Source organism: Amblyomma maculatum, chromosome 8 (assembly GCF_055883805.1).
Source record: "Amblyomma maculatum isolate TAMU_Amacu chromosome 8, ASM5588380v1, whole genome shotgun sequence".
Classification (NCBI taxonomy): domain Eukaryota; kingdom Metazoa; phylum Arthropoda; class Arachnida; order Ixodida; family Ixodidae; genus Amblyomma; species Amblyomma maculatum.
The window spans coordinates 21,562,081-21,634,169 of record NC_139351.1 but is presented as its reverse complement, the minus strand read 5'-3'; positions in this window follow the sequence as shown (position 1 = coordinate 21,634,169).

Sequence of the window (72,089 nt, the reverse complement as noted above, 5' to 3'; positions counted from 1 at the left end):
ATGACCAAGTATTGTGAGCTTGGTAGCGGCAAAGTGACATTTCTTCAAGTTGAGCTGTAGGCCGGCTTCAGTAAGGCACGTAAGGACACGCTGAAGGCGCAGAATGTGGGAAGGGAAATCTTTCGAGAAAACGACAATGTCATCTAGATAACAAAGACACGTTTCCCATTTGAGCCCACTGAGAATGCTATCCATCATTCTCTCGAAGGTGGCGGGGGCGTTGCACAGTCCGAACGGCATCACATTGAATTCATACAATCCATCGGGAGTGATGAAGGCTGTTTTCGGGCGGTCAGCGGAAGCCATCGGTACTTGCCAATAGCCAGAGCGCAAATCTAGCGACGAAAAGAACTCCGCTCCTTGCAAACAATCTAGCGCGTCGTCAATTCGTGGTAGTGGGTAAACATCTTTGCGAGTTATCTTATTCAGACGCCGGTAGTCCACACAAAAGCGGATAGTGCCATCTTTCTTCGTCACCAACACTACGGGGGAGGCCCAAGGGCTATGAGATGGTCGTATGATGCCCCGTTGAAGCATATCGGCGACAATGTCACGAATGACGCGGCGCTCAGTGGGCGACACGCGATATGGTCGCGGCCGCAGGGGAGCATGAGGACCAGTGTCGATTGCATGAGAAACGGTCAAGGCGCGGCCCAAGGAAGGCTGGGACACGTCAAAAGATGCACTGAAGCGCTGAAGGAGGCCGACTATTTGGTCCCGTTGGGCGGACGTAAGGTCGGTCGCGATAGCTCGATGAAGGGCGTCGACAGGAAGCTCATCACTCGTAGCAGCACAAGACGTCAGGGTAGCAACTTGAGGAAAAACTTCAGGTTCGGAGAACATGTGCGATCAGGGTCCAGCTCTTCAATGTAGCCGAGGCACTCCCCGCGAAGAACAGCCGTTGGGCAGGGAAAAGGGTTGGAAGCATAGATGACACAGCTGCCATCAGAAATTGTTAGAACGGCGAAAGGAAGAAGGAGGCGGTTATGGTGGGCGGAGGCGAGTTTGGGCGTAAAGAGAACAGGACTAGGGAGGGCAGATGTCGAAATAAGGGGAACGAGAACAGAAGAAAAGGGAGGAATCTCAGTGTCTGCAGCTACAAGGAGTTTAGCAGGGCGCACAGGCGGGTCACACAGGGAAACATTACACACAGGGGAAAGCTCAACTTCAGCACGGGCACAATCAATCACAGCACTGTGAGTTGACAGAAAGTCGTAGCCGAGGATGATGTCGTGGGAGCAGTCGTAAAGCACCACCATCTCGACGAGATACGTAATGTCTTTGATGCAAACTCGTACCGTGCACGCTGCCACAGGGGTGATGCGCTCTGAATTGGCCGTACGAAGCGAAAAGGCAGAAAGCGGCGTCGTGACCTTGCGAATTTTGCGGCGAAGGGCATCACTAATTACGGAAACGGCAGCACCTGTATCCACCAGCGCAAGAACGGGAAAACCTTCTACGAACACTTCAATGACGTTGGCGGGAGAAGGCGGAGGACTTAACGAGTTCGTCAAACGCGCAGTTCTTGCCTCCGGAACTGCGGCATTCAGTTTTCCCCTTGCGTAGGGCCCTGTCGCCGGACCATTGGCGAAATGGAACGTCGGCGAGGCGAAGGCGAACGGCGTGTCGAGTACTGAGCCCGAAGTGGAGACGATCCAGAAGAGACGTTGCTCAAGGGCGGCTCGGGATCGTAGTGGTACTGACGGACTGTGTTCTCAGGATGAAGCGGGCGCTGACGGCAAAGGCGAGCGACGTGACCCGGGAGCCCGCAAGCATAGCAAATTGGGCGATTGTCGGCGGTTCGCCATGGGTTCGTAATGCGGCGTCGCGGTCGAGGGATCTGAGACTGAGGGGCCATGAAACGAGGTGGAGCATAAAATGTAGGGCCGTTCTGGTAAGACAATGTTGGAAGCGGACCGCGCGTTCCAGCGGTTACTTGAGCGTAAGTGAGTTGTGCTTGCACAGGAGCGATGGGAACACTAGAAGGCAGTGCTTCGGCGACTTTCTCCTCGATAACTTGGCGGATAGCCGGCGAGATGGATGGCGCGTTGGCCGGCGCTAATTGCGAAGTGCAGACGGTCGGCTGAACTGGGTGGAGGAGGGACAGCTGGCGTGCAACTTCTTCGCGGATGAAGTCTTTGATATTCTGCATAAATTGAGACTGTTCCGCAGACGGCGTAGCCAGTGCCAAGCCAGCAATGCCGGCAGGTGTGGCAGCCCGCCGCGTAGAAGCGCGTTGCTTTCGTAGCTCGTCAAACCTCTGGCACAGTGTTATAATGTCGGATACGGAAGTAGGGTCTCTGGCCGACATCATATAGTACGCATCGTCAGTGAGACCTTTTAGAACATGTGTGACTCTTTCGGGCTCGGGCATGGACGGATTGACCCGCTTGCAGAGGTCAACCACGTCCTCAATGTAGCTAGTAAACGTTTCTTCGGGACGTTGAAGCCGTGCATTGAGGCGTTGTTCGGCGCGGAGTTTACGTACCGCAGGACGGCCGAAGACATCCGCGAAGTTCTGCTTGAAGACTGACCACGTCGGAAGATCGGCTTCGTGGTTTCGAAACCACAGATTCGCCACGTCCGTGAGGTAGAAGAGGACGTTGCTCAGTTTGATGGAATCGTCCCAGCGGTTGAAAGTGCTGACGCGCTCGAAAGAGGCCAGCCAGTCGTCAACGTCGTGGTCGTCGGTACCACTGAAGAAAGGTGGGTCACGGGGCCGTTGTGCCCCGGAACAGAAGATGGTGGCAGGAGTGGCAGGGATGGGCGTCGATGGTTGGCTGGGAGCGTCCTGCATGGTTGTGACCGAAGGCGGTAGCGTGCGGTTCCGAAGTTCCAGGGTGAAATTTGCGAGGAGGACTGGGGCGACGACCGAACCTCCACCAAGTGTAAGGTGTTTATAGGAGCACCAAGACCGCAAGCAACGTCCGCAAACCAAAGCGACGGGGGTAGCGTTCTAATCAACAGGGCAGTGCCAACAAGGCTCCGGCTCCACTTCGTCTACCTCTTCGGGTTGGCGCGCGAGCTGATGGCGATCGGGATTACTACAATTTATTTTTTACCCTCAAGACCTTTTCGCGTTAGGTGTCTTGTGCATGAGATGAACAAACCGAATCAACGACAAATCACTTCTGGGACACAAAATAAATTCCTGGAATGAAATGCCTTTTAAAAATGAGGGAAAAAAACTGCGTACTTGCGTGCTCAATCGTAGCGAAAAATGTCCTTTCAGGCTGCCGACTTAAACGTGCGAAGGTTAACCCTACACACCTAAGTCACTCGAAAACAGAACGAGGAGCTCCCTTCACCAATACCGTAGAAGTAAAGAATGAACGTGTGCCAAGAACCTTCCTTAATTTTGGAAGCCAGCTCACGCTAGTCAGTAGCCATTCATGAAATCGGAGTCGAGTTACGTTAAAACTGTGCGCAATACAGGAAGCACTATATTCCTCGGCTCCGTACTGGCTAAACATCTTGCATGTGATTACCACATCCTTGAAAATCCATCAGGATGGCCATTCAATTTGGCTTCTTCAATTCGCAAGATTCACTTATAAAAAACTTAAAGGGGTGGGGGGTGGGGGGGTGGCAGCGCGTTTACAGGATCATAATTTGCTGCAATTCTACTGGCGCTCCGCCCAAAGCGGCCCCCTGTAACGTATCAGCCATGGTTGCGGTTGGTATCATTACTGTAGCCCATTAATCTGAAGTCACCATTCCATGAAAATTTCTTTCCACTGGCTTGATTTTATTCAAAGTACCAAGTTTTCAGTGCCACCTCTAGGGCTTCCATTCCACTGACAAGCCATTGCCAGCGACGTCATTTCTCCATCTACCTTTCATATCATAAAACAAATATGTCCACAACACTACAGAGCTATATTCTCGCCGCAATCGATTATATCTCGTAGTCAGTTGCCCCTTTATGATGATGTACGCTGCATGTCGAAGTCTTCATTGAACACGATCCGTGCGCAGTGACTCTAAAAGACATCACTATCGCAATTCCTTCTTTCCTTAAGTGTACCAAGCGGTCCCAAAATAATTTTTCTGCGCAAGGTCCCCAATCGCTCATTTATCTGTTATTTTCCGAAGCCTTACCAATAAGTCATGGCCTCGAAGCGAAAGGCGAAATAACTAAATCAGATGCAATTCTTTAGTAACCTGTGATATTTGACGCCTATGTACGACTTCTATCCGTCGATAGCATTTTACCTGGCTTCTGAACCAAACCTGTCCGTCGTTTATCTGAGCTTTTACCGGTAGCAGGAGGCGCTGCGATCGTCATGGAGGACAGACGTACTCATATTAGCTCCGTCGCTAATTCCCGCTTTCGCAGTGCTAATTATATTGGATCGAGAAGTTTTTAATACCACCGTGTTCGTGAAGGTATCCGCCATCATCCGATACCTGACTTTTATCAAAGGTGCGTCATTTTCGAATTAGCGGACTTCCTGATTCAGCGCCAAGAGGAGACGCTAGGCCGAAGCGAACCCAGGGCTCGCTAGGCCTAGCCGACCGTACTTCAGCCACGACATGGAGGATTCCGCCGCCACTTCGGTGCATAACATCCAGATTTCCCCGATGAGCGTACAAGTAGCAGGAGAAGAAATTACCCCCGAGGAATTTCAACGCTCGCCCGGATGGCTGCACATCGGCGGGCACAGGAGCCGACCACGCCTGCAAGGAACGCCGAGTGAATCTACTTCTCAACCTGATACACCGAGCTCCCAGAAAAACGCTAAATTCATCAAGAGCGTTAGGGCCGCAGTTATTCGGGCGGCTCGCATGCCCGCCATGCCAGCAGAAGAAATTAAGATCGTCGTGCGTCCCCGCGGAGGGCTCGATATTTACAAGGCAGGAGCTGCATGCGTCACTACTGCCATCATGGTGGCAGCAGGAATTGAGGTGCCACATCGAGCTGAGGATACAGCGTGTCCCAATGCACAACAGAACATAATGGTGATCAGCACTCCGAGCGAAGAGCGGGCGGAAAAGTATGCTCGAATTCAAGCTATTAATGTCCAAGGCAACACGTACCAAGTCAGTGCTTATGGAACGGCCGTCCACGACACAGTCAAGGGCGTGATCAGGGGCATATCACTCAAAGACAGCGAAGCTGAAATAATGCAGCAGGTCGTAACCAAGTAAAACCCCCTCACCGCGGGTGCGAAGCGTATCGGAAATACGACGACAGTCATCGTAGTGTTCAATGGTATCAAGGTTCCTAAGTATGTGCGATACGGATCCACGCTGTACCCGTGCAGTCTCTACAAGAAGCAAATAGAAGTTTGCAAGGTATGCGGCAAAATCGGCCACAGGCGCGACGTGTGTCCTACACCAAACGCACGTGTGTGCCTTGCATGCGGCGCTTCTAATCCAAGAGAGGGCCACACATGTATCCCCAAATGCAAGCTCTGCGGTGAGCAACACCCCACCGGGGACCGCGTCTGCAAAGCCAAATACAAAGTTCCATACGTCGTGCGGCGACGGAGATGGGAACGCCGTAACGCCGAAGAACAGCAAAAGGAAGCAGTCGAACGCAGTAACGCCGAAGAACATCATAAGCAAGCACTCGACTCAAAGGCCTCTCCGCTCCTCCATGACGTCATTACACTACGACGAACGCGGAAGCTGCGCGCTGCTGCGCGTTGCTGCGGGCTTATTCTTGTTTCACTAGAATTGTGGTTGTTGCCGCATGCGAAAACATTCTTTGGTGTTATAAGCCCCGTTGTTTAATAATAATAATAATAATTGGCTCATAGGAAAGGAAAGACGCAGTATCTGTCACACTTGTTTCTGTGGACACCTGAACCGCGCCGTTAGGGAAGGGAGGAAGGTAATACATAACTTTTCAGTCGGCTGCAATATCGCAAGTAAACGTCTGTATATTCATGCAGCGGATTTTCTAAAAAAGATTAAAGTTTCAGGAAACCGCACATAATCTAAATGAGTTTATGAAAAGCCAGAAGCACTGCTTCTATTGTGCCAGTGTTGTATAACGCTACGGTTATAAACATAGCTTCTGAAAGTCAGCTCTATAAACGCTGGAACATCTTAAGTCTCTGTACTCGTTTTGGAAACAAATGGGAAGAAAGTTTCACAATGATTTCAAAGCACTCAAAACATGTAACTCTACGATCAGCAGTAGACTTTATTTTTGGCTCTAGAGTTGATTTCAGCTCAATAAATACATAAAATGTATCGAGTATGAAAGTCTTTATTAAAAAATACTCTCGAGAGGCACTTGTAGCTGGACTAGAAAGATACGCTGGGTAGTTTGGGAGTAGTTTGGTACTACGTCAGGTCGAAGTCGTACCAGTTTCAGCTTAGCTTCAATTACTTTTCCTGTCTTCGCATCCACGTAACTTGTTTTGTCGACCATGTCCTTAGGCTTAAAGGGACGCTCGCAGGCCTAGGATGTGAAATGAGACGTTAGAAGGATGCAATACCTGAAGGCAAAAAAAACCAGCAGCCCTATCTTTTAAGGTACTAAAAATCGCAATTTAGTTTAAAGTCCGCGCGCAGTAAATATCAGTAATACTGTGTCTCTTAGTCACAATCACGTAGTATAGAATAAGGTTCGCACCATAGCTATGGAAACTTTCTTTTTTAAGGTGGAAGCCTTTGATGGCTCATACTGTCATGGACTGTGTGTGTCCCGCTTTTGCGGCAGCTGTCACTTGGCGTTTCTCGGTGTGCGTTCAAGTATGGAATTCAGATGCAGGAAAGCTAGACAAGATGACACTTCTGGAGGAAAGGCGCAGTATCCGTCGCATTTTCTCCAAGTGTGCGTTTGGATGGTACGCCATCGCGATCCTGTCGCGTGGCGTTCCTTGGCGCGCGTTCAAGCGTGGGATTGCAGATGTCAGGAACGCTAGACAAGATGACATTTCTCGGGCTTTCGCCTTCCAATACTTTACTTGCTAAAATCCCTCGTTATTTTTAAGGTAAGTATCTCGTACACATAATCTCGGAGTATCTATGTAGCGTTAATGATGCAAAGAAGTTGTCGATAACAAATAGTAAAGAGAAATATTTGCCTTACCACCGATCGCTTTCCTGGTGTGAAATCGGCAAGATGGATGGCTTTTATCCACTGAGCCCTTCTCACTGGGTCCGATGGGAACGTGAAGACTCTCACTGTATCCCCACCATCATAGTTTCCGCGGCACCGCGGTACACAGCAATGTCCAGGCATTCTCAAAACGTGTACACTTGATGAAAACACTGCAGCATCAGCGAAGACCAGTCACCGCCACTCATCCAGTGCTTATTTCTAAAAACAAAATATCAGCAAAACTTTTGCGACACACGTTGCGCAAAGGCGAAATCTCGCATTGCAGTAGGAGCATGAACAGCACCACCTAGACTAACCACTCGCAGCCCTCGCACCCGCATCCCGGATATGCGCCGAGACGGGAGACAACGAAAGAGCTCCGTCGTAGTGTGATGACGTAGGCGCGAGGAGGAGGAGGATATGAAGAGGCCTTGTAGTCTAGGCGGTGTTGCTCAAGCTCGTTTCCACGTCTCGGACGCTCTCACTCGCGCAGTGCTTCCCGTAACGGATCCCGAAGAGCGTCGCGCAGCGCGTCGCGTGACCGTGACTCATCTCACAGGAACAAACGCGACGCTAAGCGTTCGCGCTCCCGTGACAGAATCAGTTGGGCGGACGCAGCAAAGGGCGAAGTTAAAAGCAGCAACGCAAGCTCTAACAGCGCCACTACTGGCCGAAGCACACAGAGCAGCTGGCAGGAATGGTCTACCAGCCCCTACTACAAGGAACTCGAACAACTCCGTGTCGCCAACGCGACTCTGTTGGAAACCACGCGCCGGCTTACCCAAGAGCTAGCCGACGTCAAGAAAGAACTACAAGCACAGCGATTTCAGCCAACCATTGGCCCAGCTCAGTCACCCGAGACACTTACACCCTCCGTTATCCCCGAGAACACCGACATGCCATCCCATCAAGGTGGTACACAATCAATGGACATATTACAAGACGAGCCCGAAGGGGAGAAAACCACTGACCCAACCCCCAAGAAACGAGCGCGCACCTCATCACGACAACATAAGGACCTAACCCAATTGGAAACTCAGCTCGAAACCAAAATTGAAGCGCTCACCAACGCCTATGCCGACACGGCTGCCGTCACTGACCAACGCCTGGCGCGGCTGGAGGAACTAATCACCACGTCCTACGGAACCATACAGGAGCGCTTAGATTTCATTGAACAAACCCTCAAGCCCATAGTATGCAGCCCTATCTTTGCTGCGCAATTCGCAAACCACCCATATCTCCAAAAACAGACGCAAGCCTCAACTCCATCACACCATGTCCCAGCCCCAAGCCACAATAGGACCGCTACCGGGCCTTACGGTCTGGCAGTGGAACTGCCACAGTTACAACAACAAGAGAGCAGTGCTGCAACAACACATCACCACGGTAACCAAGAAACCTGACATCATTCTGCTGCAAGAAACGGTGACGGCGAACCCAACCCTCGCTGGGTATCGCGCTCACGTTAGCCCAGCGGAGGGACGAGGCGTCTGCACATTCGTCCGCAAAGGGCTCACGTTCATTGAACATCAGCTCAGACACGGCCGCAGCAGGGTGGAATACACCTTCACCGAAATCATTCCAAGCAAACAACGGAAAAACAGCCTGTTCATAGATAACATATACAGTAACCCCAAGCACCAAACACAGAAATTCAAGACCCTGCTACACACAGCCAGCACCCAAGATAAAGGCAACACTTTGCTGATTGGAGGAGACTTCAACGCCTCCCATCGAGCGTGGGGTTACGTGAAAGACACGGCAAAGGGACGGGACCTACTACAGGATACCCTGGACCACGACTGCACCCTGATCACGGATCCCAATTATCCTACCCGAATCGGCAATTTCGTAGCACGAGACACCACACCAGACCTTACATTCATCAAGAACGACCACACCGGCAAAGTAACATGGCGCAACACCGGCGTTGACCTGGGCAGTGACCACTACATCCTCGAAATTACAATTCCCAATCAATTCCGGGGCAACACCATTACACACAAATGGACGGATTGGGACGGTTTCCGTAAGGGACGACCAACCACACCGCAAGACATCACAGACATTGAAACCTGGTCGGCAGAGCTCCGCGATGCAGTGCACTCGGCCACCAAGACAATTGAAACGGACGAGGACATCATAGCCATGGACAGTCGTCTGGCCCATCTCATCGAGGCCAAACGTTCGATACAGGCGCGCTGGAAGCTGCAACGGCTGAATCGCAAATTGAGAAAGAAAGTGGCCGACTTAAACAGGGCCATTCAACCTCACTGCAAGATCCTGTGCCGGCAGCAGTGGAACGAAGTCTGCAACCGAGCTGACGGGCAACTACATCGTGGTTGCACATGGAATCTACTTCGGCACCTCCTAAACGAAACTAAGACCAAGTCACACCAGCGCGATCGCCTGGCCTGCCTCATACACACCGCCACACAACAACAAGGAAAAGACGTCGTTATCAAGGCCCTGGAAGCCAAGTATCTGCCACACACGCCAACGGAAACCCACCCGCCATACGGGGGGCTGCCGAACGCGTGGCTCGACCGAGACATTACCATGTCAGAGGTACGGGCAGCGCTGCACGAGCTCAACGCCCGCTCAGCAGCCGGCCCCGATCTTATTACCAACAAGATGCTACGCAACCTTGAGTAGCGGGTTAGGGCCTCGATCGATGCATATATGCATCGATCGAGGCCCTAACCCGCTACTATAATGAATGCTGGCGTTCGGGCAAGCTCCCCCGACAGTGGAAAACGGCAAGAACAATCCTAATCCCGAAATCGGGCAAGCCATCGGATATCGGCAACTTGCGTCCCATCTCGCTCACGTCCTGCGTGGGCAAGGTGCTTGAGCACGTGCTTTCCAACCGGTGGCAGGAGTACCTGGAAAAGGAAAACCTATATCCGGATACAATGATCGGCTTCAGGCGCAGACTCAGCACACAAGACGCCATGCTACAACTCAAACAAGAAATAATCGACAACAAAACACAAGACAGCAAAGTAATTCTGGGACTTGATTTACAAAGCGCATTCGACAAAGTCAAACACAGCCATATTAGCACAAGTATCGAGACTCAACATGGGGGTAGCGAGCTACAATTACATCCAAGACTTCTTGACCAACCGCACGGTGGAACTGCACGCCGGAGACCTTAAGTTCCCCGAACACAAGCTCGGAAGCACGGGTACCCCGCAAGGTTCAGTCATCTCGCCGTTGCTCTTCAACCTTGTCATGATCGGGGTAGCGAGGGCAGTAGAGGGGACCGGCATCCGGCATACGATCTACGCCGACGACATTACCCTGTGGGCGGCAGGTGGCACCGACGCCAGCATTGAGCAGCAGCTCCAAGAGGCTGTTACTGCCATAGAGCAACACCTTAACGGCACAGGCCTAGTGTGCTCGCCCGCCAAATCCGAGCTCTTCGTCCTCACACCATTACAACGGGGACGGAGACGCGCTCCCCCTCGGGAGTGCGATCACATAAAGATCGTGGCTGCATCGGGGCAGCGCATCCCCGAAGTTCCCAAGATCAGGGTCCTGGGCCTGCTACTAAACAAGAACGGCCGCAACGACGAGACCATCAACAAGATTACCACCAAGGCAATGGACGCTATCCGGCTCATACACCGAGTCTCGACACGATGGGCAGGCATGCCTGAAGACAGTCTTCTGCGCCTCGTCCAGTCGTTCGTGATCAGTCACATCGCCTACGTTGCGGCCTACCTCAACTGGCAGGCCGCTGACCGGACAAAGATAAACACGCTGATCAGACGGGTTTACTAGACGGCGCTGGGATTAATGGGGACCACAAGTACGGCTCGGCTCCTGCAGCTCGGCGTCCATAACACCTTAGAAGAAATAGCCGAGGCGCAGCTCACGGCGCAAATGGAGCGCCTCTCTACCACCAAGACAGGCCGCAGTATACTGACGTCCCTGGGTTACAATCCCCGAGCTCCCAGTCGGCAATCGTGCGAGATCAGCGATGAGGCGCGGGCCCACATCCACGTGGACCCCATCCCGAAAAACATGCACCCCGAGTACAACCAAGAACGGCGGCAGGCGCGGGCCAAAGTCCTCGTCGAGCAACACGCCCAGGACCCGCACGCCCGGTTCGTGGACGCTGCGGAATACAAGCGAGAAGGATTCGTGGCAGTGGCCGTTGCGGCGGCTACCGGCATCAAAACAACGGCAGCGAGCGTGCGGTGCACGGACGCCACAGACGCCGAGGAGGTTGCCATCGCTCTGGCGATCTCGGAGGCCGAGTGTCGCACCGTGCTCAGCGACTCGAGGAACGCTGTGCGCAACTTTGCCAAGGGGCGAGTGTGCGCGCAGGCGGCCGCCATCATCAGTAACCTCCAGCTTCAAGACCGCGGCAACACTATCCGCATCAAGTGGTTCCCGGCGCACGCGGGAGATTGTGCATCCTCACCGAATCACAACCAGACGGCCCATTCGGCGGCGCGAGCGCTTACCTTCCGTGCCCCCGAGAAGGACCGTTCCGAATGGTGGTTCGAAACAAAAGACCGAATGACCAGTTACGAGGAAGTGACAAAATTTTACCGCCTAGCTCGACGGACAATGCCGCCGCCTCACCCGGCACTTAGTCGGGAGGAGGCGGTCATCCTAAGGCAAATGCAAACCGGGTCACTCCTAGCCCCGGCAATGCTACACGTCATCCACCCAGACATCTACACGAGTGATATGTGCAGTGTATGTCAAGTGGGTCCGGCGGACCAATGGCACATCATGTGGGACTGTGCCAGGTTCCCGACCGAAGCAGCATCCAGGACATACCCGCCAGAACTTCAAAGTGCTGTGCAGAATACAGACAAGGACATGCAACTATGGGCCGTCCAGCAGGCCCGGGGTGCGCTCGAAAAGCACAAGCCTCACAACCCACCACAAACGGGCCAAATGAGGTAGTGCAGAGTAGGGCTTAACCCCGGGTAGACGCTTGGCCAGCGTCATGACGCTTTAACCCGTCGTTTGCCGGCTCCCTAATAAAGTTATACATACATACATACATACATACATACATACATACATACATACATACATACATACATACATACATACATACATACATACATACATACATACATACATACATACATACATACATACATACATACATACATACATACATACATACATACATACATACATACATACATACATACATACATACATACATACATACATACATACATACATACATACATACATACATACATAAATACATACATACATACACCCCGCCGGGGTGGCGCAGTGGTTACGGCGCTCGACTACTGTTCCCAAGGACGCGGGATCGAATCCCGGCCTCGGCGGCAGCTTTTCGATGGAGGCGAAAAGCAAGGCGCCCGTGTGCTGTGCGATGTCAGTGCACGTTAAAGAACCCCAGGTGGTCGAAATTTCCAGAGTCTTCCACTACGGCGTCTCTCATAGCCTGAGTCGCTTTGGGACGTTAAACCCCACAAACCAACCAAACCAACCAACCACATACATACATACATACATACATACATACATACATACATACATACATACATACATACATACATACATACATACCGGTAGCAGTGTCAATGAAAGCCTAAACGTGTGCAGTTAGATTAACACATAATACACGACGTTATAGTATGAAAATGTTTATAAAAACTCAATATATAAACTGTTCCGTGCTATATGTTTCATAAGCTGCAATGGACACTTACAATCCTCTGGGAATGGGATGCTGGCCTTAGCAGAAATGAAAATCAAACTAACGCTCTCCACTTACCTTCGATATTCCCGCCTTCCTCGCTGTTGAAGTTCTTGAGCCGAACTGAAAAGACGAAATAGACAAAACTCGGCTCAGGTGCTCTGATTAGTTCTTAGCTAATCTTCGAGTGTAGATGCAACGTAAAAATCTACGCAAAAAAAAAACGCACAGAACTCGCACCGACGTTCGGTAAGTAGGGCAAGGTTCAGTTGCTCAAATACAAAATCTGTCCCTTAAGTAGCTCACATGTACCAGTGCTGCACGAAAGTTATTACATTTTAAACTTTATTTGCTATTAAATATTCTGCTCTAAGCTTTTTTCTCCAATCGTGTTCTGGCAGTAAACGCCCCTGCATTGGGAACTGGAGCACATTACAACCACACTCGGTTGAGAAGGATCCGAGACACTCGATTTAGCTACAACGCTGTTTCGACACGGAAAAAAAGACCTTGCTCATGAATCACTGTACAAAGCCACCTTCCAGTCGATGACACATTCGAGAGTATTATTCGCGCAAATCGGTATGCAGGCACATGCTGTGATCAGCACACAGTGCAAGGTTGAAAACAACTCGTCAAAGCGGTGGAACCGTCTAAGTCATAGCTAACTCAGCGATTGCAGTAAGTTTATTGGGGATATCAATGTTTTCCCTTCGTCAATTGTGCAACAGGTAAAAAAGAGAATTATGTATTAAGAAGGTCACACACAGTGATTAAAGGCATCCGAATTACTTCCGACGCAACTAATGAGTCCAAAAAACTGTTCCTGGGAGTGAGGCTGGTATCGTGGCAGTTTACAGACTCTGCTTAAAAATCTGGTTGTATAAGTACAAGGTGGCCCTACTATGGCCATCAGTTTACATGACAACCGTTTCTCTTTTGGGAGATGCCATTTTCCATAGATGTCTGGCACGGTCATTACCTTAATAAACACCTACCTTAAATTAGGCTTCTTCATCTAGCCATAGAATATGTAACACAAAATCCCGCTCCAGATCGCTGTAAATGTATTGCAATACATCGAGCAAAGCTGTTCATCGGTGCACTCGCCTTCCTGTTGGGTCATGCCGGCGAAAGAGAACAGCGTGGCCGCAGCCAGCGCCGTGACGCAGACTACGGTGAGGAACATCCCGTACTTCCGCTTGGCCATCGCAAACCACCAGGACACCTGGTAGCCGAACTGTCCACTGCACACGCGAAACACACTACTTGTCTGAGCTCTCTTTGTGCTTAGCCTGTGCCACCTTCATATATCCCCGTGATTTGGCCGCCGCTTCGGCATAAACTGCATTCAGCCATCAAGCATGGTAATGTGTCTTTTACTGTTGCTTCCCTTGGCGCTTACCTCATATGTACAGATTTAGAGAACAATTCATTATTAGCGACATACTATGCAATACGGCGTTAGTGCTATTGCTTGTTTCCTTTGTCAACTGGCGCTCTGCAAACGACACTTCAGTAATCATTACAGCTTTTGTGCTATGACACTAGTCACGCCTGCACGCCAGTGAGATTCATCGCGGCAATGGAAAGAACTTAGGTGTGAAAACCAGTTTCATTGCAAACTGAGATTGAATTAGAGGCAGTGACTAGAGTTATAGGGAAACCTCTTCCCTGCCAATGCTTTTAATCCCGGGTTTCTGAATTTTCCTAGACAGGGTGATAAATGTCTATCTACTAGGGAAGCTGCGACGTTGCAACATATTTGTGAAAGATATCGAATGCATGCATAATGCATAATTAATGTATTCAAATTATGTATAAACGTAACTATTGCATCGTTCGTCAATGCTGCTGGGTGACTGGAGCTCAGTAAAGCTGCAATAAAAGCAGCTTTTTCTCCTGTCACCCTTTTTCGCTGTACATTGTATGCGAAAATAAACTCCTTGATTGATTGATTGAGCGATTGATGGCTAGCCGAGAAAACCGAACCTTGAAGGCGGTACCACTACCTTAATGACCACCCGAGGTGTGATGCTTTTACACTTATGGATCACACTCGACCAAGCGTCTGTTAAGCATGTACAGGCTCAAGACCAGAAACAGTTCGTTTCAGATTTTCACCAGTTGCATTGTTGAACGCCCATGCACCAGTATAAGTAATGAAGTGGGCTGCTACGGCGGCGGCCAGATGTCAAGTTTCGGAAGAGTGGCTGCAGTGCATGTCCATCAACAAATTGCGAAAATCAATAGTGAAAATGTCACGTCAGCTGTTGTCAGTTTCCCACACGGTGATTTCTCTCTTTGGACCACTTGGAAACATTGCTGGCCAACCTCCTATGTACACTCCTCCGCACTCTATCACCATCATTTAAGCTGCAACAACTGTCGGCTGTGGAGAGCACTGAGCCGTCGTGCCACATATAGGTCCCCTAACAAAGTATTACCTTTGCTCTTTTCTGCCCCTCGTAAAACTTCTTCTGTTTCTCTCGCCGAGCAAATAGTGCATGCAGATTTCTCACTGCTAGAGTGGTTGAGTGGTAGATGCAAATATGTATTTTCTGCGCGATACAGCGAGGACAACACATGGGAAAGTCAATCTAATTGTCATGTATGCGATTACGTTTCCTGACCTTTCTTATATCGAACATCACCGATGATGCATACTTTGGGTTCGCTGTGAATGCTACCTAAGTAGAATATCTCTCCATTCTTTTATTCACTTGAGCCGCCTAATGGAGGTTCCCTTTGTAATACTTACTCTTTAGCAGCACTGGCACGGGTATTCTGGTCGCCTGAAAAGAAAATTTTTGCGCCGGCAAAAATTTACTTTCTCTGAGTGGACATTTAACTCAGCGCTTTCTGATATTCGTGCCACGCTGACAGATATTACAGCACGACTAATAACCCAGCGCTTCTCAGCGAGGACAAAAACTTTGGCATGCGATGTATGCGTCAATGCATACTATAAAAAGGATTAAGAATAATTGCACATGTATAGTTGTGCCAGAATGCTGGCCATTATGAAATTGAAGGATTGACAAAAATCTAGTCTGATCGATTAAAATAATGTTAGAAGAATCGTTGACCAAGGAGATTGCGCTTTAAATTTAAACATTTCGTCCTCAACATGGAACATTTGTACATTTAACTACAACCGCTTTGGCGGTGATCTTTTTCGTGTGGCGTGTTTTCCTTTATGTGCTTCGCCGAAACGCTCCGGACTATGGAGGAGTATGTCGACCTGCGTCTCTTGGTCCAAAGTTTTACAATCAGGACACTGGTGCTTAGGATCAAGCACTGCGAAAAAGTTTTATGCTTTTTTTCTCACAGCCATGGCTTAGGTAGTCAGGGCAGCCAAACGTCTTACTTGAAATGAGAGCACACCCGTTTTTATGCTCAGAATGGAACAATCGAGAATACGCTTTAAGAACTATAAACCACAAAAACCTTCTCTCAGGGCGTTTCCAGCATTACGTTCAAGCTTTTGTGGCCTTCTCGCAGCACCACCGCACAAGCACGCTGCCGCGGGGTCATAGGGAAGAAATTGCAAACTGCTTATATTCTAAAGTCGTGAAATGGAAACAAGTAGAGAAAACGTTGACAAATAATTTGCAGTAACTGCTATAAGGCATCGGCGTTACCATACACTTGATCGAGCAACAGCTTTTCGGTGTGCTCTGCATCGGATCGTTTGTAGGCGCCACACAAAAGGAGCGGACGGTGGTTGGGGAAAGGATCACACCTACAAGAGTAGATTATCGATGCTAACACTGCACGCAAAAGAAAAAAATAGATCAGGCACGATATGCCTGACTTCCTTACCGGACATGCCGATCGTGCTCTTCTTCTTCTAATAGCGAGATATGTTATGTTCACGCGCATTGCGGGCCGTCGTCTTTTTTCGCCTCATCAAATGCCTGGCTAGCTGTATTTTCTTCTACGTCATAGTAACTCGCTTTCATGTAATGACTAAACGTGCAGGCTAATCAAATACGTCCGCTCTGCTCCTTCTGTGACTGTCCAGTAAAAACTATTCAAAACACACACATGCACTGCAACATGCCCCATAAACAAGTACCCAATTTTAAATGCACGGCACTGGTGCACGCCTGCAGGCCACTTACTCGTATCTTTGAAAGAGCAAGTTTATCCGTCCTTTGTCTTGCTTCTATTGGAGTGAAATCCCTATCTGGTTTAAAAGTGTATCTGCCGGATGTGCATACATTTCACTTTCATTTGCACTTGCGAAGCCGCAGAGCAATGTATTATCTCCACCAATAGGGAGAACCACTCGAGATGTTTTGAGTTCACTATGATGTCGGTGGTATGTCCTCTCATGACCTTTGATCTTGACCATTTACATTGACCTCCTGGTTGTAAGGCTATGTGTAAGGGCGCTTCGTTCGCATCGCATGATGCGCCATCATGGATAGCTAGTATATAGGCGTCTCTAAGCTGTGTTTCCCCAATAGCCGAAGAAGAATAAGAGCCATTTGGCGATAGCCGTGCAAGCATAAATGCGTGCCAATAGAATTTATATCTTGAATAGGCTGAATCTAAGCTCTACCCTTGTAGCAACACTTCCAGAACTGTTTATTAGAAAGCGGGAAATGTCCAAGAGAGCACGGGTAAAGCTTTGCGGGCTACCAGCAACAGAAAGCGTGGAGCAGTCGCCATTGTAGTCTGCAAAATAAAAAGAATAATGGAAGAGTATACAATACACTGACATATGTGCCCGAGTTTACGTACAAGGTGCTGGTGTTTGTGGAAAGAGATCCAGGATAACAGGACTAAATAAAGTTGGCCTCCAGCCTGCAACAGCGGAAAGTACCAGCTGAAGTGAGGACATAGAAACAGCGGGCTAACATTTTTTCTGGTGGCACTTGTGCATGAAACGCCCTCCTGGTCGTAGATATGCATCTCTAGTATTGTAATACGTTCGCGCTCACGATAAAGCTGTCTGCCTTACTGCTGCATGAAGCTGGCACGACATACTTCGGGATGCAAATACATTCGTAGGAACATGCGCGGCTCTATGAAAAAAATCAACAGAAGTCCACAGTAGGTGCGGCGTCCATTGTAAATCAACCACGTCGACGAAGCCGTCCATATCAGCATAAATCGACAAACGGTGGCTATCACGACTCGCGAGTCCCCGAGGGAGCGCTACCTATGTCCCGTCAATGCTCGGGATGAGCAGTATGCACCATTTAAGGCTAGAATATGAATGAGGGGGTGGGGACAACATTGTGCCGTCCCTTCGCGGTCGGAAATAACCATATCGGTTCAGCCATCGGCGCTCCTTAATAGGTTCTGTTTTGGCGCTGCTCATGCCTTAGACGAAGTGCCCCTCTCTATCAACAAGCGGGGCTCTTATATTCGTCTATCTTGGTGTTCTTAAAGGAGTATAGACACCAAATGTCGGCGACATTTTTCTTTTTGTTAGTGGTGCGTAAGGCATTCCTGTATGTCGATACGCACGCAGGTTTTGCCTATTACCACTAAATAATCTATAATAAAATTTTCCTTCCTCGCCAATTTCGGTTTCGGCAGCCGAGAGATGGCCTTGACGTCACAATCAATTCCTGACGCGCAGCAATGAAAACAGCGATATATTCGCTGATTCTTCACTTGTAGGGATTCTTGTTGAAGGAGCAGGCTGGCTTTATCATTGTTGCTAATTCAAATGACGCATGAATTATTATATCGCTGTATTTACATCTTTCAAGTGACCTAGACATGGTGACGTTGCAGCCATCGCTCGGCTGTTGAAACCGCAATTAAAACAGGCGAGAAAACAATTAATAATTATTCAGCAGTCATAGGCGAATGTGACGTGGTGATCCGTGTACAGTAATGCCTTACGCATCATAACAAAGGAGGAAACACGAAACCAAAAATTAGGTGCCTCTAGTCATTTAAGTACTCCGCCACTGCCTGACGGCTGCGCCTTCTTTTCGGATACATGCGCCGGGAAAATTCTCAAGGGCAGAAGACGCCCTGCGCTTACGTGTACGGTCTAGCATATTGGTCGCTCGCGTCGCTTCAGGAGGCAGTGCCAGATGCGTCTGGTTGGTCTCGACCTGGGTAACTTGGGGGCTTGAAAATACCCGGCTCGAGACCGCTTATTGCAGGCAGGTCCGGAAGCTTCAACACCGTCCACGACAGCCAGATTGAACACGGCATAATAGACATCTCGTCATCGGAAGTGGCTTCCAAAGACTTCACATCGAACTTGATCGCTGAGCTCACCACCGAAGCAGAATCATCACCTCATCCTCGATAGACGCCAATACCTCAAAATGCTCAGGCGTGTCGTCATGAGCCACAGAAAAATCTGGACCCGAGCAATTCCGTGACGGGGAGGCAGGAAAAGCAGCGCCTGGCATGTAGGACAGAAGTAACAAGCAGTCCTCCGTCGTATGCTCACAGCCACAGCACCAGCAAGTTGTCCTAATGCTCACATTATCATGTCTAAAGGCTCCGCAACGGTTTCAGCTTAGCGCCGCACAAGGCGAGCCGTAGTGACCCTCCGCACTGAAGTGGGAGTGCACGTGCTTTATGTTCCAGTAATCTAGAGTGGTACGGTAACCATCAGGAAGTTTCGAGGTGAGCGAGTTATTTCAAAGTTCGCTTTGAGTACCCCATTTAAAATGTGCCCCTTGGATCTGAAAGTGACTTGAACATAGGACCCGCCTTCTCATATGAAGCAATCGCAGCAGCCAGCGCATTTGCACTGGCGCACGGTGATAGAGCTTCCTCGTTAACAGGAAGTGCCGTATGTTCGGATATCTAATTTGGAATGACGGATTATGGGGTTTCCGAAAACCTAATAGGTGGCGTGTGGTGAGAATCATGAGATTAGCGAAATTAAGGACAGCAGTCCCAGATGATACTGGTGGTGGGCGTAGAGGATATTGATAGCGCAATGGTTGCCTCCTTCTCCTCACCTGTAGAGTCGATAAGAATTGAGTCTGCATTGAGACGTTTCACGTGGTTCTCTGTGAGAGCTAGCGCTTTGCAACGGCTAGCTGTACAGGTGGATCCATCAAGACAGGCTACAGTGGCGTCTTCTTCATATTGTCTCGTCCATCATCTTGCAAGCGTTCGTAATCGACCAGACGGCGTCCCGGAATCGCGGACCACCAATGTGCTGCAGGTTGCTCCCGCAACCTAAACTACAATATCAGTTAGGCAGTCAGTCAGAACAGCTTGTGATCACTAAAATAAACATTGCGCCTTGAAATGGCGCTGGAATCGCGCTTCTCACGTCATTCTGCAGCTCGTTTTCCAGGCAAACAAAGACGGATTGCCGCGCCGGACAGCAGCTCGTAGACAGGACTACAGGGGATGCGATGACCAGGATTTATGAGTCAGCCTTGCAGCGCTAAATGATAACTTCTAAAGCAACTGCCAGTATGTTTCGCTTGGCCATCGTCAACTATAAAAAAAGGTTGCGGAGCTCGGACACACTCAACATCTCTCTTTAACGTGTAGATGAAACGTGAAAATGAATAATTCCACAACAGTGTGGGAACAGCCGCCGATGACTATGGCCATTCTAGAAAAATCACGAGAAACAGTTCAGGATTATTCTCAAAATAGACGCATGAAGAGGCAGCCTCTATGATTATACACTCTCACCGCCTTTCTACCCAGTCTCGTCAAATCGGGAAAGTCGGAAAGTATCTGAGTCACCTGCGGCGGAGTTTCGCCATGTTTCGTCGAATACCAGTATGCCGCTTTTCACCTTTCCTACAGGAAAGTTGATTGCATCTAAGCTTGGTACAAGGCTGCGGACGATAATATGAAGGATGGAGAATGGGCTGAGCTTTGTCTTCTCGCAGGGGCTTTATGGCAGCTTTGGAGATCGGGGAGGGACCTTCTTTGTAGGGCGATTATCACGCGTGTAAGAGGTACTATTGATCACGATTTCATTGCGGCATACCCTGCCGCAATTCGAATTTCGAATGCTTTTCAAATTTTCCGAATGCAAGTAACTGATCCCTGGTGAAATCAATAGATTTTGTGAAATATTTAGATACAATCAAACCTTATTTCTTAATTTGTTAGCGCTAGAGTTTTTTGTTTAATTTTATGATACTCGCAGTGAACAATTATTGGCTTGTTTTGTTATCATAAAATCTTTTTAACCTGTCCACTCTTCTAATCTCTGTGATGCTCAATCGCACAGATAACTTATTTTTGCTTAATGATGGAAGCAAACATAATCGGCCAACATATCCGGTCAGTTTCTATAAGGCGAAAAACGATAAATTTCAACGGCGGCCCATAACCTCGGAGTTGACGAGCTTCGACACAGTGTTCGATGCTTCCAACGCATGCTCCCAAGTATCGTTGGTATTTTTATTAAATTGTGGCAACTTTGGACAATAAGCATCTGATATCACCCAGCGCTCTAACTGTGCTAACGTACTACAGATTGTCTTGAATCCCTCCAGCAGCATTGCTCGCCCGCACCGAATTTCATGTAAGGCTGTCATAATGCCGACAGGTTCCTGCGTAATGTGACCATGCACTGTCGTTCTCAAAGTCACCCGCCAAGATCAGCAGCTGACACTTGACTGCGAAGCAATCTGATGCAGCAGCACTAAAGGCTCACCAGCACAAGCAACACTGCCTAACTGGTGCGTCGAGTGGATAATTTGGTAATTAATTGACACGAAAAAGAGGCGACGCAAGTGTGTGGATGCAGTCGTCGCTCTATTGCTGCCGAACCTACTAAATCAAACATTTTCTGAATAGTTCAGTTCCTATCGTTGACGGGTGCTCACCAGCTCCAACTGACATATCGTCCGTTGCTCACAATACAGCTTCTTGGACCCATTTCAATCAAAAATAATGTTCCACTCGAATTTTTGTTGAAGACTGCATAATATACGTGAACCTTTGCAATGCTCTAAACGCCTTAAACATCATAAGAACTCTGGTAAAATCAGTAACTGGTGCACATCGCGTCTAATAAAGTAGAATTTTGTAAAATGCTGTGCAAATTGTCTTTTACAAAAGAGGTTTCCTGTTCTGACGTAACCGGTCTAAGTTTAACCCTTGTGCTCCGGTCGCTCGTATCACCTTGATGTATAACTCACCTTTAGCCTTTTCTGCATGGCTAGCCCAAAAGGTAAAATCGTTGAAGAATCGCGCACCATCGGCTGTCTGAAACGTATACTCCAGGGCGTAGCATTACCCACCCTAAAGCATCCACATAAGACGCTTGGTCGTCACCAACTTCAATTCGCCTCACCCATCTGGTCACCGGACCAAACCTATAATACCATCCCCCGAGTGTTTTCAGAGCCACGCGACAGGTTAAATAACCAGAAGATGTGACTGACAGTATAGCTTGGCTAACAAGAGGTCAGAGATCTCAGTCTGCGCACTACAGTTGCGTAGGGAGGTCGCTCTCCTTTATCTGTTCTATAAAATAATACCAAATAGTGGGACAGAGAAATAACTCAAGCTACTGACATTGTAGCGTCATTATGCTAATGGGAAGGCTTTGTAAATTATATTCTAATGATCTATTTAAAGTACGAGGTGATAAGTGTTTGACGTTATTGGTGAAAATGTCATCTTAGACAGTTTGAACCCGAGATCAACTGCGTTTTGCTGGAAAGATGATAGAGAGGATTAGGTTTAAAGGTTTTACAACATTTTGCACTAGTATTACCTGCGGGGTAGGAAACCCAGACTAGTTGACTAAAAAAAAAAAAGAAGGCCGGCTGACAACTAAAACTTACAGGGAGCGATGGAAATGTGATTCATGTATCTTTAGATACGTCTGGACAGTCAAAAATTGTCATCTAGCTAACCGGCTTAAAGCTAATGAATGGGTTGGAGACTAAGCCTAACAAACAAATAAAAAATTGTCAGAGCTATGATTCCTTCCATGCACATCATTCAGCTTCTGTTATCTGCAATCTGCTGCCAAACCGTGTTGAGTGATTAAGGATTCGGGCTTAGGCCGGAATTCAGTTCAGTTCAGTTTAGTCGTTCAGTCGTGTCCGACTCTTCGTGACCCTATTGACCATGTCACGCCACGCCCGGCCGGAATTACAGAAGTGTAATTGATTTACAGGAATGTAAAGGCAGATCGGGACGATGAAATAAAAATAACCAGGAGAATAAGATTATGGGGGAGTGCATTTGGCAAGTACCCGCCGATTATGACTAGTAGCTTAACGGTATCGCTCAAGAGGAGAGTATATAACAGTTGCATCTATGGGGCTGAAGCATGGATGCTAAGGAAAGGGTTATAGTTAAGCTGAGGAAAATACAGAGAGCTATGGAATGGAAAATGGTAGGCGTAACATTAAAAAACAAAAGCGTACAGATTGGGTAAGAGAAATAACTCGAGTTAATCACATTCGAGCGGGAATCAAGAAGAAATGGGCATGGGCAGGGCATGTAATGCAAAGAGAGAAATACCAATGATCGCGCAGGGTAACAAACTGGATCCAGTGGGAAAGAAACCGCCGCAAGGAAAGGCACAATGTTAGGTGGGTGAATGAGATTAGAAGTTCGCAGGAATGAAGTGGATGCAGCTGGCACAGGACAGGGTTAATTGAAGAAATATGAGAGGCCTTCGCTCTGCAGTGGGTATAGCAAGGCTGATGATGACGATGATTAAATCCACATTCGCGTTCTCTCTCTGCACTTTCTCGCAGCAATTACATCCGAAAACCCCTCAGAGACTACGGCGCGGCACTGCTGTCCAAGCAGATACAGCGCCCGTTCAAATTGTGGCTTGCATATCGTCTTGTATCGAAGGGGACGTAATCAAATCTAAGTTCATGAGGGGGACATACAGTGCGGAAAGTTGTGGCTGTTCATCACGTGAATTTTCAGCGTGCGATGGTGGCATGGTTTCCATATATACGGAACACCTTCATCATGTGACAGCTATGGCATCGCCGCCGGCTGAAAATGGCGTGTTAAATGTTAATGTGTTATTCAAACTAACCAGTAAATCCAATTAAAGCCTTTAAATACCTTCCAAAGTCTACAGCTTCAACCAGTTCACATATTTTAGCAGTAGATGTGAAATGGTAATGTGTTGCTAGGCGCATAGCTTGTGGAAATGACGAATGCTTGTTCGCTCTACTCATCTTCATACTGTGAGCCTTCTGTGGACCTTTTTTCATTTGTACATGCCATGATCTTCTTTCATTTGTACATACCATCATCATCGTACCGCTGCGCCGGCTCTGGCGCGCGCCTGGGTTCGTGATCGGATTAAAACGTTAGACAAGGCTTCGCTGTCCTTGCCGTCACGACCTCGCCGTCTCGACCAAGCCTTCTTTTATAAGTGGTGGAGGTGAAATTTGATCCCCTTGCTGCCTTGGGCCCTGCCTCTCGCTGGAGCTACGTTCCGGTCGCCGTTTGGCAACTGCCACCATCGCTATGTCTACCGACAGTACCCACGAACAGGCCGGACCCTCTACCTCGGCTGCACCACCCCCTCCGACTGTGCCCACACGACTGCGCGACCCGCCGCTTTTCGCTGGTCGTCGCGATGAAGACGTCGATGACTGGCTTGACACCTATGAACGCTGCAGTACCTACAGCCGGTGGGACGGTGCTCTGAAATTTCTCAACGTCTCTTTCTACCTTATTGAGGTCGCCAGGACTTGGTTCATCAACCGCGAGCCCCACACAACTAACTGGACCACCTTCAAACAGGAGTTCCGACAGTACTTCGCCGACCCGGCAGTTCGGACTGAGATCGCGAAGACCAAGCTCGCTTCACGCCTTCAAGGTCCTGATGAGTCATATGCGTCTTACATAGAGGCCATACTTTCACTCTGCCGGCGTATTAATCCCACCATGGCGGAACCTGAACGAGTACACCCCGTCTTTAAAGGAATCACTTCTACGGCGTATAACATCCTAGTTGCTCAGAATCCTTCAACTATTGATTCCATTATTACGACCTGCCAACGCATCGACCAGCTGCGGTCCTCCCGATTGCAGCCCGCCAACGCTGCTGGCCCGACCTATGCTGACCTTGATCTGCGGGCACTTATTATAGCCATCATCCGCGAGGAGCTCCAGATCCTCAAGCCTGTCTGTCGACACGGGTTCGATCACTTCCGCAGCATCTAATGACGCCGGTCTCCTCAGCATCATCAAAGAAGAGCTGGCAACAATCACCGAACCTATGGCATCTGACCCCCCGGCACCCCGCCCAGTACCGACTTACGCGCACGTCGCAGCATCCCCCCCTCCTTTGGTTCCACCGCCTCGACTGGCACCAACCTACAATCACGTCAATGCAATAGCGACTGCCCAACCTGCACCACCCTATTACGCACCTTGGCGCCCCTCCCGACTAATTTGCTATTACTGTGGCATTAAAGGACATATATCCCGCGTCTGTCGTCGTCGCCTCCAGAACGAGCGCCGTGGTTACGATACCTTCGAAAGTGACAGTCCTTCAACGTCATATTATCAACGCCGGTTTATTCCAAGCCCACCTCGAAGATCATCCCAACCGCCAGAATCCTCGTCTGAGCCTCGTGGAACCCATGCATCCCGACGTCGGTCCCTATCCCCATACCGCCGCTCAGTTTCCCCTCTCCGCCCCGCAACCATTCTCCCTGTCCGCCATCCGGAAAACTATGTGTTGCAGTTTCCGGAGGTCAAACTGGACTCTGCGAACTTACCAGAAGTCCTCCAGATCGCCCGTATAATGTGATTTCTGTTTTCGCTGAAGGATTACCGGTCGAAGCGTTGATTGATACAGGAGCTGCAATTTCTGTCCTTCACGCTGATTTGTGCTACCGTTTTCGAAAAGTGACAACACCATATGATGGGCCTGAACTCCGTGGAGCCAATGACGTCCCTTTGCGCCCTTTAGCAAAGTGCACCATACGAATTGTTATTGACGGCGTCCGCCATCATGTGCAGTTTCCTGTGCTCTCACTATGTGCGCATCTGATGATTTTAGGATGGGATTTTGGTCAACCGCTTCGGCGTTAATTTTTTTGTGGCGACCGTGTTATCCACATGACAGACAGCGATTTTTCATCTGAAATTTCTGAACGAAATCATCCCCTCGTTGCTGCCGCTGATACTGTTTTGCCTCCTCAGTGCGAAAAACTGCTTACCGTTGTTTCTGGCCACATCACTGACGGGGACGTACTCATCGCACCATCTTATCGTCATCTTGCACGCGATATCGCCTTCCCGTCTAGTCTTGTGAGGTTCTGCAACGGCTCAGCGACAGTAGCGGCCACTAACACTTCACGTGAATCCCTCGTGCTCCCAAAAGGAACTTCTCTCCAGTGCATGGTGGATGTTCAACCTTTGTCCTTGATGGTGCTCACCACCCCTCTGCCTCAGCGCCGTGTTTCGCCAGACGTCTCTTTCTGTTCTCTCAAAGACTATTAATCCGAACCTCACGCCTAACCAACACCAGGAACGGCTGACATTGCTTTGACATCAACAAGCCATTTTTGATGCCACTTCCCCATTATTGGGACAGACTAGTGTTGCATACAACTACATCTTTACTGAATGTGACTCTATCGTTCGCCGACGGCCTTATCGGGTTTCTCTCTCTGAAAGAAAAGTTATTGAAGAAAATGTAAATGACATACTCCGTCGCAATATTATTCGTCCCTCAACAAGTAGTATTAGTTAAAAAAAGGACGGGTCGGTACACTTTTATGTTGACTACCGCGCACTCAACAAAATTACCCGTAAAGATGTCTACCTGATGCCAAGAATTGATTACGCCCTTGACTCTCTCCAAGGCGCCGAATATTTCTCGACTTCGGACCTCCGCTCAGGTTATTGGTAAATACCTATGCACGAGGACGATAAAGAAAAAACCGCTTTCTCAACTCCCGATGGCCTTTACGAATTTCATGTTATGCCTTTCGGACTTTGTAACGCACCAGCGTCATTTCACAGAATGATCGATAGTGTGCTTCGTGGCCTAAAATGGAGAACCTGCTTATGTTACTTGGATGACATTGTCATCTTTTCGTCTACTTTTAACGACAATCTCACGCGCCTGAATGAGCTCCTCACGTGTCTCGCTTCAGCGGGCCTTCAGCTCAACACCAAGAAGTGCCACTTTGCACAGAAGGAAATTAAAATATTGAGACATCTAGTCAGCCATGACGGCATTCGTCCAGACCCTGAAAAAATCATCGCGGTTTTGAACTTTGCTCGTCCACAACGGATTACAGAATTGCGCAGTTTTCTCGGCCTGGCGTCTTATTTCCGGCGTTTTATCAGGCATTTTGCAAGTATTGCTGCTCCACTTCATGAACTACTTAAAGCACGCAGCCCTTTCGTGTGGACTGAACAGTGCGGAGCCGCTTTTCATAATCTGAAGCACGCCCTCACATCAGACCCTATTCTTGGCCACTTCAGTGACAGCGCTTCAACCATCCTGCACACTGATGCCAGTGGTCTCGGTCTTGGAGCAGTACTTCTGCAGCGCGATGCAACTTCACGTGAGAAAGTGATTGCCTTCGCCAGTGGGACTATGACTCCTGCTGAGAAAAACTACACCATTACCGAGCAGGAGTGCCTTGCCGTCGTCTGGGTTGTCCAAAAGTTTCGCCATTACCTATACAGTCGGCATTTCACAGTTGTGGCCGATCACCATGCTCTTTGCTGGTTGTCCTCGCTCAAAAATTTGACAGGCCGACTTGGCCGTTGGATTCTACGCCTGCATGAATACAATTTCGACGTCACTTATAAATCGCGTCGCCAACACCAAGACGCCGACGCTCTTTCTCGCTGTCCACTTTCGGAATCGGCTTGCTGTTTTTCTTCCCAATGCATATCCACCTATGACCACAGCCAACCATCTCTTTCCCCGACAAATATCACAACAGTTTCATTTGACGACTCTGAGAACAAACACGCTGTCCGCTCACAGCAATTAGCCGATGTCTACTGCCGTCCCATCATCGACCGCCTTATTGGCGCTTCGGGCCCACCCAATGCTCGGCATCGCCGACAACTTCGCAATTTTAAGCTCGAAGATGGCATCCTACTCCGCTTCGTGTATTGCCCTGATGGAATTCGCTGAATCCCAGTCGTGCCGCGTGTGCTTCGCCCACGTATACTGGCGGTTCTCCACGATGACGCTACTGCAGGCCACATTGGTGTTGACAAAACCTACGACCGCGTGAAAAAACGATTCTTTGGCGTGGCCTATCTTCCAGCGTTGCCAAATACGTCGCATCCTGCCCTCTGTGCCAACGTCGCAAACGGCCGACGTCTTCGCCCGCTGGCCTTCTACAACCTGTTCCCTGTCCCACCATGCCATTCGACGTAGTCGGCATCGACTTATATGGTCCCCTACCTCTCTCCGATGGGGGTAACCATTGGATTATAACAGCTGTCGACCACCTTACACGCTACGCTGAGACAGCACCTGTACCGATCGGTTCCGCTCAAGAAGTAGCAAATTTCTTTTTGCGATCAATTGTATTGCGTCATGGCGCTCCTCGAGTGCTCCTAAGTGACCGCGGGACGGCCTTCTTATCGACAGTCGTTGTCGAAGTTCTTTACGCGTCATCCACCCTTCATAAGACAACCTCAAGCTACCATCCCTAGACTAACGGGCTGACGGAGCGATTTCACCGCACCTTGTCGGATATGATCTCCATGTACATCACACCGGATCATCGAAATTGGGATACTGTTCTACCATTCGTCACTTTCACCTATAACACAGCAGTACAGCGGACAACCGGTTATTCTCCATTTTTCCTCGTTTATGGCCGTCCTGCCACTACAATTCTCGACGCTTCCTTCTTGTCTACGCCCGACTACTCCACATCATTACCTACCCAGTTCTTATCTCGTGTGGCCAGATGGCGGCATCTTGCCCGCCTCAACAGAGCAGCGTGCCAGGAATACCGCAAGCGTCGCTACGATTCTACGCATCGCGTGGTCTCTTATCGTCCCGGTGACGAAGTACTGCTTTATACAACACTGCGCACCCCTGGCCTTAGTGACAAATTCCACCACCGCTACCTTGGTCCCTACGAGATCATCAGCCAAACTTCTCCAGTTAACTACAAAGTCACGCCTGTTGATCCCCCAGCCGATCTACGCCACCGTGGAACTGAAATTGTTCATGTTTCTCGCTTGAAACCGTTTGTGCGCCGCGGTACTTCGGTTAGTTAGGAGCGGCCAGGCTGGCCGCTTCCGACCCCCCGGGCAGATTGTGTGAGCCTTCTGTGGACCTTCTTTCATTTGTACATGTCATAATCTTCTTCTTTCATTTGTACATACCATCATCATCGTCCCGCGGCGCCGGCTCTGGCGCGCGCCTGGGTTCGTGATCGGATTAAAACGCTAGACAAGACTTCGCTGTCCTTGCCGTCACGACCACGCCGTCTTGACCTAGACTTCTTTTACAATATCAGGTTTAATCGAATCTATTCTGGGGATCTATCCGTCAAATAACTGCTGTTTTTGAAATTACAAGCCTGCACCTGGGTCTGTCAATCTATTGGAAAAGGTGGTCGGTTTGACGTTTTTATATTTGGATATATTCATGGAAACCGACTCACATTACATGTAAACCGACTCGCATGGGGAGGGTGGCTGCTCCTGGCCCTACAGGGCTGAGAATGGTAGGTCCCTGCATTTGCGGCGGGAGATCACCTGACATCGGCGGTTGTTCCTGTTGTAGGCCGTCATAGCACCCGCACTGCTTCGGTAGTGGACGATGGCTTTAGTGACGCGCGTCTTTCTCTCTCAATCCTTTTAAAAATCCCAACACCCTCTTTTCCCTTGTGCTGTGCAGTATTAGTGGCACTTAGAACCCGACCTCGGCGGCTGCGTTTCGATGGAGGCGAAACGAAGAGGTGTCGTGTGCTGTGCGATGTCAGTGCAGGTTACTGATCCCCAGGTGGTCGAAATTACTCCGTAGCCCTCCACTACGGCTCCTCGTTCTCTCTTTCCACTTTCACTCCCACCTTTCTGAAATGGTCACGGGCTCTCCGTATCCCTCCACTACGGCTCCTCTTTATCTCTTTCCACTTTCACTCCCATCTTCCTCCCTTCCCTTACGGCGCGGTTGCGGTGTCCACAGAAAAACCTTCCTATAAACAAATCAGTTTTTTTTTTAACTCAATCACGGGCTCCGTGGCGGCCATGTCAGATTCGTGGGCGGCCGCATAATTATGGCATTCTCTTCAGAGGTGAGCCCTCTTTGGCTGTGGCATATGACTCGCAAAACGATCGGTTTCCCCAATGTGCTTCCTAATCCTCCCTTCAAGAGGCTTCTTTGGTATCACTCGTGGAGAATGCGCTAGCATGGCCTCCGAGATCACCTCCGCAAACACGCGCGCAGGGTTGATATCGGAGGCCATGACACAAGCAAGCTAAATTTTGAAGGTGGCGCCACCTAAACGAGGGAATCGCTACTGAATTGACCCCACTGAAATTATGTTGGGTACCAATTTTAGTCAACTTTGGACGAGGTAAAATTTTGGGAGTTTAGAAAATTCGTTGTAAATTAGTTTACAGAAAATGAACTCAACTCGTGTGTGGACTCCTGAACCGCGCTTGCAAGGGAAGAAATGAAGGTGGGAGTGAAAGTGGAAAAACAGAAAGAGGTGCCGTAGTGCAGAGTGTGGGGATTCATAATGGCCTGCCCCATAAAGGGTCGCGAGTAATTAATACGCGTGATTACGCGCGGTGGTAGGGAGGAGCGCGAAGAAAGGTCGCACTGGCCTCCCTCTCAACCTCCCAGGCTCCCGCGGCGACACCACACGGGTTTCCTTCTCTACTGCCGGCCTACCCGGGAAACCTCCTCTCCCCGACCCGAGGTGAGAAGGGTCCTATTTGGGCCTGCACACTCATTTTCTAATTAAATGTTTTTCACCACCACCGCCGCCTTCATCCTCTGCTCCCGGTTCAGCGCGCACTACCGCCGCGGGCCGTGAGAACGAAGCCGCGCAAGTGAGTAGACTACCTCTCACTCCTTGCGCGTGCTTCTCCCTTAGGTGGTTTGATTTCATCCCCGTACGCGGTGTTCGCTCGCTACATGGCGGTTGTTCTTGAGTGCATTTCCTTGCCGTTACTCCAGCATAAACTGTTCGAGTACGTATAACTCGGTGTCTGTCCCCTCTGGCCCAAACCCGCCGCAGTGGCGACTTCTCGCACCGCGGGGTGGGGCTCTCAGCTCTGCTAGGGCTGGCACGTCAGGGCTAGAAGGCGACTGTAGCGTCTAGCTCCCCCGTGGCGCATTCGTTTGAGAATTAACCCCCATATTCTTGGCACCCAACGTGGGGCCAGAGGTGCGACAAACCGAGCGTCTGTGTATCGGATTTTCGACATAGACAGGCCATGGAAGCGAGCAGGTCTGACTTCCAGTCTCTGCTAATGCTTTCCGATATGGCTTCCCAACAGCAACCTATGGCGCGGCTGTATCTGCTACAGCCGGTCCATTCACAGAGGCTGATGCTAGCCCCAGTGATCTCATATCGTTTGAGCCGAGCTGTGCTTCACGTGACGCACTCACTCAGACGCACGGCGACGCAGGACACTTTTCAAAAAAGCCAGGCGCGATGCCACTAGGTACGGAGTGCACGGAGCGGCCGCTACCCTGCACATCCCAGCCGATCGTTCAGCCAGATTTCTCTGGCCAGACCAGTCCCGAAGAGGCTATGCTGCGCGACGCTTTGCGCCTCATAGAAAGCCTCACGGGTGTTGTGCAGACGACTCTGCATACATCCGCGCCAGCTGCGAGACCGAGGTTAGAGGTGTTATTGCGGCTATCATGATCGCATCAGTGCCAACAAGTACCTGGACCGCATGCTGACTTAGCAGCAGGCGACAGGGCTTACCGATGGCGAGATTCTGACGCGTCGTGGAAGTCTCACTGACCGATCAGGCTGCCCGCTGGTTCCGCCTCACTGGCCACCGGTAAAGCACGCTGGATGAGTTCCGAACGCGGTTTCGCGAGAAATTCTTGCCCGCAGATTACGAACGGCGTCTGCGGCGCGAGATGGAGCTCCGTACTCAGCATCCGGACGAGTCCTTGCCCGAGTACGTGAGGACGATGGACGAGTAGTATCGTCTCGCATACCCCTCGGCTCCGAGCGGCGAGAAGGTAGAGCGTGTCACGCAACAAGCTCACCCTACCTTCGCACCCTGCCTACGAGGAGTTCGGTTCAGAGATTTGGACGAGCTCGCCTCGGCTGCCAAGCGCATAAAGGCGGACATACTCGCTTCGCGCACCTATCGGCCACCCCCGCCGGCGTCGCACGCACTTGAGCCGCGATGCGCCTGGAACGGAGGCACTCTCCGCCCTCGTTCCCGGGGAGCCGAAACGTTTGCATTCAGTGACGGACAAACTAGAAATGGTTGGGACTTGTTTGACCGAGCTCTCGACCCGTACACACATGCCATGCGTGCTGCACACGCTACGCCTCGCCATTGACAAGATGGCCAGGCGTATGAGCTTGCGGATCGATGCATATACTCAACTCACCATCTTTCTTGGCGACGACGACCATGCGACTGACCAATTGCGTAGACTTGCCCCCCGTTGCGATGATCCACCAATCTTCCGAGTGTATTTTGCTTACCTCTATCGTCAATTCGTTCACGCTTCCTTTTTACATCTAAACCTCAGAGCCTCGGCTACAGTGACTACATCCGCATCGGCATTTGGATGAATACTGCCACACTGCAGTATGAGAGGTTAAGTTGTTTCTGGCTCTCTACCGCACATAGCACAAGTTTTATTTTCTTTATTAAACCTCCTTCTGTAGCTTCGGGTTCTCAGACATCCCGATCTAGCTTCAAAAACAAGGTCGCTGCCTCTTGAGTTGGCATAGAAGGTTTCCTTCGTAATCTGAGTTTTCCATTTTCTATATAAGTCTAGGGTCGGCTTCTTTTAATTCCATTGAATTATTTTTGTTTTTATCCTCTGTGTTCTTTGCCTGTCGTTTAATATTTTTGTTTTCTGTGCTGTCTTTCTACATACTTACTGGTTAATTTTATGGTCCTTTTTCGGTACTGTAGTTCGATGTCCTCTCGGTATAAGTATTTGCACACTTTAGCTGCCCATCTATTGTCCATTTTCGTGAAGCGTTCGAAAGACGCCCAGCCCCCATATCTCCCTGTACTGCTTCGTTTGTAGTTTTGCCGTGGGCTCCAAGTGCGTACCTTCCCACAGAACTTTGGTTTATTTCTAACCCCGACTGGACTTCAGTCCTTAAACACAAAACCGCGTTCCGAAGGTCAGCCCTGGTACCATTACTTTTTTCCAAACATCTTTAAGTACTTCATATCTGTCGCACTCCCATAATCAATCAATCAATCAATCAATCAATCAATCAATCAATCAATCAATCAATCAATCTTTATTTATTTAATGTGCGCAGGAACAACCACGTGGTCTTCGTGCTGCAGCACAAATAAAAAAAGCAACAAAAATGAAAATGCACAAGCATGTTTACACACACAGAGAGAACACAAAAGAAGAAATAAATAACACATGAAATGAAACTGAGACGAAAAGAATCACGGAAAGAAAGCAATCAATGAGTAGCATCACTTATATACATAGTGAGAGAATTGTTGAGCACATCACGAAAGAAAAAAAAAAGAACGGTAGATAGAGAGAAAAACAACAACAAATAACTGACATTGATTATAGTAATATAGAAATATACATAAAATAAACAACCATTCCAGGCGCAACAAGTGCGTGGTACTTAAAACAGAGGCTATAAATACAGAATGATACAAAAAAGAAATAGAATTGAACATGAGACAGTAAGAATCGAATATAAAGTTTAAAGTTGAAATATAAGTAAGAAACGGATAAAAAGCAGTTCAAGATACAGACAGCATTGAACAGGAGAAAAAGCAAAAAGTGAAGTAAATACAATATTTTAGGCTAGAAAGTGGGAGTTATATGTGATAAAGTACTATTTAGAATACAACGCTACGAACATCCAATATAAATGAACAGAGCGAGTTTTGGAAGATGTCAAGGTGAGGACAAAAAGAGTTAAATAACCACTGCACCCTTTCCAGAGGGGAATGGGAATGAAGAGACGAAGAAACTTGAAATGGTCTGAATTCCCTCATGCTCTTTCGCGGAACGCGCAGTAGGATGTACTCTAAGAGCTGAGGGCACATAATGTGGCCATGAAGCAGTTTGTACAGAAAAGTGATATCAACTTTGATACGACGGCAGTGAAGAGAAGGAAGATTCAGTTGGGCGCTCCTGGTGGAGCGAGAGGAGGAAGTTGCGCAAGGAAAGCGATAATTAAATATCCGTAAATTTTTTTTTTGTACTCTGTCAACCTTAATAATAATAATAATAATAATAATAATAATAATAATAATAATAATAATAATAATAATAATAATAATAATAATAATAATAATAATAATAATAATAATAATAATAATAATAATAATAATAATAATAATAATAATCAATCTTTATCTTTATTTAATGTGCGCAGGAACAACCATGTGGTCTTTGTGCTGCAGCACAAAAAAAAAAATGAAAAAGCACAAACATGTTTACACACACAGAGAGAACACAAAAAAAAGAAATAAATAATACATGAAATGAAACTGAGACGAAAAGTATCACGGAAATTAAGCAAACAATGAGTATCATCACTTATATACACAGTGAGAGAATTTTTTAGCACACCAGGAAACAAAGAAAAAAAAAAGAACGGTAGGTAGAAGAGAAAAAAAAAAAAAAACAGATGACTGACATTGATTATAGTAATATAGAAATATACATAAAATAAACAACCATTCCAGGCGCAACAAGTGCATGGTACTTAAAACACAGGCTAGAAATACAGAATAATACAATAAAGAAGTAAAATTGAACAAGGGACAGTAAGATTCGAATATAAAGTTTAAAGTTGAAATATAAGCAAGAAACGGATAAAAAGTAGTTCAAGATACAGACAGCATTGAACAGGAGAAAAAGCAAAAAGTGAAGTAAATACAATTTAAGGCTAGAAAGTGGGAGTTATATGTGATAAAGTACTATTTAGAATACAACGCTACGAACATCCAATGTAAATGAACAGAGCGAGTTTTGGAAGATGTCAAGGTGAGGACAAAAAGAGTTAAATAACCACTGCATCCTGTCCAGAGGGGAGTGGGAATGAAGAGGAGAAACCTGAAATGGTCTGAATTCCCTCATGCTCTTCCGCGGAACGCGCAGTAGGATGTACTCTAAGAGCTGAGGGCACATAATGTGGCCATGAAGGAGTTTGTACAGAAATATGATATCAAGTCTGATACGACGGCAGTGAAGGGAAGGAAGATTCAGTTGGGCGCTCAATAATAATAATAATAATAATAATAATAATAATAATAATAATAATAATAATAATAATAATAATAATAATAATAATAATAATAATAATAATAATAATAATAATAATAATAATAATAATAATATAAAATAATAATGACAATCATCATCATCAGCCTGACTATACCCACTGCAGGGCGAAGGCCTCTCCCATATTTCTCCCCTTAACCCGGTTCTGTGCTAGCTGAATCCACTTGACCCCTGCGAACTTCTTAATCTCATCCGCCCACCTAACTTTCTGCCACCCCCTGCTACGCTTTCCTTTCCACGGAATCCAGTTTGTTACCCTAAGCGACTATCGGTTATCCTCTCTTTGCGCTACATGTCCTGTGCTTAATTATCGCGGCATCCCTTCGCCCTGATGGCCTGCTCATGTTCTTCCATGGACACCTGTCTTTCGTTTATCCATTCCCCGAGATATTACTTTCTGTTAATCTTGGTATCTCACTGCCTTGTATTGTTAGCTTTTTATCACTGAAATCGTTGAACCGAAATAAGTGCACTGAAGGTAAACCCGACTGCATCTCTTTTCTATTCACGTATATTAGCGAATGCTTGTAAATTTCTTTGGCTTTTGGCTAATAAAACAATGTCGTCCGCATACATCAATCATGGAAGCGTTTGTTGCGGTTCCGTTCTACCTAGCTTACACGAGAGATTAAACCAAGGTTGCTTTCTTGCAGACTCTTTTCACATTCTTCATATAAGTCATGAATGGCAGCGGTGATAGCGGACATCCTTGCCTTAGTCCTTTGCATACCTCGACAGTAGATGTAGTTATTAACCCCTCCCATGCAATTTCGCCTTTTTATATCTATATATTTCCTTGTGTAATTATGTTACTTCTTTATCGATGCCTTCAGATTTGAGTATGTTCCACAAAGTTCCCTCTTTACGCTGTCGTATGCGCCGCTTATTTCCAGAAAGGCTAAATACAGTGATCTGGTTTCCGCCCTGGCTATTTCTATGCATTGGGTTATTACAAAAATGCTATCAACTAGGCGCCTACCGCTCCTGAACCCGTTGTGCAGTTCATCCAGTACGTTATTTGCTTCTATTCATGCCTGCACATTTAGTTTCACCGCTTGCATTGCCAGCCTGTGCACTGACGTTAGCGTGACCGGTCTAGGTGATTTATGTTCATCTTATCTCCTTTTTTGTTATAGATCGAATTCATCCTACTCATTCGCCAGCTGTCCTGAATTTCTTAATTTGTTATGACTGTTTCCACTGTTTTTAACATGTCCTGGCTTCTTAGACTAAGCTCATTAATTAGTTTGATTGGAATTTTGTCCATCCCCATGGCTGTACACACAGGAATATTTGTCTCCGTCTTTTTCCAGCTAGGATTTGTCAATTGTAAACTTCTTTCCTTTATGCTGCCTTATACTGTTTTTTCATTTGGGGAGATTACCTCATCATCGTGCCTAAATAATTCGGCAATAACTGATGTAATATATCCCATGGCGTTATCACCCTATATACATTTTCCCTCGACTTCCTGAATCTGTTCCCGCTCTCCATGATTTCTCTTACCCAGGCAGCTTATATGTCTCCATAATTTCTTTGCCGCCTCTTTAGTTGAGTCGTGCACTTCGGCCATGCAGCGATCAGCGTTCTGTTTTATTTTAATCTGCACCAGTATCTGCACTTCCAGTTTCGTTTGCCGACAGAATTCCCATTTTCTGCCTATTTCCTCTTGCGATATCTACGCTTTCTTAGCTTCTTTAAGTTCTCTGGAGTAATACGTCTTCGTTCAACTGCTTCTTTAATTTAACTAGTCCACCAGCTTCGAGGAGTCCTCCTACCCTTCCACCAGTTTGAGTCTTTTATTTCTCGAAAGTTTGTAGGGGTTAGTTGTGCCAACTTATAATCCCACTCCTCCATGTGGTGTTTATCGTTTTCTCAATGCCCGATGCTATTAGCTCTAGTTGTTTGTCGGTTAAATTTGCATTTGTTCTTTGTGCTTCCTGGTTTTTACTTTCGATCAGGCATTCCATCTGCAGGCTAATACGTTTATGGTCACTTGCCTGGCTGTACGCGCTTTCCTAATCTATTTCCATGCTCGCGAGCATATTATAGATTCTTGGTGTCATCAAGCAGTAATCAATGGTCGTTTGCCTATTCCGGAATTCCCACGTGATCTGGCCTTCACATTTTTTTCTCTGTTCACAATAACTAAATTAAACTGCTCACAGATTTCCAACATTAATTTCCCGTTGCCGTCGATGTATTCATCCAGATCTTCAATGTATCCATTCATATCACCTAAGAAAATTATCTCGGCCCTGTCTCCAAACTGTTTGATATCTGCACTGAGACATTTAACTAGAACCCTCAACCGACGCCAGCGCCGCCTTGCGGCCGCTATTGGCTGAGTACCAAGCTCTCCCATAGAGTGACGGAGACGTTTCATGACCATAAATGGCATTGAAGGACTCTGCCTGTACTCACCACAGGAAATGTTTTTTTGGGCTTTGTTGAAAAAACTGAACCTATGTCTGACGAGTGAACGGCGCGCTTCTGGATTCACGGGTCGGTTTCCTAGTACAATTACTACAACCCATGTTGCAGATGAATATTTCACCCGGCTTGAAACAGCGAGATGGTTCCCATCTGATGAATATTCGACGAGCCCACGTGCCACTACACTACTCGCTGCGTAGCTTCCTACCAACCCACGTACACTGTTTATGGGAGAGATTACGCCGTTCCTTCCGCTCTGCGCCGTTCATTACTCTCGCTACAGCTCATCACTCCATATATCGTGCATGTGTCAGGCGATATAAGTCAATGGCTTGAAGCGACGACAGGACCAAGATTTATGAAAATGTTCAATTTCTTTCTTAAAAATGGCTAAGATATTGAACAAGCGTTTCCTCTGAAGAAAGGCGTCCTAAGCACTCATTTACATTTTAGAATGCATGAAAACTTTCTGAGTTCACTGAAGAGGAACATTATTCAAATATGCTTCTATTTGCTGCCTAAGCGTTGTCAGTTTTTCTTGGTCGCTACTTCTTTTAGTGCGCGCCTCTTTTAGAAATGAAGAAGTTGAAGATAAACTGGTTGCCTTTCTCGTCCAAGCACAAACCGGGTTGTGATTTGAACGGCGTTCCGTTTAATCTTTCAGGCCTAAGCTTGGTAAGTAATACCGCCATGAAATATATTCTTCAGTAGTTATTGGTTGAAGAAAGAGTCTGTGCCTAGGTGACTAAGGATATAAGGCTCGTGAATGCCGCGAACACGGCCTCAAAACGCGCGTACTTCTACAGTTTACCAGCGACATATATCTACTGTTAGGTCTATTGATTCTTCTATTTATACGGCGTTCTATCTTTCAACTGACCTCTGATTAAGATCCAAGAGGGAGACATGAAATCAATGATCTCGGATAATTGAGCGACGTACGTTGTTGCATGCCTGTTGTCCAAAACCATCGAGCACGAGTAGCACTTCCTACAGGATGTACGCAATCAACCTTCCCTCAACATGCGTGACTTCAGAGACTGTGGTATGCCTCTTTCTTCGGCATACGCAGTAAATAAAGCGTGTAGTTGGGGACCACGGCTCCATTAAGCATGGCCTTACGCGGCGCAGTGACTGAACAAACTTTAGAACGAAACGCTGACGCATGGCCAACTTGGCGGTGTTTGAACTTCTGGGGTCTTAACGCGCATATGTTAAGCTAGTAATGCATGCCTAGCGCGAAATCATCGCTGTCTACATAGCTTGTTTACGTCGGCGTGTGATATAAACGTTTTGAGAGTGTCCAAACAACCTTTGTAGCTCCTTTTTTGTCGCGCATTTTTGCGCACTATTTTGTATCAGGTTCCGTAATCACTCTCAAGCAGGGCAAAATTCACACTGGAAAAATATACGTCCTAATTAGTGAATGTAAGCAGTGGACCATTGTAGAATGTCACTGGCTTGGGGAGATCAATTTTAACTATAGCTGTAGGCGGCACCAATAGTTATTTGTAAAACGTTTATGGAGATAAAAAGGGCACAGAATCAAGAACGCAGACAGAGGGGTATAGATAGCCCATTTGCAAACGGTAATCACTAAAGGCGAGCATGCTCAGCCGAAGTCTAGCAGACGTGTGTGCTTGTTTCTAGGCTAGGAAGCTACTGAAGCAAGTCGAAGGTTTACCAAGTCATCTAACAGCAGCCACTGTACTCGCCGCACAGCGACCATGGATGCTGTGCGCGAACACGTGCTGACTCCGACACCCTCGCGCCGAGGTGGACAAGATGGCGGTCTACCCGCTAAGAAAGGAGAACCTGGAAGCACGAAGCCAGAGTGTCCAGCGCCAGAAGCACCTGCTATGCAGGAATTACCCACCCGGAAGGATGAAACATCACCCAAAATAATTGATACGTTGCCGAATAAGGCAATGCAGGCTGCAAAAACGAACAAAATGCATGAGATTACGAGCGCAAGGGCTCGCGAGGAACCATGCAGTGATGAATGTAAGCCACTGAGCAGTTCGACAACACCCCGCAGGCAACATGGCGCCTCAGGAAGGACCTCTTCTGCAAAAACGCCCCATCCTAAATCACCGCTAGGAACCTGTGAGCCCGGACTGCCTGCGCTGGAGTCAAAGGAGAGGCAGGGTGTTGAACCCGGTCGAGTGAAGCAAACGAAGGAGGCTAAGTTGAAACGACCCAAAGTCATGTCTTCGTCGAACATGGACAGTGGCACTCCTGGTCGCGGAGCGCACATTGTTAGAGGACAGCGCACTGCTGTGACCTTGTCACCGCACCGCGCACTCAGAGAAAGACCAGGAAAAGGCAGACAAGAAGAACGGCAACATGAAGATCAAGAGGAGTTTGCTCCCGCAAAAGCTGTCGCACGGATGGAAGGCCGCGAAAAAGGAGCCGAGGCCCTTCTAGTGGGCTCTCAACAACACGCAGCGTCCTCTGCCACGTACGCTGTTTCCGAGGCCGAATGTGACGGAGGTAGTGCAAGCTTTAGACATGCAGCCACAATGGGCAGTAATATAGATAAGAATGCCAGCGCAAATGAAGATGTCAGTAAGGCTATTGCTGTTGAGAATACGTTTGGTAAGGTCAGTGGAAAAACGATCGAGCAAGCAGTACCAGATTCACGAAATGGAATGGGCTTGAAACGAGGCACGAATAAAGGTGGCAAAACGAGCGTCGCGATGCCAGCGGCGTCCTCGAAATTGAAGACCAGGCACAGAAGCCACGGGAAGAACGGCAGAGCCACATCTACCGCACCAACGCCAGGCTCCCAAGAATACTCGTATGCGGCACTCAAAGATCTGGCAAGTACATATTTTTAGAGCTGCCTATATCAGATGACTGTGTGCTTCACTATTGCCTCTTGATTATACGGTGCCCTTTAAGCTGCCACGGGCCATGTACGGGTGTGCACACCCGTACATGGTTCGTGTCAACTTAACGGGTACAGAGTAGCACAGATGCAGTAGTACAGCACACAAAGCTCTACATTCCAACTTGTTAGGATGAAGAGCTTTACATTTGATTTAAAACTGGACTAGCCGATGATAGTGACACAAAATAAACAGCGCGAGATGACCAGGATGAGGGAAGAAAAAGACACACGAAACGCCGACTACATATAAAGTTCTATTCTTTAAAAATAGTCTTTATGTACTTCCTAAAATATGAAAGCGCAGACGCAGAAACCGAGAAAACAAAATATTTGAGACAAAACCTGAATAATAATAACAATAATTGGTTCACAGGAACAGAAAGGCGCAGTATCTGTCACACTTAATCTGTGGACACCTGAACCGCGCCGTAAGGGAAGGGATGAAGGTGGGAGTGAAAGTGGAAAGAGAGAAAGGGGAACCTAAGGGAGGGCTACGGAGTAATTTCGACCACCTGGGGATCTTTAACGTGCGCTGACATCGCACAGCACACGAACGCCACTTCGTTTCGCCTCCATCGAAACGCAGCCGCCGAGGTCGGGTTCGAACCCGGGAACTCCGGACAGTAGTCGGGCGTCTTACCACTGCACCACCCCGGCGGGGCAGACAAAACCTGAAGAAAGTAAACAAAACATGTGCGATGCATTGTTAGTGTTTGGATGAGTTCTTTCCGCTGACCTTCTGCATGTCCGGAATATAAGACCAGTTTTCTTTATTACAAACGTCATGAAACCGCCTTTGGTGTAGTTTTTAGCATTTTTATTGCTTGCTTGTTAAGAGAATTAGGTAGACGCGATAGCACTTTTTACACCGCCTTTCCACCTCATGAGACCGCAAGAGGTCACGAAGAATTATGTTGCACTCCTATGAGATGCAACGCCATCATTGTGTGGCTTAGCGACACATGAGGTGCGTGATGCAGCGATGATGAGACTAGGTTTCGTTATTTTTCGAGAAAGATAATTAGTGCGCTTCTGGAGAGCGATAACAATATACTGATACCGAGTGCTTGCTGGAGTTAAGACGCATTGACGGGATCAAAAAGCGATGAAATCAGTGTTCCAGGGAAATAATTCGGAAGAGAATTCAGTAGTTTCTGAATGCCTCTGTCCGAAAAATAGCTCGTCAATGGTGCATTAGTGTTGAACATCTCAAGAGCGAAAATGAGAAGGGTCCCATTGCATTTTTGTGCAGCATTACTACCAGAGATGGTTAGCGTTTGTATGAGTTCTTTCCGCTGACCTTCTGCATGTCCGGAGTATAAGACCAGTTTTCTTTACTACAAACGTCATGAAATCGCCTTTAGTGTAGTTTTGAGCATTTTTATTATTTGCTTGTTTAAAGAAAGTAGACGCGATAGCGCTTTTAACACCACCTTTCCATTTTGTAACGTCAATATTTATTCTTCGAAGATAAAAAAATTGTTAAAAAAATTATTAGTATTTTAACATTACTACACAAATCAAACATAAATTGGCAAGTCAATACGCACTCCTGACCAGAGCCAACCTCGACCACATCATGTGACGCTGTGTTCGCCACCGCGCTGAAATTACTCCTGAAATGAGTGGTGGGAGGCTGTCCTGCGCTACCCAGCACCTGATCTTCGGGGCAAGATTCTGGATTGGACTCAGAGGGTTGTGGAGGCCTACCCAGTGTTGTAAGTCCCTCCCTTCTCAGCTGTCCCTTCCTGTTTTGAATAAAGATAGATAGATTTAGCTTGCCGGAGACGTACTGACATAGACGTATAGCGTAATCAATGATTTGACGAAAGTTCGTTTGGTCAGGCATTTCAATGTAGTGGATCACGGTCACTGAACAAGTCAGACAAAATTCTAGACGTTTCGGAACCGCATACGGGTTCCTTGTTCACTGAACTGGACAAGCAATCCTCACCACTTATGTACGCAGCACATGACATAACGAGCGTGTGTAGACGGCCGGCATAGTCCCTTGAGTCCGGTTCATGGTATCTGAACCGGTTCATGGTATACCATAAACCGGAAGCAAGGGACTATGCCAGCCATCTACGCACGCTCGTTACGTCATGTGCTGCGTACATAAGTGGTGAGGATTGCTTGTCCAGTTCAGTGAACAAGGAACCCGTATGCGGTTCCGAAACGTCTAGAATTTTATCTGCCTTGGTCAGCGACCGTGATACACTTCAGACGTATACCGGTTCGCCAGATGCCTCCTGCGCATGCGCGTTGACGGGGGTGAGTGCAATCGCGGCCATTGCACCTGCGTGGGAGGGGTATGGTGAGCCAAATCTCTCTAACAGAGAGAATTAGCTTGCCGAAGACATACTGACGTACCGGTTTACCGTACGCAGGCGCAGTGGCTGCGATTGCACTCACCCCCTGTTAATGCGCATGCGCAGGAGGCATCCGGCAAACCGGTATACGCCCATGTCATTACGTCTCCGGCAAGCTAAATCTCTAATGTCACATGACATCACTCACTCACTCACTCACTCACCAACAATGGGATCACTAGGTGCCCTAACACGCTCGATACCAACAACTTCTCATGGCATGCGGTGCGCGTCGCATGCCCGCCTATCGTGCAGGACTGGGTTCGAACTCTTACAGCGCAGATATATTGATTTTCCTGCGTATTTTAGACACGTTTTCTTCAAATCCGAGTTATTGCGAGAGCGTCATCTTTTCGACTGAACGAGCTGTATATTATACCGAGTAATACGATGCTGTGAACGTTTTCTATAAATTTGAAATATATTGGAAATAGAAAAGCCATCTGTTATTTCTTCAGTATAGGCTGAAGCACTGAGGCCACCCTTCATCTACAGTCAGGACTGGCAGAAGCGTAACTGTATTTATTTCGTTTTTCAGTTTTACATCATATAGCGGTCGTTATGAAGTGGCACATTCTGCAGTGACATGCATTCCTGCTCATATTTTGAGTAGTGAGCGGAGTGCGAGGCCCGATTTGCACGTACCATCACCAATGCTGATCATATGGCAGTAATCAATCATCACAGCTTAAAATTCATTTATTATCTACTTTATGAACAATTTTCTATGTTATACAACCGGAGTGGGAACATGTCGCCACGATGCTGACTATTCGCTCGCGGAGTTAGTCTTTCTTGGCTAATTAAATGTCATAATCAAAGAAGTTTTTCAGGAAATTCTTGACAAGGTTACCTTTTTTTCTTAGACAGTAATTCAGTGCCGCTTTTTTAGGCACATACGCACGACGTGACAGGACGGGCAACATGTCAGAAGAGTGCACGTCCTGTCCTGAAATTTTGCGTATATGTCTTAAAAATAGCTTTGTATTACTTCCAGGAAAAACATGCAAGGACGATTACGATACTCCCTGATACGAAATTTTAGCTCAGCTATTTAAGTGTTTTGTGACATACTGAGGCAAAGAATTTGAGAGGTGCTTGTACGTACATATGTATGTACATATGTATGTATGTATGTATGTATGTATGTATGTATGTATGTATGTATGTATGTATGTATGTATGTATGTATGTATGTATGTATGTATGTATGTATGTATGTATGTATGTATGTATGTATGTATGTATGTATGTATGTATGTATGTATGTATGTATGTATGTGTGTGTGTATGTATGTATGTATGTATGTATGTATGTATGTATGCATGCATGCATGCATGCATGCATGCATGCATGTATGTATGTATGTATGTATGTATGTATGTATGTATGTATGTATGTATGAATGTATGTATGGTTTGGTTTGGTTTGGTTTGGTTTGTGGGGTTTAACGTCCCAAAGCGACTCAGGCTATGAGAGACGCCGTAGTGAAAGACTCCGGAAATTTAGACCACCTGGGGTTCTTTAACGTGCACTCGAGCGCCGTAACCACTGCGCCACCCCGGCGGGGCATGTATGTATGTATGTATGTATGTATGTATGTATGTATGTATGTATGTATGTATGTATGTATGTATGTATGTATGTATGTATGTATGTATGTATGTATGTATGTATGTATGTATGTATGTATGTATGTATGTATGTATGTATGTATGTATGTATGTATGTATGTGTGTGTATGTATGTATGTATGTATGTATGTATGTATGTATGTAGGTATGTATGTGTGTATGTATGTATGTATGTATGTATGTATGTATGTATGTATGTATGTATGTATGTATGTATGTATGTATGTATGTATGTATGTATGTATGTATGTATGTATGTACGAGCGGTGCAGTGCTCGTAGCTCCTGACTCTAGAAAATCACTTCGGCTCCTGACTCGTTTGGTTTACACCGGCGCTAACAGCGACGCGGCTAATCCGCCGAGCATGCGCCTATGAACTGCACGTGATGCACGTGAAGAACACAACCTTTATACATTATAACTTAAATTACAAGAGCACTAAAAGTATCAAGTTAACCGTCATTACCGTTCTCTGAGTGGCAAAAATATCTGCAAGCTTATTTTTACAGTTGTCTTCTTGATGACAACGCTGTCATAATAAATTCGTGACTTTTAAGCAACAACAGCATTTATACTACCAATGTATCCATTGTGCGGATAAGTCTAAATACCACGTTTTACTACAAGTTCACGCCAAGAACTCAAGGAATAAAACATGTCAGCCAATCTTTCAATTTAAAGATTTTCTTTCAAAAGTAGGCGTTTAGTTTTTCAGAGTGAAGACAGCTATGGGGGGAGGCGACGGGTGAAGGTCGGAATTCGCGAGAAAGAAGTCCTCGTTGCAGGCAGCCACGATGAAATCTGGGGCACTGACGCCAAACCCGGGGAGCATTGCGCTGTCACCGCTGGTAGCAAAAACGTGCTCCCGAACCTGGTTCCTCGTGGCCTTCCTTGTCGTCTTCACTGCAACGGCTGCCCTCTTCGGATTGCTCCTTCGCCGCTCAAAATCAACGGTGCGGCACGTGTGTGCCTCGCCCGCCTGCGCCGAATTGTCAGCGGCGTTCCACGCAGCGCTCAACTACAGCGCCGACCCATGCGTCGACATGGACATGTTCGTGTGCTCCAGGTGGATCCATCGAGGTTTCGGTGGGGGGCGACTGCCAGTCAGCGTCGTCGAGCGGAGCATCCGGAAATATAGGCTGCAAGTGGTGGACATCTTCCTGCAAGGCAAGACTACGTTTGCAGCGTCCCGGTAAGTTTTGAGCACGTACGCGTTCTCGGCTTCGTGTCAGTTGCGCGCAACTTCGCGAGATCTGACGAAGGAATAATCTATACAGGAATATATAGGAATAATCTACGTTACACGACGTTATAAGCTAGTTTGTTTGTGGGATTGAACGTCCCAAAGCGACTCAGGCTATGAGAGACGCCGTAGTGGAGGGCTCCGCAAATTTCGACCACCTGGGTACTTTAACGTGCACTGACAACGCACAGCACACGGGCGTCTTGCTTTTCGCCTCTATCGAACAGCTGCCGCCGAGGCAGGGATTCGACCCCGCACCCTTGGGAACAGTAGTCGAGTGCCGTAACCTCTGCGCCACCCCGGCTGGTTGACATTAGAAGCATCGTCTCACTTAATTGTGCGCAGCTTCGCGAGATCTCATGATGCAGAACTTTTATAGGAAAAAAAGACATTAGTTGTGGTGTAACTCTGGTTAACCTTAGTTGAACTGCGAGAGCAATGGCGGCAGCTTCTTTTTCTTGCTACATTATTCCCCTATCCCGCCCTATCAGTGTAAGGTGCCATTATTGGGGACACGTAAGCTCAATTTTTAAGGGTATGACGCGAGAGCGTAGGCTACCAGCCCACATATAAAGTCACGCTTCAACCAACCCGTATGGATGTGCCTGCGTGTCGTAGGGGTAACGAGAATGCAAACGGTTCTGGCAGGCTGATTAGGATATCACCCTCTATATGAAGGAGCGACCCAAGTTGGCAGTTCCTGCCTGTGGCATAGGTGTAACGTGAATTAAAATGTCATGGCAGGCTGATATGTTATGAGGAGACCGTAGCTACGCCTCTTCACGGCGTAGCTGCGGCCACCCGAGGTCTCGCTTTGGCTGCCGTAGTATTGCTTTCGCAATAATAACCAATGTCACATGACATAGTTCAGAAAGGTTCAATTTATTATTGCGAAAGCAATACTACTTTAGGTTTCGAGCCTTCAGCGTAGCGCGGCCGGTAGCCACGTCTTATCCACGTGACGCACTGACGTCACATCCCACGTGACACTAGGGGGAGAGCTGGACTAGCAACTCAAGCGGTTGGCAGGAGCTGCCAACTTGGGTCTTTCGCTTCGCATGGGATGGTTATGTCAGAATCAGCCTTCTAGGACCCTGGCATTTCACGTCATCCCTAAGATCACTAAGGCACGTTTATACGGCTTGGTTGAAGTGGGGCTTTATATGTGGGCTGAGAAAGAAAAAAAGAAGAGAAGAACGCTCGGTTACCCACAGCTAATGCTTTCGCTCAATATTTGGTCCAGCAGCGTAGAACCCTTGTAATTTTATTGCGAAAGCAATACTACTCTAGGTTTCGAGCCTTCAGCGTGGCGCTGCCGCACCCACGTGACGCTGTGACGTCACACTTCACATGACACTAGGGTGAGAGCTGGGCTACCAACTCAAGCGGTCGGCGTAGCGCGGCCGCACCCATGTGACGCTGTGACGTCACACACCCCACGTGGAACTAGGATGAGAGCTGTGCTACCAACCCAAGCGGTCGGCGTAGAGCGGTCGCAGCCACGGCGCAGCGCATGACGTCACACCCCACGTGACACAAAAGAAAGAGATGGGTTGGCAGGAGCTGCCAACTTGGGTCTCTTGCTTCACATGGGACGGCTATGTCAGAATCAGCCTGCTAGGATCCTGGCATTTCACGTTACTCCTATAGGCCACTATAAGGCACGTTCATACGGCTTGGTTAAAGCGGGGCTTTCATATGGGTGCTGAGGAAGAAGAAAAAGAGAAGAAGAACGCTCGGACACCCGCAGCTAATGCTTTCGCTCAATTTTTGGTTCAGCAGCGTTGAACTCTTGTAATTTTTTTTTGATGACTAGACACTGAGTTACGAATACAAAATTGATAGGGGCAACTTTAAGAATATTTCGCGCTCGGGATAGTCGGTTGTTTTACACTGTGGTGACATGAGGGTGGTACATATGTTTAAGAGAAAAGAATCAAGGAAAAACGTTCGACATGGTTACGCGCTGAATGCTGTCGAACATAATCGCTGATTTTTTTAATTTTGGAGCCAAACTATGGAGAATTTGCAGTTTAATTGAGGGTTAACGGGAGGAAAGGGTACTAGGAAAATAAACGCCACTTTATAATATTATACTTGAACTCAATAACAAAATCTGCACGATCAATGCATGTGAGCAAAGGCTCCGACGTTTAAGGGCAGCTGACTGGATTCCAAGAGAAGGGTGCGGCGAGAAGTTTGATGTGTAGAATAAATTGGGAAATATGCTGGACCTACGTGGCCGCAGCAAGCACATATAGGACCGGATTAATTGGCAAGAGATGGGAGAGGTCTTTGCTTGGCAGTGGGTGAAGCCATGCTCCTGATGATGACATGACAACGAAAAAAGGAGGCATTGGCAACGCTTGCCTAACGGTTGTTTTCGTACGCCAGCATCTGTGTTTATTATGCAATAAAGTTAAAAAAAAAACGTATTAGGAACGCTGCAGCCAGTCAGTGTCTCATTCTACTTTCCGCCTTACTTGATAACGTTCGTTCCGCATCGCACTACGCTTTTCTGACACCTTTTATGCGTTGATTTTGCCCTATATCAGTGCACTTATTACGATTTAACTAGGCGCTAAATTACTATTCGATTATTCGTCTAGAGTTTGATATTAACATATAAAGGCGCGTCGTCAAAGGTAGGCAGGGACAGCTTGCTTACATTCAATGTCAGTAATGCCGTAACGGGCTATTTTTCCATCGCAACAGGACGCATTCACTTTTCTGGCAGGATTCTCGCCGAGCTGTTTGGATTATGCACGGGTGGCTACGAGAATACCCCGACCTTGGAAAGCTTCCGCGAATTCTTCCACCTTGTGGGTGTGCCTTGGCCTTTTGACCCAACCGACAGAACGGAGCTGCATCCTCTGGAGGCTGTCTTGACTCTCAGCGTGAGGTGGGGCGTCGACACTTGGTTCCGCGCCTACTTGCAGAAGCCGAGGCAGCGACCACTCGCGTCCGACCTCAGCTCCAAGCCCGCCTTGTTCCTTGAGGTAGTGGACAGACTAGCTCTAACATATTTAGCGCGTAAATGTTATATATCAATACGATTTATTGCTTGACATGTAGCCTATATGAGCGCAATCGTATTTTGTGATGAAATTATAGACATTTATTGTCCCCTTCTCGTAATAGACGGCCTACGGAATGTTTTCGGGGTATAGGCCGTCAGTCGATACTGCTTTTTTTTTGTGGCGAGCACTTAGATGCAAATATGCGGGTTTCGACAGTGTTATCCACGCTGGAATTCTCGTTACAGGCAACATTATACTACGTATTTTCCTTAGGTGTTTAGGTTACATGTTCCAAAAGCCTGCCTGGCCAACCAAGCCTCTTAGCGTAGATCTCATATCTGTTTTTTCGACGCTAGCGTTCATAAAAAAATCGTTTCGGCAGCTGGCTCAAGGAAATTTAATAGATCTACTTGCGACAGGACGTTCATTGCACAGCTAAGACATGAGCTAGCTACTTTCAACGCGCTTTTCAGATAGCACAGACGCTGCGATATTCTCTTTTTTTGTTGTCTAGCACCGACTAGAATTGTCGACTCAGCATTTGTTAACAAAGTAGCCAATTACCTCTGCACATGGAGGAAAAAATTCATAAAAGAATGAGCACAGCTAGTGCAAGAAAAAGGAAATCTGGTACAGACACTTAAGACCGCCTACGCGTGAGAATGCAAAATCATCTGCAAATATATTTTAAATGTATAATTTTTTTTTTCACCGGTATTCTTCGCCCTCAACTCGATTTTGACGCGTGTGCCTCGCGTGTGCCTCCATGTGCCTTTTCGTAGTTGAATGATTGTCGAGGCATTTGACCCATGGAGCGTTACTTGTAAACAGTTCACATTACATCGCGCACACATATACAGCTGTCTAGAGAAAACTTCCTCTTCCCACAGTTTCAGCACCATGCGGTGTTTCACCAGCGTGAAGACACATTGGCCTGCACCCCTTTCTCCCACCTATTCGGTGCACCAAGACTTGCCATCACCAATCACTCCGCAGAGCCTCTCCTCCCTTTTGCTTTACTAGCCGCCTGAGTGGAGACGCTGCTCCGTTTTAGCGTCCCGCAACCTGTGACCATCAATCATTTCTCCGCCGTGCTCCTTTCTCACGGTTGGCAACCAGGGGCTGAGGAGTGCGGACGCGTTTTGCGTCGGCTCCACACTTTTTGTCTCGATGTGCCAGAAATTTTCACCGGAATTTGGTTTCAGTGCTGCCATTGTGCGTCGGAAGGCGTCGTGAGCTTGTGGACACCGAATTTGTGACTGTGCGTGCAGCAGTTTTGTTTTTATTGTCGGACTTGTGCGGACCACCTGCGAAACGCTAGCGCCCGTTTGGCCTAGCGCGGCTACGGCCGAGGAGACCGGCCCGAAGGCCCCTTCACCGCTGGTCTACCGCCGCGTTTGTGGACCAAAAATGACGATGCACGTGACCGTAGAAGGTACTGACCTCGATCCAGAAGACTACGACAGCACCTGGGTACAAACGCTCAGGAAAAAGGTTGAATCGAAAACCAAGCGGACGCTTCAGAATGATTCCAAGGAGAACAAGGTGGTGCAACACCGCGTTCCAAACGGGGAAGCCGCTCATGGCGCTGCTAAAGCAACTAGAAGAAAATTGGCTGAACGGTCAATATCTATGAATCTTCCGAGGTTCCCGGAAGAAGGTATCAAGGTGATTATTAGGCCTCGTGAAGGTCTAGCCGTCATTAAACGCACGTCGGGCCCGCTGCTTAGTCAGGCCCTCGCCATGGCTGCCGGAATCAGCTGGTCGGAGCTGGACTCATGGCGTGTCAACGGAAAGCAAGGTACGGTGCTCTTTCATTCCTTGGACTTTAGTCGAGGCGTGAAGGTAGCCGCAATCCGTTGCTTTAAACTCGATGACAAGGAGCATGAAGTGGTGGCCAATCTGATCGCACCGGAGGATTGCGGCCGAGGAGTCGTCCATGGGATCTGTGATACATTCACGGAAGAACAGTTGTTCAGAGCATTGAGGAAGAATCCGCAGAACCCAACGGTCGCTGGGGTGCGGCGGATGGGGAAGACTTCCACTATTATTATCACCTTTTTGGAACCTGAAGTCCCAAGATTTGTCAGGATTGAAGGCATGCTTATGCCATGTCGATTGTTCAAAAAAAGATATGAAGTTTGCTTCAGATGTGGGGAACTTGGTCATCGCTCAGATGTGTGCGATAGTGAAAAACCTAAGTGCCGTGGTTGTGGGGTGGTATCGCCGCCCGAAGATCACCAGTGCACTCCCCAATGTCGCCTAGCTGCAAAGAACTCTTCCGTACACCCTACGTTATCAAGAAGACAAAGTGGGAAGCAAAATTAGCCGCCGAGGAGGCAGCCAAACAGAAGCTACCGCCGAGGAGGAGGCCAAGAAGCTGCAACAGGTCCGCTTTAGTCGTCGCGATGGGCGTAGTGAGTCCCACAACCGGTCCCAGAGCCGTACAAGAACCCGTTCCTCTTCGTTCCCGCGACTGCAGCCGCCGTCGTCCAAGACGATAATGGAGGGCTCTCGACCAAAGCAACAGCCGCAGCAGCAGCAGCAGCAGCAGAAACCGCCGCAGACACCATCAAAAGGAGTGAGTAGTGACGCTCAGGACTCAGATGAGGTTCAGGCTCTAAAAAAACAGAATCGGTTGTTACAGGCGCAAGTTAAGGCACTGCAGGAACAAATCATTGCGATAGGCAAAATTTCACAACCAATGGAGACCGAAATGCCGGTAGCGGAGGCACCGCAGAAGGAACAGGAAAAGACCCCTAGGGACAGTCCTCCTGCAGCAAAAGAGAAAAGAGGTCCCGAGCCGGATCTCGAAACACGCGTCCAAGGATTGGAAAAACGATTCGCTAAAAAAGAAGACGACGACAAAATTTTCCAACAACAAGTTATGACCGCGTTAGAACGCCTGAACAGTGCTATGGCAGAGATGCGGGTCGAAATGGCTAGGAGAGACGAGAGAATTCAGTTGGTTTACCAAGAGATTCATAACATTAAAAATGGCTCTGCATCACCGTAGAAATACCATTTGGCAGTGGAACTGTAGGGGCTTCAGTCGCAAACGCGCGGTACTGGAAACTTTTTTGACTAACATTGACAAACCCGAAGTAATCGCATTGCAGGAGTGCAGTAAGCACGCTAGGCTAGCGAGTTACAAATCATACGCGGGACGAGATGACAACACGCGAGTGGTCACCCTTGTCAAAAGGAATATAACGGTGCTGCAGCATAATACCGGGACAACAAATGTTGACCATATACTAATCGAGATAATCCCACAAAAAAGAAAATTCAAAAGTCTATTCATCCTCAATGTATATAGCCCGCCTCGACAAAAACGTCAATGCAACTTCAATGAGCTATTCGCCAAAGCGCGAGTGATCGCGAAAGGAGGACCCCTGTTGATAGTAGGGGACTTTAACGCGCATCACACGGCATGGGGGTATAGATACACGCAGGTAAAAGGACGCGAACTATGGAACAGCATTCAGCAGAATGGCTTATTGCTTCTGACGGATCCCCTGAAACCAACCCGCCAGGGTAACAGCGTTTCGATAGACACATCTCCGGACTTAACTCTAACCGGAGGCTGCATTTACGCCACGTGGTGCAACACAGGTGAAAACTTAGGCAGCGACCATAAAATTATAGAAATCGTAGTAGATAACTGCCCACCGGTCGTCCGCACCAAAAAGGCAACGTTGGTGAACTGGGAGACTTTCCGAAATGGCCGCACAGGTGACGAGGAAGGCATAAGTAACATTGACGATTGGAATAAAAAGGTCATTCAGTCGGTCAACGAAGCAACGAAGGAGGTGGAGGTTGATGAGGACATTGAAGGAGTAGACCGTCACATGGTCAGGCTCTGGCGTAAGAAGAAGGATCTAGAAACGAGACTCACACAGAAAAGAGGGAATAGGAACTTGCGCAGAGAATTGGCAGTGCTTAACAAAGAAATTGAAGAATATGCGCTTGTTTTAACGAGGCAAAACTGGGGCAGCATTTGTGAAAAACTGGACAGGAATATCGGGAACGCAAGTACGTGGCACTTACTTCGGCATCTTCTAGATCCCGACAAATCTAAACTGGAGGCCAGGCAGCAAATTCACAGGCTAATACATACCTTTGATGGGACCGCGGCTACTCTCATAGCCCAAGAACGAGACCGGTATTTGAACTGTGCAGAGGGTATAGGCCAACAAATGCCTGATTATAAGGGCCAGGAAAACCCGGAGCTAGATAGCCCGATAACGGTTGCCGAAGTCCGGGCAGAAATAAATAGACTGAGAACAAAGACTGCTGCAGGTCCGGACAGAGTCAACAATCGAATGCTAAGAAACTTGGACGACGCGTCGATCCGACACCTCGCAGCATTCATGCAGGAGTGTTGGGAGGCAGGTCGGCTGCCGGCGACATGGAAGGCCGCAAACCTCGTATTCCTCCCGAAGCCGGGGAAGCGGCCGGGTTTCGAACACTTGCGTCCGATCTCGCTCACGTCATGCGTGGGGAAACTATGGAACATGTTGTTCAGGCCCGGCTGAACCGGTTTTTGGAGGACAACGATATCTATCCGAACACCATGATAGGATTTAAACCGCATTTGGCCGCATGCGATGTCATGCTGCAGCTAAAGAAACAGATCATACACAATTCAACAGTAGACACCAGGGTGATCGTTGGTCTAGACGTGTCAAAAGCTTTTGACAACGTGAAGCACTCGGCTATTCTGCAGAATCTCAGTGCATTAGATGTTGGAGTTCGCACGTACAACTACATACGCGACTTCCTCAGCGATAGAACGGCAACTGTCAGTATGGGGGGACACACAGTAGAAGGTATTCGACTGGGAAATAAAGCCACACCACAGGGATTGGTGTTGTCCCCGACGCTGTTTAATATCGCCATGATTGGTCTCCCCCCAAAACTAGACGAAATCCAAGGGCTACACCATACATTATATGCAGATGACCTGACTCTGTGGATGTGCAGGGGCAGTGACGGTGAAATTGAACAGACACTCCAGCGGGCAATCGAAGTTATAGAAAGATACTTAGAACCGATCGGGCTCAGATTTTCGGCCGAGAAATCGGAAGCGCTCGTTCTCACGTCAATGCAATCGCCCCATCGTCGGCGTATAAAGCAGGATAACCCGAAAATAACACTCAGGGTCAACGGTAACGTTATACCAACGGCGGAAACCATTAGAGTTCTGGGATTACGAATTCAGGTCAACGGCAGGAACTCGGAAACGATACAGAGGCTAGACGCTAGCACCAGTCAAACCTGTAGACTCCTGAAGCGGATCGCAAACAAACATGCGGGAATGAAAGAAGCTAACCTCCTTAGGCTAGTCCAGTCTTTTATAATCAGTAGGATAGTCTACGTGGCGCCGTATTTACGGCTTCACAAGGCAGAAAAGGAGAAACTTGACGTTCTCATTCGTAAAGGGATAAAAACGGCACTAGGTTTACCACCCAATACATCGACAAACAAGATTATGAGACTAGGGGTCTCCAATACCCTCGAAGAGCTCATTGAAGCTGCAAGGACTTCACAATACCAGAGACTGCTGCGCAGTCGTACTGGTCGGAGCATTTTGGAAAAACTGGGGTATGAACCGCAAGCATGCTCCAGACGTACACAAAAAGTACCTAGACAGGTTAGAGACAAATTAAAAATACCTCCGCTGCCCAAAAACATGCACCCCGTTTACCGTGAGAGCCGGAGGAGTGATAGAGCAACAGCGCTGCAAGCCCGTTTTGAGGGAAGACAGGACGTCTTATATACAGATGCCGCACAATGCGCGAACGGTAGGGGACGTGTTTCAGTAGCAACTAGAGAAGACGGGGGCTCGGTAGTATGCTGCAGCACCAGAAATTCGACCACAACGGAGGCGGAAGAGGTGGCCATCGCGCTAGCTCTAAGACAACAACAGGTCAAAATTAGTTACAGACTCGAAATCAGCGATTAGAAACTTTGACGCGGGCCGCATTTCGGCAATAGCAGCAAGAGTGTTGGCCAGTGATTCACCACCGGCAGAGCAGGTCGCGCTCATTTGGACACCGGCGCACCAGGGGTTGAGGGGGAACGAGAAAGCGCACGTACTGGCCCGAGGATTAGCTACATTCCGGGATCCCAGTGACGACTTATGCGCAACCCCGTACCCCTTGCGCGATGAGGAGCCCCTGCAGTTCGACGATGACCTTAACACCTACCAAGATATCCTAAGTCATTACAAATTAGGCAGATCAGTACTACCAAAAGCGTGTAAGCAACTCACCAAAAGCGAGGAGGTTATGTGGCGTAAGCTACAGACTGGAGTATTCCCGAACCCCCAGCTTTACAGCAAGTGGCACCCGGAAATTTTTAGCCTCAGGTGCAAACGTTGCGATGGCATAGCGGACATGATCCATATGATATGGACGTGTCCTAGATTTGGAGAACCTGACCGAACAGATGAGTCCTGGGAGGCACTACTTCTCAAGCAGGACGAAAAAGGGCAACGAGAAGTCATCCGTCTTGCCCTGGCCGCTGCTAAGATCCAAGGGATCCAGGTCGACGGCTGAGGGGGAGGACATGGTTGGGACAGAGCTTCGCCTCGGATCCTCACCAACCTTTTGACGGGTGCAATAAATGTTATTTCTCTCTCTCTCTCTCTCTCTCCTTTCCCACGTGCTGTGCTAGGCAGCCTGTGTGAAGGCGCTATCTTTTTCGGATACCGTCGAGTGTCCACAACGAAACAGATTTTAGCGTGGTGACGCTGGAAGGCATTCTCTTTGGAATGTTTTTTTTATAAATCGCTCCCATTTCTGAAAAATCGGGAAAAGACTTGATTCGCGTGTGATACAGCGTGAAAGACACTGGCCCTGCTTGCATTGACGTGCGTCTATCGCACTCGTACTGTTTAAATTCTCTAGTTTCATTCCATTCCCATGACTTTTCAGACGTCATGAAGCACTGAGCTTTTTATTCTAATTCTCGGGAGCCGATATGGACGAGGGGAAAGCAGCGGCGTAGCCGGAAATGTTCTTCGGGGGGGGCTCATGTCGCAGCGCGGCTTCCTCCATATAGAATTTGTCGAGGGATCTAATATCTGAATAATACCAGCAGTTTCATTGCCAATAGCCATTGTGTGTTAGGTGCTGCAAAGGAATCCTTGAACGCTATGCACTGTGAAGAAAAGTAAAATATTCATTTTATTTAAAAGAACATATCTATGTGCCAAAATTGTGGCAGAAAAAAGTGATATCAATGCTTCCGTGAAAATATTACACGAACTTTAGAACTATATCAGTTCGAAAGCAGCAAAGCAGTGCATGTCGCTGATATCAAAACGCAACGGCTATGAAATAAACACTGACGACAAATCCTTTATCAAATATTTAGCATCCAAGGCCCTTGTTTATTTTTTGTATACATGTGCAACGCCCAATGACGATGCCCTTTGAAATTTATTGCACAGGGACAGCTGTCACCGGCCTTGTATTGTGAGTAATTGCACCGAAATTATAGTCGCAACAGGGAGCGCACGTAAAAAGCAGGAGTTTCGGAAAACACACACACACACACACACACACACACACACACGCACGCACGCACGCACACACACACACACACGCACACACACACACACACACACACACACACACACACACACACACACACACACACACACACACACATATATATATATATATATATATATATATATATATATATATATATATATATATATATATATATATATATATATTGTCACCAACACACGTAGCAAGCAGCACAACAACCGAGCTGGCCCTTTTTAATAAAGCGAAAACTCGAGAGAGACGAGGATGACGCTTAGCCACGTGCCATGCCATTCGGCCACTTGGTGGCGCCAGAAGATGGTGAGCGGTGTGGCATTGCCCCCCTTCCAAGGGGCATCGACCCGATGCCGCAAGCGTAGGGGAATAGTCGAAAAGCGGGGCAAGTAATACGGGAAAGTCTCTGGCTCTGGTTTGGATCCTGAATTGGTTTACCGATTGTAATAGGGCTTCATTCTGGCAACGTGAACTATTTCAGATTTCGGCTGCCGAGAGGAGCGTACAGTGCCTTGTGGTAGCACCTCGTAGTTCACCGCGCTGAGGCGGCGGAGCACCTCGTAAGGTCCAAAGTATCGCCGCAGAAGCTTTTCAGAGCGCCCTCGCAACCGTATTGGGCTCCATACCCAGATTTAGTCGCCGGGCGTGTAAGTCACCTCTCGGTGTCGCAGGTTGTAGCGCTGGGCGTCGAGTACTTGTTGGTGCCGAATTCGCTGTCGGGCAAGCTGGCGTGCAGCTTCTGCGTCACGAATAAATTGGTCAGCCCCCACGACAGTGGAGGGAGCAGAATCTGGAAGAAGCATGGCATCCAGCATAGTCAAGGGTTCGCGTCCATGAACCAAATGAAATGGAGTGAAGCGTGCTGTTTCCTGGAGTGCAGTGTTGTATGCGAACGTGATGTACGGCAGAATCCGGTCCCAGTTCCCATGATCATCGTCTACATACATAGAAATCATATCGGCAATTGTCTTGTTAAGCCGCTCAGTCAGTCCATTAGTTTGATGATGATAGGCTGTTGTCTTGCGGTGGGTGGTGCCACTGAGTCGAAGTACCTCACTCGTGAGTGCCGACGTAAACGAGTTTCCTCTGTCAGTTAAGACGACTGTTGGCGCACCATGACGGAGTACAATGCTGTGAATGATGAAATGCGCAACTTCATCTGCGGTACCACGTGGAATGGCCTTGGTCTCACAGTAGCGGCTAAGGTAGTCAGTGGCAACCGCTATATACCTGTTACCCATGGAGGACTTCGGAAATGGGCCCAGTAAGTCCATGCCGACCTGTTGAAATGGGAATTTCGGGGGACCGATAGGCTGTAAGAGCCCAGCTGGTTTAATGGGTGGTGTTTTCCGCCGCTGGCACTCACGGCAGGTACGGACGTAGCGGCGCACAATGGCAGCTAGCCTGGGCCAGTAGTACTTCCGGCGTATCCGTGCCAATGTGCGAGAAAACCCGAGATGGCCGGAAGAAAGGTCATCGTGGCACGCACGAAGAACTTCGTCATGTAGCGTTGTGGGTACTACAAGCAGATAAGCAGTTTCTGTTGGACCGTAGTTCTTCTTGTAGAGCACACCATCACGCAGGCAAAATGACGACAGTCCGCGCCTGAAGAGCTGAGGAGGAGATGACACGGTTCCTTCGAGGTATTCAATGAGGGGTAAAAGTTCAGAGTCAGCCCGCTGCTTTCGGGATAAGGTGGACGTCGCGATAACACCAAGGAAAACGGAATCGTCGTCGGAGCCGTCCGCGTGGCAGGGAGTAGGGGCGCGGGACAGACAGTCAGCATCACTGTGTTTCTTGCCGGACTTGTGCACGATTGTGACGTCAAATTCTTGCAACCGAAGGCTCCATCGAGCAAGCCGACCCGATGGATCTTTCAGGTTTGCCAGCCAACACAGAGAGTGATGGTCGCTCACGACACGAAACGGACGACCGTACAAATACGGACGAAATTTCATGACTGCCCACACAACAGCGAGGCACTCCTTTTCGGTAGTTGAATAATTAACTTCGGAACGGGACAAAGTGCGACTGGCGTAAGCAATGACTCGTTCTGCACCGTCCTGCCACTGAACAAGGACCGCACCGAGGCCAACGTTACTGGCATCCGTGTGCAGTTCCGTGTCGGCCTCTTCGTCGAAGTGGCCAAGTATTGGCGTACATTGGAGACGGGACTTGAGTTCCGTGAAAGCGTTTTCCTGGTCGGGGCCCCAAAAAAACGGCTCGGCGTCTTTTGTCAGGCGGGTCAGAGGCTCAGCGATCTTGGAGAAATTGTTAACAAAGCGACGATAGTACGCGCAGAGGCCGAGAAATCGACGCAAGCTTCGTTTATCCGCTGGTTTGGGGAATGAAGAGACAGCGGCCGTCTTCTCTGGGTCTGGGCTAACACCTCGAGCGCTGACAATGTGGGCGAGAAATTTCAGCTCGTTAAAAGCAAAGTGGCATTTTTCGGGTTTTAGAGAGAGACCGGCAGATCGGATGGCCTCGAAGACAGCGCGCAAACGTTTCAGGTGCTCGTCGAACGTGTCCGAGAAAATCGCAACGTCGTCGAGATATACGAGGCATGACTGCCACTTCAGACCAGAGAGTACAGTGTCCATCATTCGCTGAAATGTGGCAGGGGCCGAACACAGGCCAAACGGGAGCACCTTAAATTCATACAAACCGTCTGGCGTAATAAAAGCGGTCTTCTCACAGTCTCGCTCGTCAACCTCTATTTGCCAATATCCACTGCGGAGGTCAAGGGACGAAAAGTAAGTGGCATGGCGAAGGCGATCGAGGGAATCGTCTATGCGTGGCAGGGGGTACACATCCTTTTTCGTGACGTTGTTGAGGCGCCTGTAATCCATGCAAAACCTCAAGGTTCCATCCTTCTTTGCGACGAGGACAACAGGCGAAGACCAGGGGCTCGTCGACGGTTGGATAACGTCGTCCTGGAGCATTTCTGTTACTTGGCGGCGGATGGCATCACGTTCTTTTGAAGACACCCGGTAAGGACGCTGACATAGTGGACGTTGGTCATCGGCAACTATAATTCAGTGCTTCGTTAGTGGCATCTGTCGGACCTTGGAGGTTGATGCAAAACAATCTCGGAACGAATTGACAAGATTCTCTATGCAGCGTTTCTCACTGGGCGAGAGGTGCGGGTTCACATCAGTCTGAATGGCTGTAGGCGTCGCATTGTCGGGGTCTGACGTGTTGGTTAAAGCGTACTGGCCTGTACATTCTCCAAGTTCTTCAAAATAAGCGACCGCCGTGTTCGCCGTCAAATGTTGGGGTTCACATGTGAAGTTTGTCACTAGCACGTTGGCTTGGCCACGGACAAGTTCGACAAGGCCCCGAGCTACACAAACTTGTCGAGTTAGAAGCAGTGACATGTTAGCTTCAGCAATGCCACTCGTGCCGGTGCTATGATCACATTCGACTGTGACGAACTTGCTCGTACGCGGAGGGATCGTTATGTGGTCGTCACAGACACGCAACATCGTTTTCCGGAAGTCCGTGTTGCTATCAACGGCTCGCTTCGTTGAAAACGATACCATGAGCTGCTCCCGAAGGTCTATAACCACACCATACTCTTGAAGGAAATCCATGCCGAGAATCAGATCTTTGCAGCACTCTTGTAATACGGCAAATGTGCCAGTGAAAGTAAAACCGCAGATCTCTATGCGGCAAGTGCACATGCCAATCGGCGTCATTACATGACCACCGGCGGTACGCATCATTGGCCCAGACCAAGGCGTCAGAACCTTACGGAGTGCCGTGGCTAGCTGGCTGCTCATGACGGAGAAATCGGCGCCGGTATCCACAAGTGCGGTCACATCACAACTGTCGGCGGTTACAAAAATTTCCCCGGAAACAATGCGTTCGCAGCACGTCGGTAAGTTCATCGGATCGGGTCGTCGCCGCTCGGGCCGTCGCGTCAAATCGTCGGGTGGAGGCTGTTTAATCTGAAACGTAGCGGCGGCCCCACCCCCGGAGGTCGCCGTGTTTAGTTTTCCCGGTGAGGGGACGTGCCTCTGAATTGTCCAGAGGAAGAGTACCGAGTGGGCGAAGCAAAACGCTTCGGAGATGTCGATCGCGACCGCCGTTGTGGTGACGTTGGCTGCATCTCGTTAGCAGCCAGGTACTCCTCAATCTCCTGTGGTCTTTCGCCATAGCGGGGTCGAGGCGCGTTTGGTGGAAATCCTCTCAAGCCTATTCTCCGGTATGGGCAATTGCGAAGAATGTGACCAGGTTCGCCGCAGTGATAACAGAGCGGTCGTCTGTTGGGCGTGCGCCACAAGTGCGCCTTGCTGATAGCGGGACGCTGGTATTGCTGTGGCTCGACGGGGCGCAGATCTTGTTGCTGCTCGACGGGGCGCATGTAGCGAGGCGGTGGTCCGACAACGGGACGGAATGGATTTGGCTCGGGAGCAGGTAGACGTAAGACATCACTATAAGTCATGATGCATGGCTCCGGTTGTGGTGCTGGTGGTGGTGGTGGCTGCACCGCTCGCCGAATTTCATCACGGATGACATCCACGGTAGAATAATTATTTGCAGAGGGAGCATTCAAGTGGAGGTTTTTTAGCTCTTCGCGGACAATGCTCCTCACAAGCTCCCGCAATGCCTCGTCGCTGGCTGCTGGCACGGACGCGCAGCAGGGTGTGGCCGCTACGCTTGCCTGGCGGCCGTATTGGGTACTCCGTTCCTGCAGGGAACGTTCCATGCTGGTAGCTTCTCTCGCGAAATCTGCGACAGTTCTTGGGGGGTCGCGAATGAGGCCAGCGAACAACTGCTCCTTCACCCCGCGCATGAGGTGCCGTACCTTCGTTGCCTCAGGCATGGTAGGGTCGGCCCGATTGAAAAGCCGCATCATGTCCTCGACAAACATGGCAACACTCTCATTTGACTGTTGAGACCTTAAACGAATTGCAATCTCTGCATTTTCTTTGCGTGCACTCGAGCTGAATGTTGTAAGTAACTCACGGCGAAAGGTTGCCCAGTTGACAAAGGATGCCTCGTGGTTCTCGAACCACGTCTTGGCCGAGTCTTGCAGCGCGAAGTACACATTCATTAGCTTCCGCTCGTCGTCCCATTGGTTAAATGCAGCCACACGGTCAAAACTGGTCAACCAGTCTTCCACATCCTCTAACCGGTCACCATGAAATGATGGCGGTGATCGCGGTGCGAGAAGGACGAACGGTGGGGCGTTGCTGGAAGGCTGGCTTGTCTGGCTGCTCGTCGTGGATGTCATGGTTCGTAGCGGGGTGGACAGCGGTTCAAACTCAGGTTGTAGGCCTCGCAGGCGACGGCTGGCTTTATGGACAGGAGTCGCGTCCACGCGTTGATGAGCAACGTCACTGACGTCTTCGGGGGCGACGTACATGGGATCTTACCCAGCACCTCCACCAAATGTCACCAACACACGTAGCAAGCAGCACAACAACCGAGCTGGCCCTTTTTAATCAAGCGAAAACTCGAGAGAGACGAGGATGACGCTTAGCCACGTGCCAAGCCATTCGGCCACTTGGTGGCGCCAGAAGATGGTCAGCGGTGTGGCATTATATATATATATATATATATATATATATATATATATATATATATATATATATGAAGGAAAGAAGCCGACAGTCGGCGAGGCCAAGGAAAGCATTGGGGATTGTACTTTGACTTTTGTTTTAATTCTTACTTCATAATCACGTAAGCACGCGTTCAGAGGTCGTGGGTTCGGTTCCCACCATCGGCACGTTGTTTTTCGTTCTACTTTGTGTTTATTTATCTTTCCCCTAAACACATTACATTACTCATTTACGTGATTATGAAGTAAAAATTAAAAAAAAAAGACAAAGTACAATCTCCAATGCTTTCCTTGGCCTCGCAGACTGTCGGCTTCTTTCCTTCATGTGTTATAACGAGTACCCTCATTTCCCCTTCATCTTTATCATATATATATATATATATATATATATATATATATATATATATATATATATATATATATATATATATATATGGGCTCGTTATTCCCGAGGTAAAGCAGCCGACAGTCTACGAGTCTAAAGCAAACGTTTGGGATTTTTTTTTATGTTTAGTTGTTTGTATTTCACAAGAATTAATCTTATGGTTATTATGGGGATAAAGAATATTGAATGAAAAGCGGAAGGAAAAACAACACGCCGATGATAGGAGTCGAATCCACGACCTCCGAATATCGCGTCCAGTGCTCTTCCAACTGAGCTGGTGAACGCACACAGGTTTCGGTCAGTAAAACCTAAATTCACAGGTTTCGCTCAGTAAAACATAAACACCCAAGCGAGCGGAAGGTTTCACGGCCGCCGCCGTAGCTCAAATGCAGATCAGCTGCTGCAGAGAAGCGGCAGGCTGGCGAGGTGGGTGTTTTTGGCGCTGACACTGTGGGCAGGACTGGACAAACCGGTGAACATAACGGTACATCCCACGACAGCAGTACCGCTGTCGCAGGTGAGTGAAGGTCTTCAATAAGCCAACATGGGCACACTGAGGATCGTCGTGGTAGTGGAAGCGAATCACAGAGCGCACATGGCTCGGAATGACAAGCAGCTACTTTCGACCATCCGCAAGGTAATTCCTACGGTAAAGGAGCTCATCTCTGACGGCGAAATGATAAGACTGGCGACGGAGAGTGCGGCAAGGAGGTCGTGACCTGCGGCGAAATAAAAAATCCAAGAGTGAAGCGATCCATGCGTCTTTGCGTTGCTCGGATGTCATATCGGTGGGCATGTCGGTGAGCATGGGATGTAGGACGGATATAGCAGGAGTGGCTTCAGACGGCAAGGGAGAACGTGAGAGGGCATCAGCATCGGCATGTTTACGAGATCGATAGACGACGTTAATGTCGTATTCCTGGAGCTTCAGAGCCCAACGGGCCAGTCTACCGGAAGGATCTTTCAAAGAAGACAGCCAGCAGAGGGAGTGATTATCGGTAACGACATCAAAAGAACGGCCATACAAACAAGGGCGAAATTTGGCTATTGCCCAGAGGATAGCCAGACACTCTTTCTCGGTGACGGAATAGTTTGCTTCAGCTTTTGTCAGGGTCCGGCTGGCGTAAGCGACAGCGTACTCATCGAAGCCAGTTCGACTTCCGCTGAGCGAGTACTGCACAGAGGCCGACGCCGCTGGCATCAGTGAGGATTTCCGTGGGAGAAGAAGGGTCGATATGACGCAGGATTGGCGGAGTCGTCAAAGGGTGGCGGAGGGTCGCGAAGGCTTTATCAGAGTGTGGAGACCAGGCTGAAAGATCGTGGCTGGACAGAAGCTTAGTCAGAGGGTCGATGATTGTGGCAAAATTGCGAACGAAGCGGCGGAAGTAAGAGCACAGGCCGACGAAGCTGCGGAGTTTGACAGTACTGGGCTTGGGAAATTCTGCTACAGCGCGTAATTTTGCCGGATCGGGAAGAACGCCATTCTTGGAGACATGTCCGAGAATGGTTAGCTGCCGTGCTCCGAAACGGCACTCCTTTAAATTTAATTGGAGTCCAGCGTCGGTCAGGCATCGCAGAACTGTCTCAAGGCGCCGGAGGTGAGATTAAAAATCCGGGGAAAAGATGACAACGTCGTCTAGGTAAAAAAGCAAGTGTGCCATTTGAGTCCTCTGAGTAGGTTGTCCATCATGCGTTCGAATGTGGCAGGGGCATTGCACAGTCCGAATGGCATGACATTAAACTCATAGAGCCCATCGGGTATGACGAAAGGGGTTTTTGGGCGATCGGCCTCTGCCATCGGCACCTGCCAGTAACCGGACCGCAGGTATAATGAAGAAAAGAATTCAGCTCCCTGCAGGCAGTCAAGGGCGTCGTCAATACGAGGGAGAGTGTAAACGTCCTTGCGAGTGATCTTATTCAGTCGGCGGGAGTCTATACAGAATCGAATGGAACCGTCTCTTTTATTGACCAGGATGACCAGGAGATGCCCAAGGGCTGCGTGACGGTTGGATCACGTTGCGCTGGAGCATGTCGGTCACCTCTTCGTCAATGATGCGGCGCTCAGCGGCTGAGATGCGGTACGGACGCTGGTGCAAAGGGGCATGGGTGCCGGTATCAATAAGGTGGGTAACGGCAGTTGTGCGTCCCAATGAAGGTTGCTAGGAGTCAAACGAAGCCGCGAAACGTTGTAGGATGGCGACAAGCTGGGCACGTTGTCAGGCCAGCGTCGATGGACCGGAAGAGGACTGCGGGAAAGCCTCATGGAACATGGGTGAGGGAGACGGGGAAAGATTGTGCGTCAGCTCACGCGTGTAGTCGTAGGGACGAGGGCCACGATTGCGGCACAAACGAGCCACATGGCCGGCGACTCCACAGGCATAGCAAATAGGTCTGTTTTGCGTGCGCCAGGGGTTGGAAAGCTGTGGCTGTGATCGACAGCGGAGAATCGAACAATAAGCAGGGATAGCAGGCTGCTGAATTTGATGCGGTCCTTGAGGTTGGTATAGGAGGGGAGGCCGGCTGTACACAGGGGTGACAGGTGAGGGCTGTGGCCGCACCAAAATATCAGTGTACGTGAGAGGAGCCGCGACCAGGGGCTGCTGAGGAGGTGATGGCAGAACCTCAGTGACCTATTCTTGAATGACACACTGAAGAGTGGGAGTGAGCGGCGGCGCAGGCGCACAGGCAGACAAGGGAAGCTGGCGTGCGACTTACTCACGAACTGTTGAATGTGCTCAATCAGCGACCTCTGGTCCCGGGCACCGTCCCCGAAGAGAGCCAAGCTGGAAAGGATGGCCTGCTGAAGACCAGCACGTCGTGTAGAAAAGCGCTTTTTTCGCAGCTCATCGAAGCTCTATGCTGCCAGCATTGGGCGGTCCCAATTCGGCGGTGGGGGCGGCCCGGCAATTGTCGAGGCGGTGTCCCGTGCGTGAGCAAATAAAAGATTTCTTTTCATTGCTGCTCTTCGCATCGGATGATTGAAGCAAATTTTCCTTTCTCTCGGTAGTCTTGGAGACGGCGTTTTCTGCCTTATTCTTCCGAAGTTCGAACAGCCATGGGTCTCCAGATACTTTTCTGCCCTTGCTACTGTTTCTGAGAAGGATGTGTCCTTCTTTTCTTTCAAAAACATTTGTAGCGGAGTGGCGCAGTTAGAAAGAAACTGTTCCTTTAGAATCAGTTCAAATAAATCTGCCTACTCTTTCTTTGTGTCCGACAGCCCTATCCATCTGCCTAAGAAGTTCTGTAGACGCGTCACGAACTGTGAACACATTTCCTCGTTCCGGGGACTAGCAGACCTGAAGTTTTCTGTGAATCCTTCCTCTGTCATACGGAAGCGAATCATGAGTGCCTGCCCGAGCTTGTTGTAGTCCAAGCACTCGGACACAGACATGCAACTAAAGACGTTGAGCGCTTCGCCGCTTAAACATAGAATAAGGGCTGTAGCCCACTGGTCGCGAGGCCAATTATGACTCTCAGCGATACGCTTGAAACGCATGAGGTAAGCGTCAAGGTCGTCCCTGCCCTCATTAAAACCCGGCATCAGCTTGTGCGGGCTTATGCGTTCGGGCCGAGACACTTGACCCTATCCCGTTTCTGACCTTGTCTGTCCGGTGCTATTAGCGTCAGTTGCCGGTTTATTCGGTAGGTCTCGTCGGAGCCTCAGTAACTCCTTTTCTTTTTCCATCTCCGCTATCCGGAGTTGGGCTTTCTGCGACTCTAGTTCCTTTTCTTTCTTCATCTTCGCCATTCGGAGTTTAGATTCTAGTTCTGCCCCCTCTTTCCGCCGCGCACGTTTCTCATTGGGTTCCTCTCTGCGACGAGCTCGCTCTTGGTCTACCCATTTGAGCAGCTCTTGACCATCAGAGCCAAAAGTTCGGCCATACTCAACAGGTCGTTCTAACTCTGAATCAGACATCTTAGGGGTGAAGCGTTATGCAGTGCTATGACACAATACTAATAAACAATTGCGCTACTCCTCTCTCTCTCTCACCGACACTTTGTTGACCAGTCCTGTTCGCGGACGCCGGTTATGTCACAAACCCTCGCCTTTACGGTCCAAAGAGGCGCGGGGTCCCCTTTACGGTTACCCCTCGTCCCTTTATGAGGTTCGAGAACACATTTAAAAGTTAGGCCGGTCAACACGTGACCGGCCACACAGACACACGTACAACACGTGAAGTACGTGTGTCTGTGTGTGATTGAGGAATAAGTTCAAATAAAGGTCACTTTCTTTTAGAAACAATTGAACATTTATAAATAGTAGTCCGAATTACACTACATAATAATAGAGTGCAATTAAAGAAAATAAAACGCCACGACAAGATATTGATGGGAAGACGATTAATTAAATGACAAGAGAAAAAAAAACCCCGGCAATGAACAAAGCAGTGCGATAAAAAGGAGACTATAAAGATAACAGAGCAAGTATTCTAGATATAATAAGTATGGGCAAAAGTCACATAGAAAACACTGCGTAAGCTATTACTAAGTCAGGTAAAGGTTAACAAAAGCGAAAATAATGGTCGATTGAACAACAGTCTGTGGCGAAATGGAATTCTCACGGCTTTCTTGTTTGTTGAGGCGTCGTAGGCTGGGTTGTTCGGTAGCGCCGGCCGTACAGGTCCGGAGAACGATGCGTCGATCGCGGGCCCGATGAAACACAGTGCGCTTTCCCGGCGCGGCCGCGAGAGTGGCTCGGAAGTCTGAATCTTCCCAGAGCGGACTGGCGCGGTCGTGCTGCTGTATGCGCTTTTATGCTCTCGGCTGTCTACGCAGCGCCCGCGTCAAGGGCGTGCGGTCGCTGCCCTATAGGCGTGTTGAATCTTGCTGAGAGGAGCGGCGGGGTCCCATGAGTTTCGCTCCATGATTTCGCTCTATATCTGAGGTAAAAGGTTCCGCAACTTCCGCAACACACACACACACACACACACACACACACACACACACACACACACACACACACACACACACACACACACACACACACACACACACACACACACACACACACACACACACACACACACACACACACACACACACACACACACACACACACACACACACACACACACACACACACACACACACACACACACACACACACACACACACACACACACACACACACACATCTATATATATCGTTATTAATATTATCGTTATTTATCGTTATCGTTATTATTGGTATCAATAACGATACTATTTCTTTTGCACTGAGTTAGGTATGGCTTCCCAGGCATGCTTATAACCTCACATACTGTACTCAGCACGAGTTGCTTTAGCCACAAGTTTGTTTCCTCGACATTTGTTTAATTTTCTGTATCTCCATCGCCATGAAGGACATTATCGTAGAGGGGTTATTACATCAAAGGCACAGATAAAATGCAACAAAATGAAATAGAACAGTAATAAAGTTAATAATTGCTCTAGTAGCACGTACAAAGTAATGTATAGGCTGGATTCTCGGTCTGCGCAACCAACCACAATGACGTTAAATGTCAAAGCACACGACAAGACAGCTTAGAGACAGCTATAAGACAGCTTAGAAGTTGAGACTTGCGGATACTTCTTTCGACAACATATTCCAGTCGTTTATTGTAGTGGGAACAATGAGTATTTCAGAATAATTATCAGCCAGTTATAACTTTCACGATATTGCCCATTCTCTTTGAAGCATAATGATGATCTTTTAAATAGACGCTAATGTCAATTCTGGTTTTATTGTTTAAGATATGCGAGAACTTAAAATGCAGCATTTTTCTTCGCGGCAAGAAGTTTCCGCCCATGCGATCCTCGAATTCGGACTCCCTAACATCTAAGGGCTACTTTCAAGTTACTTGCGGCAGGCTTATGCACTCACTCTAATTTGTCCCTTTGAGATATTCGTAAACGCATCGCAAGGGACGCATCCATATTTAAGAACGTTTCTTTTCGGGATTAGGTGGTATGCTTGAAATTTCCTTGAAAGATGCTGAGATGGTGGTATAGTTGGTAGATCTTTCTTTTGTCTGTTAACGGCACGTGGAAAAGAGTTTGGTTTGCTGAGAGTCATTTTTTTATATATCACACCACGCGCACACTTTATACAGTGATACCTTAATTTTCATAGCAAGTGTTAAGGAATCGAAATAAGACACGAAACTACTGCTGAACTGATCGCCATTCGTGTCTCTTACCAAAGCGCCTGAAGCTGGGGTAGCTGATTTTGCGTTAATATAAATTAGCTCATGAACGGGATCGCTATAGGAGTGCGAAGTAGTGCGAGTCGACACATCGCTAGTGTTGTTTCTCTTTGTCGTAGTCGCGATTTAGCGCTGATTTAGGTCGACGTCTTATAACCACGATCTTAACCTCGCTAAAAAAATACTTTGTTTTCACAGTACTCTCGCTTGATATGTTTCGCCCAAATACACTCGCTCGCCTTCACTGTCAAGCAAAGGCATCGAATGCATTACACCTTTAGTCTACAGAACCGATTGATTTAAATATTCTTTTTTAGTTCAGTCAATAGACGAGTGGAATAAGCTACAAAACGACATTGTCATTCTTACCGAACTTACAGCGTTTGAAAATGCTTTGACAAAGCACTTGTTAACGGTACGATGATTTCCTGGTGTGCTGTGTGATTTATTCGGGTAACCAAGAAAAGTTATCGCATGTACTTATTGAGTTATGATTTGCTTCTTGTTCTATGATAATTAAGGCTGTACGGGTTTCTTGTAAAGTGGTGTGTTTTGTACATGCAAGTACCAATAAACTGCATAGTTTTATCCTTTGTTTTTCTTCACGTAATATTGTTATTTACATATCCTGCAACTCATGTCTTGGCTCATGCTGACAGTATGAATAAATAAAAAAAATCCTCTCCTCCCGAAGCACACTGTCGCTTCTTGTTCGGCCAGTGTGACGTCATATTTCATGGATGGACGTTAAAATCGCCCATGATAACACGTACTGGTATGTTGAATGGCTATACATATACCCGAAAACTTGGCAGTTCTCAACCGTGCCGCTTGGGACACACTACCTAAAGTTCTAGAACCAGCATTAGTTATCATAGTGACTTGGGAAAGAAGAAAAATTGCCAGAGCTGTTCTTTAGCTTCAATTCAAGATTTCAGCATTTGGTACCGAAGTGTGCTTAGCGAACAAATCGTGACACTAAATTTGAAATTCTTTTTTTTTGTCTTCAGGGTAGCGGAGAGGCGTCCTTGTGGTTGGAATTAGTGGACACTCTGCAAAAGCCGGTTGAGCGCCGAGAGCATTACTTCACAGAGCTCCACAAACTGTACCACGCGCCCCTGCCGGACCCGAATGCCATTGAAAGGCTGCTGGCCGTCGAAAGGGCCGTCCTCACGGTTCTCGATTCTGTGAGGGCTCCGGGAACGATGGGGCGGCCTGTTGCTGCTCACCTGAATGAGATCTCCGCCGTCGTGGGGAACTCCACTCTCGGCGATTGGATCAGTGCGTTGAGAAGAACGCCTGGCGGAAGCGCCGTAGACGAGATGACGCTGGTGCTCGTGGACGATGTGCGCATTTTGGGTGCACTAAAAAAGATTCTCTCCAGCCACAGTGCAGCTAATCTAATGGAGCATCTTTCCTTGTGGACGGTGCAAATACTCACCGTGCTTGGTTGGCCGCAAGGTTTCTACTTCATCGCAGGGAGTCAAGAGGTGAGCTCTTAAATGATCTCGGATAACCACGCACAACGATGTGGGGTTGCAAAGAATTTGGGGGCCGTTCACTACCACCATCTCCACCACCACCACCACCACCACTATCATCATCACCATCAGCCGGACTATATCCAAGACAGGGCGAAGGCTTCTCTCATTTTACTCCAAGTAACCCTGTCCTGTGCGAGCTGCATCCACTTCCATCCTGTGAACTTCTTAACCTCATTCGCCGACCTAACTTTCCGCCGCCCTTGGAATCCACCCTTGGAATCCAATGTGTTACCTTAAGCGACTATCTGTTATCCTCTCTTCGGACTACATGCCCTGCCCACGCCCATTTCTCCTTCTTAATTCCGGTTAGAATGTCAGCTACTTGAGTTTTTCTCTAGCCTACTCTGCACGCTTCCTATCAACGTTACACCTACCATTTTCCGTTCCATAGCCCTATGCGTTGTCCTCAACTAAGTAGAACCCTTTTAGTTAACCTCCATGTTTCAGCCCCATATATAGGTGAGTGTCGGTGGGATGCAACTCTCATACACTTTCCTCTTGAGTGATACCGGTAAGCTGCTAGTCATAATGTGTGAGTATACCTTCCAAATGTGCTCCATCCCAATCTTATTCTCCTAGTTATTTTCCTTTCATGGTCCGGATCCGCGGTTACAACCGATCATAAGTAGATATATTCACCTACTACTTCCAGCACTTCGCTACCTACTGTAAACAACTTTATTTATTTATTTATTATTCCTCAAAGGTCCACGAAGGACATTACATGGGGGGTGGGCTGACAAAATAATAATAATGTTGATTATCATCTCTTCCTTTCGCAGGCTGTTCAACATTACCTTAGTCTTGGGCATATTAATCTTTATTTTTACCGTTGTGCTTGGCCTGTTTATATTCTTAATAATTAGTTGCAGTTGGTCCCCCGAGTTACTTAGCAGGCAATGTCATCAGTGAATTGTAGATTACTAAGATATTCTCCATCGACCCTGATGCCTAACTGCTACCATTCCATGACTTTGAATACACCTTCTAAGCAAGTTGTAAATAGCACTGGTGAGGTGGTGTCTCCTTGCCTACCATCTTCCTAATTGGAATTTTATTGATTTATTTATGCAGAACTATGGTTGCTGTGCAGCTACTAAAGATATCTTCCAGTACTTTCACATATGGCTCACCTACACCCTGATCTCGCAATGCCTCCATGACTGCCGAGTTTTCGACCGAGTCGAATGAGGGGACGTTACGTCACATTTTTTGAAGGCGGACGTGAGGGCTTACCGTTGCCCATTTTGGCACATGTCTGCGGTTTCCATTCTTTCGGCATCATTCAGCGCATTCTCACATGCGCCTTTTGCACCGCGAAGGTCAGAGCGAACAGACGATCTCGCTTTACAACGGACCGCCTTTAGTAGTCGCTTGCTTCCAAACACGCTTACGACAGCATGCGGAAATAACGAAACACGCAACAGGGATGACCAATACTCACTCTAATCCTGTAAGCCTCGCGTTAACCAAAAAAACGCTCTGATTGCATACAAACGCGAATTTTCAATTTAACTCTGCTGGCTTTATTCACAACGCAGTCGATATGGGTGTGTAGACGACGCGAGAGACCACGTGGTGCCTAAGAATTCCAGCACACTTTTCGAAATCTCTGACTTCCAGGACAGTTAAGTCTCGCTATGCGGCTAGGATTGCGACAGCTACCCAATAAGCTCTTTTTTCTCCATATTATTTGCAAATTATGCGTGTTGTAGTAGAGTATGTGCCTTAAAGCCCAACTCCAACTACATATCCTGAGCGTCGGCGCTGTTGGCGTACGCAGGAACCGGCTTGCGCATGCCCGTGGTACGAGACGTACGCCATCGAACTCGAGCGAAGCGCAGAGATCTGTCCATGCTAGATGTCGGTGTCAGCGTTCCCACAGGCGTCGGAAGCTGCTCACCCATGTAGACCTCTAATTGGCCTATGTCGCGTATTTCTCATTGGCGTAGATCTCTCGGTGTTGTCACGTCGCTCTACGTCACCACATGGAGGAGCGAATTCTTTCTGACTGTGCGCCAGCTCTTCAGCAGCAGCGTTGGAGGAGCGCGGGTGCCT